Source organism: Centrocercus urophasianus, unplaced genomic scaffold, assembly GCF_019232065.1.
Source record: "Centrocercus urophasianus isolate 14NV4802_14NV808 unplaced genomic scaffold, USGS_Curo_1.0 seq_21, whole genome shotgun sequence".
NCBI lineage: Eukaryota > Metazoa > Chordata > Aves > Galliformes > Phasianidae > Centrocercus > Centrocercus urophasianus.
Genome location: NW_024884767.1, coordinates 10,853,259 through 10,915,789, shown reverse-complemented (window position 1 = coordinate 10,915,789; position 62,531 = coordinate 10,853,259). Strand labels below are relative to the sequence as shown.

The 62,531-nt window shown below is 41.0% G+C and overlaps 1 protein-coding gene across 1 annotated transcript; it reads right to left on the bottom strand.

Moving 5' to 3' along the window:
• Positions 1 to 20,767: 20,767 nt before the first annotated feature.
• Positions 20,768 to 29,781, bottom strand: PHAX (phosphorylated adaptor for RNA export). The gene is made up of 5 exons (XM_042823065.1): positions 29,649 to 29,781; positions 27,595 to 28,214; positions 26,021 to 26,141; positions 24,239 to 24,322; positions 20,768 to 21,695 (listed from the first exon to the last, which is right to left on the bottom strand). Exons 1-5 carry the CDS (start codon positions 29,751 to 29,753, stop codon positions 21,426 to 21,428), a joined length of 1,200 nt encoding a protein of 399 aa, XP_042678999.1. The 5' UTR covers positions 29,754 to 29,781; the 3' UTR covers positions 20,768 to 21,425.
• Positions 29,782 to 62,531: the final 32,750 nt, after the last annotated feature.

The window sequence follows — 62,531 nt, the reverse complement described above, 5'->3', positions numbered from 1 at the left end:
AATATTTAATTCTGACAAGTCCATAGAAATGTTAATTTCTTTGCTTATCAAGTATTGGCTAAGAAACAAAATCTTGTTTTTCCTGGAAATACTGGGGGATAGGGAGTGGAGACAGGCAGGGAATGAATATGTCTACAGCTGTTCTGAAAGACAGCAAAATCTGGAGACTCCTCACATCAGCAGATGGGATAATAGAAATACTCCTCCCTTTTTTGGCTTCAGTAGTGCAAAACTGATGCCAGGTAGATATCCGTAAGTTCTGCATGGTACATGTGTTTCTAATTACTGCTCTGTATTTTAATAACTCATGTATGATTACATTACTGTTAATATGCTCCCTTCCTTAGGCGAGGGGAGTTGCCTAAGAATTACTTCAAAATGTAAAAATCTTACACAGTACCTAACTGGGATTTGAACAGAGTTCTTATATTTCCTGCACACAAGTGAAGCACAAAAAATCTTCTAGGAATTTTTATTTTTAAATTTTATTGTTCAAGGTACTATGGAAAATATTTTTGTTTGTTTGTTTGTTTCTGCAGAATCTCTCACATTGAATGTTTTGTTAGAATACTTTATTTTGTGTGCTGTGGGATCTCCTCCTCCAGGAGAAGCTACCACAGCATAAAAAATATTTGGGCTGCAGCCTCTCTGTATCTGCATGCCTATGGCTCAATCTAAGATCAATGAGAGCAGGGAGGAGAAAGGAATGTAGCCTGAAGCAGCAGTAAAGGAAAGACAGAAGCAAAAAGAATGTTGCGAGAACTGTAGCGCTCCTCAGTATCCATTATACAAATCACCACTGTTCATTTTGCCTTACGTAATCAGGTTCTAGAATTTTCAAGCCAGGGAAAATCAGATTGGGATGCATGCTTGAAGAAATGAATGCATGGTGGCAGTAGATTTTGTCTGGGATAATGTCCAGGGAATATTCTACACCTCTCTACCCATTTGCTGAAGTACACAAATACACATAAAATAGATGTAGTGATATTGCTGTTAGTCCTAGCCGAAGTCACTTCCCACAGTGATTGCAAAACCCAAAGGAGAGAGAAAGAAACTGCAGATGGTGAAGGAGAAGCAGGAACTGATAATTACATAGCTCCACGCAAAGAGAAGATCAGGCTCGTGTAAGGAAAGACTTCTGCACAAAACTTTATAGGTTGCATTTCCACAGAACACATGAGCAGCTATAAAATAATTTGGAGTATATCTCCTTGCTGATAGTATTTTAGTTGGTACAGATGGTTTATGCTCATATAAAAATAACGGTCTTCAGCAAAAACTTTTTGCTGAAAAATTATGGTATTAATCATATTAACAGTTGAGAGGAAGTTGCTGTGGCTGGTGACAAAACAACTCCAATTCACTTTGCAAAGACACTGATTAAGGGAACACATTAATTGTTGGCAATTTCTGCAATTCTGATCTTGGTTTTATAAAACTGCTTACTTTTTTTTTTTTTTTTTCCAAATGCTTGCTATATGTATTCCTCTGATAAATCACAACTCAAAGTTTTAGTTTAAAGATGCTTGTCCTTTTAGCAGTGGAGGAAAAGAAATGCTGAATGTGTGAGTTAGTACAAAATTAAACATGTTAATTAAAGAAAATTAAATATTTAACTATAAATTACTACCTGAGAGATGACAACGGGCATAGTGAGTTTCCTGGTTTCTGTGCACTGATGTGACCTCTCATGTGATTGATCTGTTCCACACCTCTGAGCAAGTTTAGTGATGAATTTCAGAAAAGTGGATCTTAGTATCTTGTCATCTCACATTTGCTGCCTGCTTCCCACTCTGAGCTTCTTCACTCAAAGATTAAACACCTGGGGAAGCCATGGGATAAATATACAACTATATAATTAACATCATGAATCACAGCGCTCACCCGGCTGGCTCCTCCATATGGGCAGAATATTAACAAAACTACTAGGTCGCAGAAGAACCACAACAAAACAGCAGCACCACAACTCATGCACACTGATGATGGGTTGGAACAAGAAGAGCAGCTCAGATTGATGCACGGAATTAAAGGCTCTTTCCTCCCACCAGAAACTTAGCTCCAGGCTCCATAACAACAGGGTTATGATGGGGTGCTGGGGTAAAGTGCATTTTGAGACCTTCAGTGAAAACAATGAAGTGGTGGAATATGAAGCCTTTCTGCTCCTAATGTAGCTGCCATGGGTGACAAAGCACAACATACAATATAATTGCAGCAAATTTCAGGTCGACATGCCCTTGTATTTAGCTTTATACTGATAGCTTCTTTTATGGCAGGGGAAATATGGAGAGTCAGTGTTTATTTGTAGGGTGTGGCAGCTTCCACACAGGCTTTGGAATTACCAGTTTTCACTTGAAATGTTTGAGGGCTTAGAGACATGCAAAAGACTTATGAATTTTTAAAATAAATTACAAGACATTAATTATGATTTTAAAGTTTGGCATCTGTGTTGTTGAGTTCTTATTTAATAACATTGTTCATAAAGAAGACTCACAAAGCCTTTACTATATTTCAGAGCTAGGAATTGTGATTACCTCCATGTGTCAAGGGATTTGTAAGATAGAGTCCTAGCATCATTTCTCTATACAGGGAGAAAGCAACCTACTTCTGATCTGGTATTGAGGAAAGTAAATACAGTGCTTCGAGACATACATAAATAAATATCCAACAACAGCAATAGTATGTCTCTGTCAGTTACAGCTTCTTGTACTGGTGTTATTGAAGTTGGCAGAATCCAGAAAAAAATATCAGTTCTTAGCTGTGAAAGATTCTATGATAGTTCTATACTTCTACTGCTTTTTTTTGCTTCTGAAAAGAAAATTTAGAGTAAGGGAAGCCTTGCTCCAGGTTCCTCAATTTGATACTTACAATCTGTTCCACTTTTTAAAAATTGCTTTGCCTCTATCTGTAGAGTCATCTCTTGCTTGGAGGAGGAAAAACATGAAATTTTCTAAACTGTTATAGTAGTATCTTTTCACAGCCCAACTACTTTTAGCCCTGATGAAGCAGACAGGATTATGGATGCCAAGGACATCATATGAGTGCTCATTATGTCACTTTATTGTTCAGAGAGTGTCCTTGTTTCAGACAGAATAATTCTCTTCACAGTTGCAAATACGATGTTTTGGATTTAGGATGAAAATAGTGCTCATAATATGGATGTTTTAATTACTACTTACAACAAGCCAAGGACTGCACTCTCAGCAAATATGCAGATGGTACCAAACTGTGTGGTGTGTTTGACACACCTGAGGGATGGGATGCCATCCGGAAAGCCTTGAGCAGTGGGCCCAGGAGAACCTTGTGAGCTTCAACAAAGTGTAAGGTCTTGCACCTGCGTCGTGGCAGCCCCCACTATCAGTAGAAGGTGGGGGATTAAAGGGTTGAGTATAGCCCTATCAGAAAGACCTTGAGGGTACTGCTGGATGGCAGCTGGACATGAGCCAGAAATGTGTCTTCACAGCCCAGAAAGCAAACCATATCCTGGGCTGCAGCAAAAGCAGCATGGCCAGCAGGTCAGTGAGGCGATCCTGCCCCTCTGCTCTGCACTGGTGAGGCCTCACTTGGAGTACTGCATCCCAGTGTGGAGTCATTAGTACAGGAGAGATGTAGACCTGAATGGAACACCTCTCCCAGGAGGACAGGCTGAGAGAGCTGGGGCTGTTCAGCCTGAAGAAAAGTCTCTAGGGAGACTCAGTAGAGGTCCCATACCTCAAAATACACAACATAAGACTGGATGGGACTCTGAGCAACCCAATCTAACTGTGAGTGCCTCTGTTCACAGCAGGGGATTTGAAAAAGATGATCTTTAAGGGTACCTTCCAACTCAAATGAGTTTGTGATTCTGCAATGGTTCTATGACTTTTTTCCTTACCCTGGCCTGCCTATAATGAGGCTGAGGGTGCAGAAAAAGCTAGGAGAGGACACAGCCAGGACATCGAACCCAAAATGTGACAGGAATGATATCCCACACCATATGTCATCACACAGCAATAAAACTGTTTGGAGATGGAGGGTAGGCTGCTCTTGCTTGGACACCGGCTAGGCATCGTTCAGCCAGTTATAAGGAGCAACTGCAGTGTGAAATTTTTTTATTTTTTTTTTTTAATACTTCTCTCTTTGTCTTTCCTCCTCCCCTTTCTTATTAAACTGTCCACCATTGCTTGCACCCTGATTCTCCTTTTTTCATTTCTTTCATCCATCCCACTGGGGGGAATGAGTGGTGCTCAGCTGCCTGCTGGATTAAATCACAACAGAGAAGAAAAGAAAAAATTCACCAAAACTGCAATAGGTAGCTGCAACATGTGTTTTTCTAAAAAAAATTTCAGTTCTGGAACTCTATGAACGCTGTGCTATTGCTACAAATGACTATAGAATGTTTTCAGCTCTGCAAATTAAATAGAAAAGATGCTTTAAGGCATGTTGGTGCATGACCCCTACTTTTTCTTTTATTGTTGCTGTATTTCATTTTGGCATGCTTTTTCCTACTTCCTGAAAGACGTGTATGCACAAATAGTTATTTTACTATTCTATTATTCATTGTTCTTTAAAAATTGAATGTTGAATTTACTAAGCAGGCTCTTCCATTGTTTGAAATACTGTTTAATTTTGCACTACCCATAGCATAATTAACAGGCAGAGCTACATTCTAATAAAAACCTGAAGCTGCATGAAGATTCTAATCTTGTGCATAAAGGCTCACAGAAAGAGTGATGCAGAGGAGTGCATATCTTTTGGCAGGTAGGAATCTGAATGGCGAAGACAATGTGAACACATGAACAGAGGACATGAAATGCAGAATTTTTGTAAACAAAACACCAAAACCCAGCATTCAGATATTTAATATACACAAAGATATTTAATATACACAGCATTCAGATATTTAATATACACTATTTTCAACAGGGTGCATAAGTTATGCACCTTACTGGGGTTCCAATCCATTCACAATGGGCTGTCTTATCAGAATGAAAACAGATATGAGTCGATCTTCTGAGAAGGACGGAAGTAGGGCCTTCTTAGGCCCTGCCAGTCCAAAATCATTACTGTGAAACACTAGAACTTATTGGTAGAAATTTAAAAAGTCACTGCCCAGCTGTGTACTTTTAGCACTACATGCACACAGACTCATACTGTAAAAAATGTATTTCAATGAATAGCCACAGTTACATATAAGGATGTATCAGTGTTTACTGAGAAATTTAATAATGAGGGGTACACGGACAATATATTTTCTGGTAAGGAATTCTCTATGGTATAACTATTATCTCACATGTTGAAAGGATATAACATAAATTTTGGATTAGGTGCCAAAATTACAAGCAGATACTTGCCTTTTGAATGTTCAGTAACATCATTACAGACATTCTTATTTTATGCTAGTAGAAAGTGAGAAGGTACAGGTTGTCTGTTAACAGCCTTGTCTTTCTGTTGAGACTTCTGAGAACACCTCGTGCTGTTGTCGATATTAAACTCAAAACACAATCCAAAAGACAAGAGTTTGGAGAGAAAACATCGATTTATTCTGCACAGGGCATGATGTGGAAAATGCCCACAAATCAAGCATGTTATGTTTTTTTTCTTGCTTCTACTTATAGTCCAAAAAGTTTTCACTATACTTAACACATAAGTCACACATCCCTATTATATATTCATAGGATTATGGAAGTATAGGGCTACATAACATGTATGAACCTTCTGTGCTTATGTGGAGGTCTTTGGTTATCTTCAGTGGTTGTCTGGGGAGGTATACTACTCAGTTAATCCATAGGAGAACTAGCACAGCACTAGGATACAGGAGGCTCTTCTGGTTGGTTAATTTTTGGACTTGTGCCTTCATCTTCAAGGATGTCTATTCTTCATAGAATCATAGAATAGCTTGGCTTTGAGTGGACCTTTAAGCCAGTTTCAGCCCCATGCTATGGGCAGAGCTGCCCTCCATCAGCTCATGCTGCCTGAGGCCCCATCCAACTCACTGAGCGCCTCCAGGGATGGGACACCAGAGCTTCTCTGGACAGCAGTGCCAGGGCCTCACTGCCCTAATAATAAAGAATTTCATTCTAACATCTAGCCTAAATTTCCCTTCTTTCAAAGACATTCCTGTTTATCTTGCAACTATTAGACTACTGAAGAAATCACTTTCCCTTCTGCTCTTTATAAGCTTCCCTTATAGGTACTGGAAGGCTGCAATGAGGTCTCCCTGGAGCCTTCTCTTCTCCAGGCTGAACAAGCCCAGCTCTCTCTTCTATCTTCATAGGAGAGCTGCTCCAGCCCCTTGATATTCTTCATGGTTCTCCCCTGACCCCCTCCAACAGCTTCACATCCTTCCTATGCTGGGGTCCTCAGGCTTGGATACAGTTCTGCAGATGGGCCCTTACAAGGGCAGAGTAGATGGGGACAATCCCCTCCCTCTTCCTGCTCCGCCTCTCTGTTGATGGAGCCCGAGATACTGTTGGAGTTCCAGACTGTAGGCGCACACTGCTGGCTCATGTCCAGCTCTTCATCCATCACAAGCCCCAAATCTTTCTCCTTTGGGCTGTTCTTAAGGATTTTTTCTCCCAGTCTACATATATCTAGGATTGACCCAGGCCAGGTGTAAGACCTTGCACCTGGACTTGTTTTGTTCACACTGACCCAGTTTTCAATCTTGTCTAAGTCCCTCTGGATGGCATCCCTTCTATTTTGTCAACTGTGCCACTCATCTTGGTGTTTTTTGCAAACTTTCTGAGGGTGCACTCGATCCTACTGTCTATGTCATTGATAAAGATGTGGAAGAACACTGGTGCCAAACAGAGTCTTGGAGCACACCACTCATGATCAGCCTCCACTTGGACGTAGAGCCATGGATCACAACCTTCTGGCTGCTATCATCCAATCAACTCTTCAGTTCTTATTCATGACAGTCTTGGATCTTCAAAGATAAACGTCTTGGGAAGGTTGTTTATCCTAGAAAAGCAAGATATCTGGAAATTAAAGCAAAGCTTCCATCTTGAGCAAAACACATCCCACTTTTGCTGGAATACATCCCACTACATGCTGAGCTCCCGGACTGAGCATGGGCAGCCTGCTGACAGACATCCTACTGGCAGGAGCTGAGGGCTGAATCACAGAATCATAAAATTGTAGGGTAGGAAGGGACCTGAAGAGATCACTGAGTCCAATCCCCCACTATAGTAGGTTCCCTGTAATAGGTTGCACAGGTAGACATCCAGATGGGTCTTGAATATCTCCATAGAAAGAGATTTCACATCTTCTCTAGGCAGCCTGTTCCGGTGCTACATCATCCTTACTGTAAAGAAGAGTTTCCTCATGTTTGTACTGGAACTTCTTATGATCAAGTTTTAGGCCATTGCTCCTTTTCCTATACACTACTGAGAGGAGCCTGGACTCATCCGTTTGCATCTCACCTCCCTTTAGGTATTTGTAAACGTTAAGCAGATTCTCTTCAGTGCAATGCTGCAGGCCTCGGTGGTAAGGTTTGTCTAGCTGTGCGTAGGGACTGTGCAGCAGCTTTGAGCAGTAAAGAAGAGTAGGTGGGCATAATCATGAGACATTCACAACTGGACATTCTCCATTGCCAGATCAGGGTGGCAACACTTTGGATGAGAGGAGAATGCACCACCACAAAATGCTTTTTCCAGACCTGCTACTGCCATTTCCCAGTAGCCCAGTGTGCCATGAAGAGCTGTTTTCTCCTGAAGGAGCCGTTTTCTCTTGGTATTTGTGCTCTGCATGGGATTTCTCTGGAATCTCCTGTTTATTCTCAGGAGAAGACAGCTGCCACTTTCCCGAGTTCCTAAATTAACAGAAAGCTGACTAAGGATAGAATTTTTTGTTCATTACAGGAATGCTATTAAAAAAAAAAAAAAGAAAAAAAAGAAAGAAAACACCAGCAACTGTTTCACAGAACCACGTAACAAAACTTACATAGTTGTACATTCAAGTTCCTGTGTTTTATTTCCTGTCATGCAAGAACATATGAATACCATGATCTGTGTCTGTCTAATTCAGAGTTTAGACCTTAACAATCCTAAAAGTATAGCCATCATTTGAACTAATTTCCCCAAATCATTTTCATCTTTGCAATGGACATGATGTTCTTAGTCATTTTCAAAAGCTCATCAGTTAGCACTGCAAACCTTCCTGCCTACCCACTAGAAACTGCATTTGGAATAACATTATACCTCAGAAATTTATCTAAGCAGGCTAGATAAATAATCAGTTTTTAAGTCACATCTTCCTAAGCTTCGAGCACTCTTTTTAATTTTCTGTCAGGTGATAGTTTTGTTTGTATAATTTTTGAATTGTTTTACATTAATCACTGGCTGCCTAGCATACAAAGAATTTTTGGAATCCCAAATCTTAGCTCCTTGTGGTTTAAAGGATTTGGGTATTAATTCCAAACAGCTAAAAGGACAGATTCCATCCAGAGATAAAGGGCTGCTCATCCATGCCAACTTTAATGGGATCTGCTCTGCTCAGAAATGACAGGTTTTGATAAAAGGCTTTTACCTGATTCTGCTCTCATTTGTAGAATGTGCAGTTCTCCTGACTGTGTAGTTCTCCTGAAGCATTATTGAAATAGCAAATCATTAAACACTGCAGAGTGGACAGAGTACTGAGTAAGTACTTGATTTACCACTCTCATTGATAAAAACCATCTTAGAATCCGTAGACAGAATTTTTTTCTCATGCATAAAAGGTATTGTTTGTTGTAATAGCCTATGAATGGGAAAGTAACCTGTTTTTTATAACACTGACATTAAAATCTCTCAATTAAAGAAAATTTAAAGAAAGTACTGTAATATGGGGGCTGCTCTGAAAGTAATAACTCCTACTTTATGATGTTGTCCCGTGATGTCAGAGGTGGATATTGGTGATATGAGGTTGAACCTTCCCACCAATATCCCATTACATGTTGTTGCTGTGTGACAGATGGCAGCAGAGGCGCAGAGTGACAGAATGGCTTCTAATGTGGAAGTGAGGATATGGAAGCAAATGTGTGCACATGTGTGGCACTGAATTCCTTCATGTGGAAAAAAATGGAACTCACTGACATTCATTGATGCTTGGTGAACATTGGCGGAGAACAAACAATGTGTGTGTGCAAACATTTCAGCAGTGGTGACAGTGATATCAAAGAAAAGCCACATTGTGGAAGGCCATGCACAGCTCTCACATCATGGAATGAAGAGTATCTTAACTTATCCAGTCAAATCAGTGTTTAATATGTTGAAATATAGTGCTTTATAGATGAGAATTTTCTCCACCAGTGTTATTGTGCTCTTCGTAGTAGTTTCCATGGAAATAAATAGGAGGCATTACTTTTGGAGTGACTTACATACAAGTATGGTAGTTGTTAAGTCATTGCTATGCTGGCTGCAAAGGAAAGCTCTGATCTGTTTCTGTAACTGCATTTGCAAACATTGAGAATCTGTTCACCTTCTGACATTCTGGAAGATTAAGATAGTTGCTCAACTGGTTCAAAAAGTTCAAAGGCATCTGAACAATTCTTTCAGGCTTTATGCCAAAAATTGCTTCAACATCTTGCCAAGATGACTTATTTCTGAAAATATGCATACAGCTAGACAATGGTTAACCCAGAAAATATCCTCCCCAAAATTCTTTTGGGTTAGAAGCCAGAGAAAGAAAGAACAGTTGCTTTTCTTCCCTGCCTTTCTTCTCATATCAAGCTTATTTTTCTTGACTGGGAATTCCACTAAAGATGTTGCAACACACCAACTCTTCTTTTGTATGTAAATATCTAACAACATAATGGCAGAGAAATATGATGCATAGAAACAACCCAGAGGGAATAATTAAGTTTTTCATTTTGTTTTGTTTTGTTTTGTTTAGGGTACAGAATAAAATTTATGCTTCACTTTGAATCTGTTGCCAACCCTCAGTAAAATAACTAGTAAAATAACTTATAAAACTAGTGGTTTTACTTTATTTATTTAGTGTCTTTAAGCAGCATGACAGAAAACTCAGTACCCTTCCACATCCCCTGGTAATTTTTGCATAGTTACCTAGCTAAGCAGAAAGATTGAAAAATCCATGAATCATTACAAATTTATATTTAAAAAAGTGAGTACCATTGATGTGCTGATTAGGTGAGACAAACCTAATTAATGTCCTTCACAAAGTGAAAAAGGAAAACACTGGACTGTGTTCAGCTAGGAAAGCAACAACTGAATCTGACTCTGAGAACAATGAACAAACTGCCATTTTAAATATTAGCCAGAAGAATCCCAGCCAGTTTCGGATGATTCTTCTGTCTACAAACCTGTCTGAATTTCCAGCCGCCATAGTTTACTACACAGCACCCCAAACCACAAAGCATTGTTACACGCAGTTGCACAGTGGGGGAAAAATAAAATAGGAAAGTGCTAAATCATCCTAATTCCAGTACAGCGTGTACCTTTCTTCTCTACATTAGATCCTTTTGGTACCGCAGCATCTTTTAATTCAACATAGTTACTACAGATAGTAGCACTTGTTGGATTCTGACTAGCACAGGCAACCCACACGCAAACTTAAACCCACCTGCAGCTCCTCCTGGGGGAAGGGGAAAAAAAAAAAGGAAAAAAAAAAGCTTTTCCTATGCTAGCTCTTTGCTGGGAGATTCCTGGGGCAAGAGCGACTCTTACAGGAAGGAAGAGATGACACACTTTCTGTTATCATTCCATTTTTTACTGTGTTCAGCTGTTTGTCGTTTTCCTCTTGATGTTGATCCAAGGGCATGGCGGGTGTCCCTGTCCAGATTTCAGTAAGAACCCAGTTTTACTTTAAAATGGGGGTCCTCTTCAGGTTTTAGACAAAAGATTGTTGTTTCCTCAAGTACTGATTCTCTGGGGAAGCTTAGCATCTTAGCACAGATCAGATACAGGCTTTCTTCTCACTGCCTCATACAGGGAGAATTCCCTTCCAGGATGCAATTGCTGCCTTTGCTCTCTATCCTTCTTTTCAGCCTGGAAGATCCAGTCACTGAAAAAAACCCTCTTTCCTGTATTTCTTCTCATTTCACAAAACATAACTAAACAAAAACAAAACCAACCATCAACAACCAAATCACACCAGGACCAAATCAGTTTCACCCAGGCTTCTGGGATGACCTCTAGCAACCCTCAAGTGCTACTGCTTAGCTCCCGGCCCCATGACCCATAACATTTTCTTTTTGTCCATCAAGGAGGAGTAAAATCCCTGTTGGGTGAGGCTGTGCACTGCCTCCTTTAATGTCCAACTCTCCTTTTGAGACACTCCACAATAAACACAGTGGGAATAACTGCTTTGGTTGATATGATGACCAGAGTGAAAGTGTAGCTAGGCCTACTTTGGAAAGGGAGATGATAGACCATTGCAGAGCTTCATGAATAGCAAGGCAATGGAGAAGGACAATCGTCAAGCAATGCAGAAACATCAAAGCCAGAGGAGAAGGAAAGTGGGGGTGAAGTTTTCTTCATAGTGTTGCTATTCAGCGCACCCTCCATTACATACACAGCAAAAAACATCATTCCTCAGGCTCATGGCACTTCCTGGCAAAGTGTGGTTTGCGGACTGTAGGTGGGTTAAAGGCTTTTGAAAGAGGTTCATTAAATTGTCCTGCATGTTCTAAATTAAAAGAGTTGAACTGTTAGTTTCCAACCACATTCTCTTGGTCAATAAGGTCAAGACAAACAGATCTACTCTTACTTACTTAAAGTGTTCCTGAAGAACACTATTCCTGAAGCTGTTATCATTTGTTCCCCTGTATTCAGCACTGGTGAGGCCGCACCTCGAGTACTGTGTCCAGTTTTGGGCCCCTCACTGCAAGAAAGATATTGAGGCCCTGGAATGTGTTCAAAGGAGGGCAACAAAGCTGGTGAGGGGTCTGGAACACAGGCCATATGAGGAGAGGCTGAAGGAGCTGGGAATGTTCAGCCTGGAGAAGAGGAGGCTCAGGGGAGACCTCACTGCTCTCTATAACTTCCTGAAGGGAGGTTGTAGTGAGCTGGGGGTCGGCCTCTTCTCTTGTGTAACTGGTGATAGGACCAGGGGGAATGGCTTCAAGCTACGGCAGGGGAGATTCAGGCTGGACATGAGGAAGTATTACTTTTCAGAAAGGGTGGTCAGGCACTGGAACGGACTGCCCAGGGAGGTGGTGGAGTCACCGACCCTGGGGGTGTTCAAGGAAAGACTGGATGTTGTGTTGAGGGACATGGTTTAGTGGGAGCTGTTGGGAATAGGTGAACGGTTGGACTGGGTGATCTTTTAGGTCTTTTCCAACCTTGGTGATTCTATGATTCTATGATTCTATGATTCTATGATTTCTGGATATTCGGCAAATTTGAAAATGCATGTAATTTTATCTGCAGAGAATAATTTCTGTTATTGACCTTTTAAGCTAACTTCCTTGTAAAATTAAAAAATAATCTATTCCTCATCTCAAGTAATTTCACGGAGATGATTTGGCTATGTCATTGGTTTCAGTCCTCAGCCAGGAGTGCTGAGATTTCCCAGAGGCCTGGCAACTCCAGGAAGGGCAAAGGGCTTCTCTTCATCCTCTTTTTAAAGGCTAATTTGAGGAGTTTGTTGATTTCACTCTCAGAAAGTTGTTGGAGAGAAACAATGATTTTGTAGGTATCAGGAGAGTAAAATATTCATTACAATAGTTTTTTTTCATATCTGCTGCTATCTTAACTGTGTAACTCCTCATGTAATTGCAAAGGTGAACTCTAGCATCACGGTACAGCTTGTCTCGTGCACACCTCTATTCTCTATGGAGTTGTTCTACAGACTGAAGTTCCATGGGCCTATCCCTCCCTCCTATGTGTGGAATCTGCTGCTGAGGCTTCATTATCCTGTGGACTAGTGGAAAACAGTAAACAAAACTGGAGCAGGGAGGAAGGAAGCAAGGGAGGAAGGGACATACTTCACAGAGGTCAGGCAAACTGGCTTACAGCCTATCCAGTATGTGCCTTTATGCCTATCTGCAGGAAGGCCACTTCCAGGAACAGCTGCTGAGCACAGAAAATTCTTGAGAGCTAGGGCAGACTGCCAGGGCAGGGAGTGCAGGAAAAACTCCTTTGTTCAGCTGAGGGCAAAAGGTAAGGAGCACTAAGGCCTTTTCTTTTCTAATGGGCTGACCCCTGCTTCTTTCCATTCAATCATGCTGAAAAGTGCTAGGAGGATTAAAGGATTGCAATTGTGGTGCTCAGGTATTCATCTGCTCTATTCTTTTTAGCCAATTTTTGAAAATATGAGGTGGTAAAAATTGAAAGATGCCTGTATGGGAACTTCTGAGTCATGGCCTGAACCTCTGATTGATCACCTGAGGCAAGCAATGAGTCAGCCAGAGGAGCACAGCTGCAGGCAATTCACCTGTGCTGCTGGAAGACCTCCTCCTAGACCTATTTAAGAGCTGGCTACCAGTGGGGAAGGATCTCGTCTGGAGATTGCCTCTGCTGGTGTTTTGTGGTGAGCCCAGCTGAAGGGTAAGCCTCCCATTTTGTTCTCTTGTTATCATTGTCCACTTTGCCTAACTCTCTTGATTATATTGTAACATTGTGATATCCATTGATTATACAATTGTAACATCTTGATATCCATTGATTATACAATGCCAGAACACCTTCAATTTGTAACCCACAGAGGAAAGAGATTGAGATGTTAAATTGGAGTAGTAGGTGCTGTCAGATAATTTCTGTGGAAAACTTCACAAACATGCTCTGCACTCTAGTTCCCATTTAAAGAATTTTGGCAACAATCCAAACCCATTAAAAATAAAATAAAAAATAAAATAAAAAAATTAAAAAAAATAATTAAAAAAAAATTTTAAAAAATAAATAATAATAATAAAAAAATACATGTATATGTATGGCATTGCTGTTCCCCTTTCATGAGCACATGTCCTGAGTTCTTCAGAAGCAATCTTCCAGATGGAAATTACTGACGCAGCACTGTGCAATCAATAGCTCACTGCGTAAAATGCAGAACAATCACAGATCTGGTTTTATTTACCCACACAGATTTTGACAACAACAACAAAAAAATGACTTTACTGAAGCGGTTGTCTTGTAAAAGATACTGTAGGTGTTCGAACACAGAAACTAACCTTGAATGTCTTTCACTGGGTAAATTTTGGATAGCGTATGAAATGAAAGACTTTTCAGAAACCAGCTCAGAGGAAAAGCATCACAAATCTAAATCAAAGATAGAACAGGAGAACATATGTTTTTTTTGAGAGCAGGGAAACAGACTCACCTACTGTTAACAGCAGTATTACCTTATTTTTATTACCTTCTCTAGAATAGAAGCTTGTATGAGCCATAGATTAGCATCCACCATGACAAATTCCACAGGGAGAAACAACAAAGTACAAAACACCCACAATTTAATTTCCTGAAGAATTATAAAAACTTTTTTTTTTTTTTTTTTTTTTTTTTTTTACATTTGAGGCACACAAGGGAAAAAGCCAGCCCACTGTTTTGTGATTATTATGTATACAAAACTAAATTAGTAATAATGGTAGAAAATCTTCAAAGCCCTTCTGCTGATTTGTTTCCATGGCAATTCTGAATTTTTGTTAGCAACAGCCTTGAAGCCATCTTCTGTCTATTGGGTTTCATGAAGTCTGCCACAAAACAGAACATGAAAATAGAGTTAATTGGAATGAAATGCCTTTTGTAGAGAGTAAGCTAAAATAAATCTTCAGTATATCCCATTTTTAAAGTCAGTTATATGGTATCTAAATGAACATCGCAGTAAAAAACTTTATTGTACTGCCTACCTGTCAAACAGATATCCAGGATATTAAAAACTTTTGGAAATATTCAACACCTCAGAGAATAACATTTTTTTTTCTTATGATTTCCTACTTGCTGTGCTCCAGCTTTAAACTGCATTTCCACAGTGAGGAACCGTAAGAGAATCACAATAGAAAATTAAAAAGCATTTCCTCTTGTGTATATCTGGTTTGGACTGATAGCATGATAGGGCAGGTTTCCAGGTGGCTGTGGCCAATTGCTGTCATTTGTGGAGCTTATTTTATATGTTTTTTTTTTTTTTTTTTTGCTGAAGATTACTTTTCACTTAGATCTGCAGCACGTATCTTCCCTCATAGCCCTTCAGAATCATTTTGCACTATCTAATTTTCTTCTGTGGGCTGCCAGTGACTGTAGATCAGAAATTCTTCCTTCAGAAAAAAACTTACTTCACTGTATTATGTTTGGGAACACTTTATCCCCACTACAAAGGAGTTAGCAACAAAGCAAAATGATTTGCACAGTTTTCAGAAGCCGATGCTGCATAACTGCACACTTGATGTAGATCTTTCAGAAAGGTGTTTTAATTATGTTTGATTTAGACAGGGAAGTAGGAATACTGCTTAAACAAGAAAATTCAAAGTGAATCTGACAAATACTTTGTGAAGGGTAAGAAGGAACAGTAAATGGTATCACTTTTAGAAAGTTCAGGAAGAAGGGGAGAAAGCCACCAGGAGACAGCAAGGGACTAGGCTGACACCATTCTCTTCTCCATCTGCATGTACATTTGATCTTCCATCACAATCTCAAGTTCAAAATACTTTGTTTTCCTATATGAAGAATAGCAAGTCAACTTTAAGTTACTTTTTTTCTTCTTTTCACTTTTGTCCATACAAAAAAATAGCCCATGAAACAGTTTGATTAATGTCATAAGCACTTTAAACCTTACAGACCATTCCAGCTTGGTTACATGGACAGGAAAGGAAGTCAGTTTTCTCCTGTAGGCAAGAGCATCAGAGGTGGTTGGTACGTAGAAAAATTTAATCGTATGGGTGATATCAGCAAGTAACACTGGAGATCATCTTTTCTGCCTCTTGTATTGGGTAAGGACATGGAAACAAATCAAAGGATCTTATCTGTAAGTATACCTAGCTTTGTGGCTGGTGGCTTTTTGACAACCAAATGACCTATATGGCACCAGCTTTGTGGGCACTGGTGGGGGTTCAGGGCTCATTGGGAGGGCTTTAAACTGGTCTGAATGGGGATGGAGGGAATAATGAGCCTTCCCATGACAATGTGTGGGATGGCATAGCTAGATTAGAGGAACAGGGTATTAGTAGGGGCCTTGAAAGACATGCTGCTTTGAGAGGTGTTGGCAATACTGCAACATATATGAAATTGTATGATGATGAGTCAGTGGCTGCTGGAGCTATAGGAGAAGAGAGTGGGGACAATCAAGTGAAATATTTAAAAAGAATTAAAGTGTTATCCTTTAACGAGGTGACAAGACCAGCTTCCCAGCTGAAGTGCCTCTATAGCAATGCACACAGTCTGGAAAACAAACAGGAGCCTGGAAGATACTACGCTACTGGAAAACGATGGTATATTGTCTTCACTAAAACCTGGCAGTGGGATGATTCCCGTGACTGGAGTGTGGCTATTGGCAGCTGCAGCTGTTCATAAGGGACAGGTGAGGAAGGAGTGAAGGAGGTGTTGCCCTCTACAGCAGAGGTTGGTCATGTCTTTTGAATCCCACACTTAAGATATTTATTAACATTAATAGGATCACCTCTGAGTCTTCTTTTTTCAAGGCTGAACAGTCCCAGTTCACTCAGCCTTTCCTCATAGGGAAGATGCTCCAGGCCCTTCGTCATCTTTGTGGCCCTCTGCTAGAGTTTTTCCAGGAGATCCTGTCTGTTTTGTACTAGGGAGCCCAGGACTGGACACAGTACTTCAGGTGATACTTCAGCAGGGCAGAGTAGAGGCGGAGAATCACCTACAAACCTGCTGGCTGTGATGCTGTTAATGCACCCCAAGATCCCATTGGCCTTCTTGGCCACCAGGGCAAACACCAAAGCTGGCTTATGGCCAACCTGTTATCCACCAGGACCTCCAGTTCCTTCTCTGCAGAGCTCTCCTCCAGCAAGTCATGTCCCAACCTGTACTGATACTTGTGGCTATTCCTTCCCAGGTGCAAGACTCTACACTTGCTTTTGTTAAAAAGCACCTCACCTGGTTTATTGCTGGCTAACTCTCCAGCCTATTCAGGTCTTGCTAAACAAAAGCTGGACACGAGCCAGCAATGTGCCCCTGCAGCCCAGAAAGCCAACCATATCCTGGACTACATCAAATGAAGAGCAGCCAGCAGGGTGAAGGAGGTAACCCCGCTGCTCTGCTTTGCTCTGCACTAGTGAGGCCTCACCTGGAGTACTGCGTCCTGATGTAGAGTTCTCAGTACAGGAAACACAGACCTCATGGAATGCATCTTGAGGAGGAATGCAAATGATTCAAGGGATGGAGCACCTGTCCTATGAGAACAGGCTGAGAGAACTGGGGCTGTTCAGCCCAGAGAAGAGACCTGAGGACTCTGAGTCTGAGGAGACCTGATAGTGGCCTTTCAGTATCTAAAGGGGGGCTACAGGAAAGTAGGAGACAGACTGTTTAGCAGGGTCCATGGTGGCAGAAAAACAGAAACGGCTTCAAGCTTTAAGAGGGTAGATTTAGGTAAGATAGGAGGAAAAAGTCTTCTACAGTGAGGGTGGTATGGCACTGGAACAGATTATCTAGAGATGTGGTGGATGCCCCCTCCTGAGACTTTCAAGGTAACGCTGATCAGGACCTGGGCAAACTTATTTAGCTGTACCTGTCTCTGTCCATTGCAGGAGAGTTGGACTACATGACCTTTAAAGGTTCCTTCCAACTTTATGGATTCTTTGATTGCTTGAAGCATTCCTTTCTAATTTTTATTGGGGGCTTTTTCTTTCTTCATGCAAAAGTCTTTCCTGCACCTCCAAAAACAAACTGCCTGCCAGTGCTCCAGTATGTACTCCAGCAAGTTCTGCATACTGAATAAAGGCATACCAGTGCTGAAAGGTTGCCAGTGCAAAGCTCAGACAGTGGTAGAAGACTTGCAAAGTAGTAACCATAAATACACTTTTGGAAAAGGTATTTGGAAAAACTGGCAAACAAATGAACAAATACCAAACTTGTAGAAGAAATGAAAAATTTAGGAAGCAGATTACAAAGTGCTGTTTCTGGAAAAAAGTTTACTTTTCGAAGATATGATGTGCCAAAGAAGAATGCTGATATGCCAAATCACAAACAAGCTTTCAAGATAAGAAATATCTTTCAGGGGAATTTTTTTCAAGATAAGAAACATTTTTCTGCATTTATTTAATGATAAATTTAAAAAAAAAAAAAAAAAGAAACAAAACTAAATAAAAAAAAAGAATGTTTCCATTCAAGCCAAAAGTTGTGGCTTAGCATCTTGAATACCTAATTTGTGTGTTATGATTTCAGACATGTATTTGTCATTTCCACTGGTTACCAGCATTCAGGTCCAGGTATGATTGTGGAATTGTTCTCTTGTTGGGCAACACTCCCAGCTCTGAAAAGTTGCCATCTACCAATTTTGCAAATAAGGAGGTGAGAAAGCTTCAACTTTCCTTTCTAAATACTGGGAAGGTTTTTTTTTCTGCAAGACTTCTCTAAGGCCTGGTGAGCTGCACAGGAGACTGGATGCAGCAGATTCAAACCACAGCGTATTTCCCCCATTTGCCACTGTCAGCTTCAGACATGACACAGATGGTTTTGTGTATTCCCACTATAGAGGACAGCATCTGTCCTGGTAGAAAAGCTGATGGTGAGTCACATGCCATAACGAAAACTTCCCAAGAACAAAAACCATTAATCCTTACATTTGCATTTTAGTCTGTGAAGTGCTTGCTCCTAAAATCCTAAACAGCCAGGAACATCAGGTTTACACAAAACACAGTCCTGTTTGGTCAAAACCAAACCAGAGAAAGAACCACAATCTCTGCAAGCAGCAGCCCAGGACAGAATAAACAAAAATAAGTGAAATTGAGAGAGAAAAACACTCAAAGACACTCGTATTTCTAGTTCCTGCAGTAGTTTTGGTGGAAGAAAACATAGCAGGGAAGAATGTTGACTTCAGATGTCAAATCTGACTCAAATCTTCGGGTTCCTGAACTCCAGGACTGCCCATGCTCAGCCCAAAGGTTGCTGAAGCCAAACTCCTCTAGAAAAGGCTGCAGAGGGACAACACAGCCCCAGGACTGCCTGGAGCAGCCAACACCTGACTCCAGATGCTGACACTCTTAATGGGCCCTGTTTTGATTCCCATTGATGAAAAAAAGAATGAAGACTGGATGCTCAAATATTTTAAACACATGTCCTTTTGAAAGGAACAGTGAAAGCCAAAGATGAGAGAGAAAACATGAGGCAGACAAAGAAGGAATTGATGCTCTGTGTCATTCTTTCCTTGAAGAGATGACTTCATACACTCTTTCAATAATCCTTACCTAGGAAATGAACGCTAAAAATATTAACACTTTAAAAAAAAATACAGTCCTTATTAACATAAAATTATCTAATTATGGGAAAAAAAAAACAACCCAACAAATAAATAGAAACCTTAACCCACAAAAATTAGTGTTCCATATACCAATTTTTTGGAAGACATTCCCAAGCAATTATAAAAACTACGACCAAAAAGTACTGTCTCAAACTAATCAAGTACTATGCATGACTTATCATTTTAGTACACTTATCATTGCAGCTGTATTAGGAAAGTTAATGAGTAAATCAAATCCTACTACTTTGTTGACAGCCTGTTTCCAGCAAAAGCACCTGATGAGTAACAGCAAGCTCAGACACATGAACAGAAAAATGCAGAACTCCTAGATAAATTTAAAAGCACATAATGGAACGCACTGTCTGTTTCTTGTATTTCTCAAGATATTTTGTCCTTTAAATACCAGCTCTTGACAGTATTAAAAATTCATTATGTGTTTCAGTGACACACCTTGCCTCTGAAATCCCTCAACTCCCAGATGAGGAAAGTTTATGGATATGTTGGTTTTAGAAGTTAATTAATCCATTAAGAACACCAAAATATTGAACGGTAGTTGATTTTCTGATGGCCAGCTGTGCTTTGGAAAAAAAAAAAACAAAACACCAGGTTGGGTTGTAGCTAAACAGTGCTGCATGGAGATGGGGACAAGTCTGCTTTTCATGTTGTTCTATCAGCAAGGGGGGTTGCAGTGTTCAGGGGAGCCAGGATGGCTGGCTCAGACTGGCCAAAGGGACATTCCATACCATGTAACACCATGCAGAACTGCAAAAATGGGGAAGCTGGCTGGGACAAGGGGTAGGGATGGGGACAGCTGCTGCTTGGTGGGGCCTGGATGGGCATCAGGTAGTGGGTGGCAATTGTGCTGTGCATCATTTGTATTGAAAAGATGCACATTATTATAATTACTACTATTTGCCCTCAGTTTTCTGTCCTAGTATGTTACATTTATCTCAACCCATGAGTTTTACCTTTTTTTTTCTCCTTCAATTCTCTCCCCAGTTCTCCTGGACACTGCAGTCAGAAAACATCTGTGTGGTACTTCACTGTCTGCCCGGTTAAATCACAACAGTATTTTATATTGCAAAATAACGTGTCTATTCACAGAAATCACAACTCCATAGTGACAAAGTAAACATACACATATCAAAGTCACAAACTTTCTTCAGTTACAACCAAAACATTATATTCGAACTACAAAAGGTCTTTTGTGTCAAGCAGAAGTTATCTTTTGCACACCTTGTTTTCTTAAAATTCAGCAAACATAAACTTTGTAATTCCTGCAAGCTGCACGTTACTTCATTCTACTACAAGAAACAGCTTGGAAACAAGAATTGCAACGTTTATACCTGCAAGTAAGGTATAAAGACACTCAAAGCAAACACATTAATACAACCTCTCTAATGGGAAAGAACTGTATTTTAGAACAAAGAGATGTGTCATTTGTGTATGTTTATTCATAGAAAAAGTTTAAGTAGAATAACTATGACGCTCAAACCACTATCATTAAATGGAATAAACTGCAGAAATTTAAAACATACATTGCTCAGCAGTACCTATTTACAAGATTGTTCTTCTAAGATTGCCAACATTAAAATGCAGTTAATTTCACAAACTGATCTCATTTTACAGGTCTTAACCACATAAACATCGCTATTCTTGTCAGCACACTGTCAAAATAACATTACATAATCTTTTACATCAAGAGTAACTTTTCTGTTACTGTGTTTCTGTTCAAGTGTAATCAGGAACATCCCCTATCTAATGGCAACTTTTGTCAGCTTCAGCAGATTAAGCTGGATTTCTTTCGTTAGAGCTGTTAATTACTAAAATTAACTTGTGGCTAAAACAGCTTTTCTACAGAACACTGATGCAGAACTCTTATCAAGAGAAATCTTATCAATTTTTGAGGACTCAGCAAACAAATAAGACAGTTAACATCTTTCACGGTGTTAAGCTTAGCTATGAACTATGTCATTTTCTTCTTTATGAAATATTTCCCACGTTTCTGCAATTTATGAAAACAAGAAGTTATGGTATAATTTTAAAAGTTTGTTTAATATGTTTTATAGAGACTTTGTTATCATTACTATCTAAAAGATCTCCAAATCATGAGCATTATCAATTTCTATAACATCTTCAGGTTCCATCTTGGCTTCATGATGCCCATCCTGCAAATCATCCAGAGAAGCCAGAGCTTCGTTTGTGTCACTGGCAAAAGTCTCACGAGATGCATCATCATATTCTTGCAGGTTAAGCCCTTTAATGGCTTTTTTCATCTTCTTTCCTAGAATTTGTATTCTTCTCTTCTTAGCAGCTTTCTTGTTTTCATATTCCTTTTGGTTTTCCAGGTAGAATATTTCCTTGAACGAAAGTAAATAAAAAAAAAAAAAAGACATTAATTTCCTGAAGAAAACATCAAACAAAAATCCTTTTAACTTCTAATTCTGCTCAACAATAATGAACATTCACACTACTCAGGGTAGGAGTACAGATTGCACTTACTTTGATTTGAAACTATCATGAAAGCAACACTAAGTTTTTCATTCCAAGCATGCAGATGACACAAAACTGGGAGTGGTTGATATACCAGTGCCATGCTGGTGCCATGCAAAGGGATTTCAGCAGTCTGAAGAAACAGACTGACAGCAATTTCATAAAACCATAGAATCACAACGTTGGAAAGGACCTAGGATCTAGAAGATCACCTAGTCCAACCATCCTCCCATTACTAATATAAGCTACTAAGCCATATCTCTTAGCTCCTCATCCAGACTTCATCTCACAGAGTTCAAAAAGAAATGCAAAGTTCAGATGTTGCACTAAAGGACATGGTCGAGTGAGAAAATATCGGTGGTAGGTGGAAAGCTGGACTGGATGATCTTGGAGGTCTTTTCCAACCTTAGTAACTGTGACTCTACATCTGTGGACGAATGACACAAGGACATACTTGTGGCCAACCGTCCAGAAAATACAGCAGCAGAAAAGGACCAGGAAGGCATGCTAGACATAAAGGTGAACAAGAAACCAATAGTGCACCCTTGCCACAAAGAAGGACAATAATGTTCTGAGCTGCCCGAGGCAAATACTGCCAGCAGGTGCAGGGAAATGAACCCTTCCCCCTCCTCAGGGCTGGAAAGACCACACCTCAGGCAGCGCATCCAGTTCTGGGCTCCCCAGTATTGAAGAATACAGACTGAAGAGACTACCATGAGGGGCCACTAAATATAAGCTTGGAGAAGAAAAGGCTCAAGGAGAGGTCTTACGTATAAATGCCTGAAGGGAGAGTGCAAACAAACAAAGAGTCAGGCTCTACTCAGTGGTATTCAGAGAAAGGATAAGAGGCTATGAGCACAAAGACAGAAGGTTCCCTCTGAACACTGGCTGACACTTTTTGACTGTGACACTGACTGAGCACTGGCAGAGATATCTCCCACAGTTGTTTCAACAAATGGAAATTCCACCGATCAAAAGCCATCTGGACATGCTCAAGGCAATCTCTTCTAGTGGAGCCCTGCTTGAGCAGGTGGGCTGGACCAAAGGACTTGCAAAGGTCTCTGTTGACCTACACTAGTCTTGATTTTTCAAAGAAAATCTTTTATGTTAAGATGAAAGAAAACAACTGAAGGTAACTTACAGTGAAATCTTAAGCAGAAGGTTCTATTGCCCTTCAACAAAACTCTTCCTTAAAAATGAAACTGGAGGCCACATCTCTACAGAAAAACCTTTTTGAACCCCAGTAACATTTTCACTCCTATAAAGCAAACTCTAAGAAGCTTTCTCCTTATTTTAAAGGCGGAAAAGATCATGCAGATTAACTAAATGCAGCTACATGCCTTATTTCCATTTTTTTTTTTTAAATGAAAATCAAAGTTTCACACAAAAAACGTTAATGCTTTTTTCACTCCAAGAGATGCAAGTCCAATGCTAAGTACACAGATGTGCGAGCGTGTTGTACACGACAGCCTCTGCGATGACAAGACTCACATTTTTTCTATCGAACTGTGTATCAAACACCAGTCAGTTTCACTGAGTACAAACTGCTGCCTCATTAAACGCTTGACAAAAATCAGCATGAGAATAACAAGGCACACAGTCATAAAGGCATGGATGAGGTGGCTGCACAGTACATTTTACATGGAAGTGAGATAAAATGATCAAACTCACAACTTTTTGCAGCCATTGTATGCTATGGAATGTTGTGTTTGTTTTTTTGTTACTGTTGTTTTTTTTTTTTTAATATGTGACAGACAATCCCAGATTGAACTGATTCATCTCTAATTCCCAGTACAAAATGGTGGGCTAACATATCAAGTGAGCTGAAAAAGCAAAACAGCTTTAAAAGAATTAAAAAAACAAAAAGACATTTCAGACGATACAGAAAACCGTGAAAGGCAAGGCAGTAATATTTACAAGATCATTAATCTAGGATGGCAAGCACATTAGGCCAGTGAGCAATTACGACTAGATTCAGACAATAATCTGGCAAAAGGGAAAGTATATAGCTTCAGCTGTAGCACCAGACAATAAGACAAGAATACTCTACTAAGAGCACATTATTAAACTAACGTATAATTAAGCGATGTCCAAATAGAAATACAGCTGTAAATAACATTACTGTAAGGTATACAAAATTATGAAAAACTCAGTATGCAACTCTTCAGACGCCACAGTTTTCTCATCTGTTTTTTGTCACTGGCAATACATAAATGGTGCTTTTTTAGCCACCTGTCAATGCAGTGCGTGAACTGTTATTTGCTTATACTTTGAATATGAAAAGCACATTTCTTTGGAATAATAAACTTGCTAGAAGTCTTCAGGAGAATTCAGACATAAGCTTTCTAGCAGAAAAAAAACCTCCACAAAATTAACTTTGGACAATCACATGCACTCTTAGCAATTTTACCTTGATTTGTTCTTCTTTGATACTGGGAGTATTCTTGAGCAGGTTTAAATAAACACCCCCTGGTGTTCTTCTCCTTGTACCATTCTTAACAGAGAAAGAAAAAATTTGCAACGTTAGCAAAATTAAAATACAACTGTTGATACAAGAAGCGCATAAAATACAATGCTTTCTATTAAGATTGAATTCAAAAAGCAAAATTCTGCTGTTCTAGTTGTTGCATAACCACAACCCTTTTTTTTAATTGCTGTTTATGGCTGATATAGTCAACAACCAGCTTCCTACTTTTGGACAGAAGTATCAACTGTTCATAACTAAATCTAATTTTGACAGTGAAAAAACAAAGTACTTATGCATTTCAGATACTCTCACAGCCATCTGCAATAACACATATAACACATATACATTAGGTTAGATATTCAAAACATTATTAACAAGGAAGCCTAGTAAAATTTCAAGAATTAATCTCATAAAATTCTGTGAAATCTCATTTGTTTATCTGCAGGATCTTGCATTACTCCCAAGGCAAAAGTTTCTCCCTGTAACATGTTAGTTCCATGCTCCACATCTACTTCAGTAGATTTCAAATTAACAACAGTGAAGTACCATGCTGGTGCATGAACAGACACAGCTTTGAAGCCTCTGTAAATTATAAACACTAGCTACCAGAATATTTTACAATTACCATTCACAGTACATAAAGTTAACTGTTACTCCAATGCCCCGATACTCTATTAAAGGCAAGCTTTTCTACTAAATAGCAAACAATACAATTCAGAAGTTTAAGAACAGGGAAGCTCAATTTGTATATCTTTTCTTGAAAGAGCAGACAACACAAATTTTTATTATGCTAGTAGCACAAAATCTCAATTAAAAAAACCAGTACACTGTATCTACCTTTCAAATGGTATACGCTGATATGCAGGCAAAGTTGCCACTAAGAGTTGTACCTTTTCATCTTCTCAGTGAATACTTGTTGATTATAATTTGAATCCCTCATAAAAACACACTGCTTTTAAGAGAAGTCACTTTTAGAGAAGTCACTGGCTAGAAAACTTACCTCCTGCCTTGCAACCACAAAAGTTAAAAAAACAATTAATTAACTTTCACCTCACAGCTCACTATTTAACAAAAACACACACACAAACTGGTAACTTGATCATTATGTATAGAATTTTTACCATGACGTGTAAAAGAAATCTGCCCTCAGTTCTGCACTGCTGTACACAGGTCTGATAATAAAGCTAAGAGATTCCCTATTGAGAATTATGTTTTGGAAGTGACATTAGGAATGCCTGCAACATACCACATTGACCTCTGATTATATGCTGATTAACCTAGATAGCTCAGTGCTGCTATCTAAAACAACCACTGGACTTAACAGAGTAATCTCCCAGAAGCTTCATCCCAGAAGTACAAGCTTTTATTCAAGATTCAGAATGTCTTAAGGTCACGAGGGAAACATCCCAAGGTAAGGCACGTAATTGTTATGCTACCACTGCAAATCAGATACTGATTTGAGGACAAGAAGAGGAGTAACTTCCAGACCCATTCATCTCATTGATTACTCAAACTGCTAGAGGGTTATGCTAGCATTTATTGCTAATTGACTTTCATTGCTCAGACAATTCCCAAGGAAAGACTGTAAAAAAAAACAAAACAAAAAAAAGCATGGAATCTAGAAGAACCTGTCAAATGTGAAAGCTATGTAATAGAATTACACAAACATTCTGCAAACAAAAAGTATCCCCTCCACCCCCTGCCACAACGTCACATTTTTCTTACCACTATGAACAGTCCACCATTTTGTTCCACTTCAGCAGTTTCCATGAGCAGCTCAATAGATTTTCTCTTTCCAATTATTTTCACTACTCGAGCAATCAAATCTTTCTTTGGTTCACAAAGCCTTGAGGAAGTGGGGGGGAAACAAACACATTCAGTGTGTAGAATTTCAAGTAAAAATCAATCACAGCACTTCCATAATGAGCAATTCATTCTATGTGATACAGAACTATGCTATTAATAATGAGTTTCTACACTTAAATGTTTTTCTGTGGCTTCTTAAATCTCAATTTTACAGTATTGAACTTCTGAAGGACAGTGATATCTAAAGCATGCATTCGTGTTAAAAGTTTGTCCAAACAAAAATGCTTTGAGTAGCTGTTTTCCCTCTACCAATTAGTGAAAAGTTAAACTATATCAGAAACTTCAAAGCCCTACATAAACCTCTGAAGCAAGAGGATGAAAGTCTGCCGTACGATAAAACAGCTACATATTAAAGGAGGGTAACACTGAACTCTAGCTAAGAGTTTGAATACAAAGTCAGCAGTCAGCTTACACAGCATCTATTTGCTCAGCCAGCATCTCTACTCCACTGGAAGAAAAGTATAAGCCCACAGATACAAAACTGTGTCGAGCAAGAGTCATATTCAATGTTTTTTTTTTTGTGTCCTTAAATGGCAAAGCTGATGATGCACAGTTCCAAGCACTATAGCAGAGTGGTTTTAAATCCAAAAGGGGGGGGGGGAAGCAGAGGAGAGCAACATACTGCATGAACTACAAACATTTACTGAAGACCACCACATATTCAAGTGCTTTAAGTGACATTACCATGCTACAAAATTACTCACACTGCAACAGCTATAACAATAGAAGCTGCTTGACCTACTATAGGGAACCTGCGATCTGCAAAGGTCCCTTCCAATACCAATGATTCTGGGCACAACTCAAGCTTGGTAGCTCTAACACTGGCTGGCACAGAACTGCAGCAAAGCTTCATAATATTGTCTCGCTTTCAGTGCTAGCACCTAGTAATCATAATTTGACCAGCAGTGAAAAGTCTCTGAATACAGGATGATCTATGTAAACAACACATGTATTTCAGAAGCAGTGCTCTCAAAAACATTATCCTACTCACGTCAACTAGAGTTTCAAAGATTTGTAATTTAGCCACATTTCCACAGTGACAACAGTTTATGTATACTAATTACCAACTTAAAATTTACATCTTTAATCATGGCACAATTCCTCAAATAGCCACTACTAAATATAATTAACAAGAAATAGTATTTTTTATAGCCACCGTTAAAAAAAAACCAAGCCATTAAAATCAATCTCTACCTGATTGACTCAGAAAGGAAAAAAAAGGTTAGACCATTACTGTATGCTTCTAAAAGACACCACATAAAATGCTGCATTTTAATTTCAGGATTTTGGAAATACCCAGAAGGCACTTATTCATGCCTTTTGTAGCCTAGTACAACACATCACAGAGACAGCAAATCAAGGTCTTTTTTTGTGTGTTCTCTTCCATCCATAGTTTACCAATACTTAAGTAGACATACGATTATCTAGCTTACCGGTAAGCAATTTCATCTGCTACTTTTTCCTCCGAATCCTCTTCTGTTATTTCATACCTTCCTTGGTATTTCATTTCTTGTCTTTCACCCAGTCTGTCTTTTACAGATCGCTTTCGTTTGAGAAAGCCTTGTCCATTTTCTTCTTCTGCTGGCAATGTTTTCTTGTCATCATGCATGTATTCATCCAGTTCTTTATCTAAAGTCTCTGCCTCCTTTTGCTGAGCTTCCTTCATCAACTTTTTAGCCAATAAATAATTGTAAGTCTCTGACTGCCTGCTCCTGTCAATACTTCCATCCATCCCTAGAATCCCAAGTTCAGTAGCCACTGCATCCTGATTTTGCTCCTGGAGCACCACACCCCAAATGTTGTTAACTTTCTTACCACCTAGAGCAGTTTGTTTCATGTGGCTCTGAGTAACTGGAAATGGCTCAGATTTGGCAGGAGGAAAGTTGAAACATTTCTGTCGTTTTCGTTTCCACAGACAGCTATCATCATCAGATTCAGAAAAGCTTTCATCACTTGAATCTACACTCTTGGTTGTCCGATAAGGAACGTCTGGTGCACCTGATGAAAGGCTGCTCTGGAAAGGTCTGCCTGCATTACTGCCATCGTGTGATTTCTGAAATGAAGTAGCAAATGTACATTAACTCAATTACTCACACAAAGAAAGAGAGCCATCAAGTCATGCAAAAAATTTCATTATCTTGAATTTCCTAATCTCAACTAGTGGCATTTTGAGCAGTACTCTGTAAGTATCTGGAAGAGACTAAAAAGGCTACTGCAATTACCAGCCCAGACAATGACAAATGTGCACAGTAGTTTTAAGAAAGAAAACTATTACAGCACTTTGGTGAAAGTTCTCATAACAGTAGAGAAATTAAAAGTCTTCTCTGGAGTCTAATCTGTCAGAAAGAGAGTGGGTGCCCAGTGATGTGCAACCACAGCAGTCTTCCCTGAAATTTATGTGAAAGGAAAAAAAAAAGGAACAAAAACTAAAGACAGATGCTACTCGAGACTTTGAAAAGCTAATAGCATCTGGTGATTTTGATTCACTAAGAGCAAGGCATTACCATCTAATGGTAATGCCTCACATTAGAATCAGATTTCCTCTCTGCTTTAAAACAAAGGGCTACTGACTCACTGTGGACATTATTAAACAGGGCAAAAACAAAACCCTAAAGGTTTTAAAATGCTTTACAAACAAGTCTTACTGCTCCAAACAACATTCAAGATCTGGCACTTCTCCATCATTCTGACTGGCAGACTACAGAAAAAGCTGAGCCTGCTCAAATCTGCATCACCTGCAGACATCACAGGTTACATAGGCCAGAATTCTGATATTACCATTTCAGGGAACTTCTGGCCATGCTGTCTATGCCATTCTACATTAACTCTTTTTTTTTTTTTTTTTCTGAACTGTTAATTTCATTTTTCCCTGGTTGATTTCTTATTGTATGCTACCCTAAGATCTTTAAGATCAGACTTTCTTCAACCAGAGGTTAAAAACCGTTTTTAATTATCTCACCACAGGTATGGCACCGTTTCTTCCCTTCCTTTTAGGGAAGTGAGAGCAGATGAAGTTCAAATATTACAATACGTCTTAACATGGAAGCTCTTAGATCTCGGGAATAAACAGAACCATAAACAGCAGTTTACGGTTCTAAGAGCAGTACATTCACAGCACAGCGGTGGTCGTTACCCATCGCTCCCACGTGCGGAGGAACGCTTCGTCCTCACTGTTCGCGAAAGGCCTGAACCTGGACACCCAGCGTTCTCCTTCCTCACCACATCCGGCTCCTCAGAGCCATGGGAACCAGCCCGCTCCGCCGGGGCCCACGGCACGGCCAGCGGGGCCACGCAGCGGGAAGGGCTCACCCGGCCAGGCCGCACGGCCAGGCCCGACCCGCACAGCTTCGGGCCCGGCGCCGCTCTCCGCCGCCAGCAGTCTCCCGGCCGCCCGTTGTGGCCGGGCCTGCAGGGCGCCTCCGGCAGCGGGGAGGGGGAGGCCGGGCCCTACCCGGAGCCCGCCTCGCCACAGCCTCCCATCGCTCACCTGCTGCTGCTCCCCGGGGGAGCCGGCGGCGGGCATGTCGGAATCCGAGTCGGAGAGCTCGCCGTCCTCCACATCGCCCTCCATGCGCCGCACCTCCAGTGCCATCGCGGCGCAGCGATCCCCCTACGACGACGGCGGAGGCGGCGGCGGCGGGGCGGGGGCGGGGCGGGGACGCGTTGGGAGCGTCGGCGGGCAGCGCGGGGCGGGGCGAGGGCGCGCTGTGCGCAGCCGCCATCTTGTGCTGTGCACTGCCCCCTAGTGGAGCTACGCACGTTCATCGGCGCCGCGTGGAGGCGGGGGATGTTGTGGGTGCACAAGGGCGGCGGATGAACAAACATGCGCAGATCGCGTAGTCCGACTCATACCGTCAGTCGGTCGACCAGGCAGCCCTCTATTACTCAAGCTGCTCAAGTGTTAGAGAACATACTTTATTCTTGGCGCTGGATGCATGAGGGGATCATAGAATCATAGAATAGCCTCGGTTGAAAAGGACAATGATGATCATCTAGTTTCAGCACCCCTGCTGTGTGCAGGGTGCTTCTGCCTGATAGCACGTATCTGATACAAAGCACCTCTGCTATACGTGTGTTACGTATGCAAACATTTTCCCAGGCAGAAGATATCAGTAGTTCCCCCATAATCATTCTCATAGGGTTCCACCTCCTTGTGCATGCTCAGTCTTTTTGTGGCAGTGGTCCTGAGACCCTCTGCATGAAGTTAGTAGCCTTTCTCGCTGGCTGGCTGAACCCAGTCTTCATGCATGCTCAGTTAGCTCCTTGCCTTGGTTACACAAGCTGCTTTCACAGTATCAGCGGATCCAAGCAGGATTTCCATGTCTGCCATTTTGTGTAAGGAGGTCAGTACATCATTATGTGGTACAAGGGCACAGATTTTTCCTCTTTTCTAAACCAACTCCAGGGCTTTCCATCAGTGAGCACTAGCAAACTTAACGGTATTTCACCATCTTGTATGACAGCCATCAGCCCACCACCACCATGCTCACTAAACCACATCTCTCAGTGCCCTGCAAGATGACCCAGGGCCATTACTAGCCAGAGTTACTGTGTGACGATGTGGGTTACTTCAGGTGAGTCTAAAAAGCCGCCGTGGGTTCAGTACAAAGATAAAAAAATCAGTCTCCAACAGTCTATCTCTGGTTCTTTGATGTGGGTCAATGAATATAAAGTAATACTTTATTTAAGAGGTTGATTATCAGAAATTGAGTTCTTTTTGTCTCTATCACAACAGTCTAATCCATGTCAAATCAGGCAGCCAGACTAAATTCAGTGACTCTGGTTATTTTAGCTCTGATTAATGCCAGGTGGATCAATTTAGCTTATACCTTTCTTCAGTAATTAATATATTTCCTTCAATAATTAACATATACATAGTCCCGCAGCTGTGTTTACAACTGCGATATGCAGACTACTATGTTGCAGGGTAACATTTGGGAATACAGTTAGGCACTGAGACTCCTAATGCTGTGGAGAGCTAAGCAAAAATCTTTGTTAACACCTGAAGCATGGAGCCACCCAGATCTAGTTAATGAGAACAACTAAACCAAGAGAATTGATTTTACTGCTACGTGACATCACACACTAGCATTACGTCTATCATTCTTTCAACAATATAGAAAATGATAGAGTTATAGAATCACAGAATATCCTGAGTTGGAAGGGACTCTTGGTGGATATAGTGGTGATGAATTGGTGACTGGACTGGTCTTTTAAAACCTTAATTATTCTAACGATTCTAAAAGATCATGGAATCCAACTCCACACAGTGCTGCAGGTGAGGCCACAAAGCATAGACCAGAAGGGGCATAGCCTCACTTCACCTGCTGACAGCGCTGGGCCTGCTGCAAACTAGGGTACAGATGGCCATTTGGGCTCCAGGGCACACTGCTGGCTCATGTTCTGCTTACCATCAGCCAGCCAGACATTCCTTTCTGTGGGGCTGCCCTACACTGTTGCATTCCCGATTCTGTACGTACAGCCAGGGTTGCAGCTGCCAAGGTACTTGTCCAGCACTGACACAATAAGTTATTTAGCAGATAAACGATTTTCTATATATAATTTCCTATTTACTATTTTGGATGGAGTAGAAGAAGACACTAGTTGTTAGGGCTTGGAAAAAATATCCAGGTTGAAGAGTGGATGCCGTTTGCTTTTTTTGCTCAGTTCACTCTCAGACGTCTACTGGCGTGAGTGTGAGTGTAGGATCAGGCTGGTGGGACAGAGGACATCACTGGAAACCATGATGGCAGCAGTTGTTTCCTCCGTGCAGCAGGATGCATGAAAAAAATCATGACTGAAGATTGTTCGAAATAAACTTACCAGTCTGCCAGAATATTGCAAAGGTTCCAAGATGAAAATGTAAACATGCTTTTCCTGACATCCAACCCGAACCTCCCGTGGCGCAACTTGCAGCTGTTTCTCCTCGTTCTGTCACCAGCGAGAAGAGCCCAACCCTGCTTTTGCTGCAGTCACCTCTCAGGTATTTGAAGAGAGCAGTAAGGGTGCCGAGAGCACTGGATCTCGTGTGGCACAGTGTTGGGGGTACGGATGTGTGCGTGAAGGGCGAGTCGTCCCAAAAGATGGACACTGGAAATAAGGCGTGCTTCTATGTTTTTATCATTTATTGGAAAAGCGGGTAAACCCTGCTAGAGGGACCGGGGAGGCCGCCTCTTGCAGGGTGGAGGAGTGCGCAGGGCGCTGCCGGCCCTCCTCTTCGTGGAGCGCCGGGGCCCTCCAGCCGAGTGCTTTCTGCCCCGGCCGCGAGCGGAGGGGCCGCGGCTGCGGCGCTGCTTGGAGGGACCGGCTGCCTCGGGACCCGGCTCCTCGGCAGGACCTGTGCCAAGGGCCCCGCTGGATGTGCCGGGGAGCTCCTCCGCGTCGGGACCCGCGGAGCAGCTGGCTGTTGTGGCGTCGGGAGTGACGGCCCCATGCAGGTAGGCGGCGGGACCAGATGGTGCCGCGGGGCCGTCTTCGCGCTCCTGGGCAGCGCTGGGGTCCTCGGGCCCGTCCTGCTGCTCTTGGTCGGCGCTGGGGTCTTCGAGGCCCAGCAGCCTCCGGGCCCGCTGGCCGCACCGGCTCTCGATGCTTGTGACGAGAGCATCGATGAGCGGTGCGGCGATGGGCCCCAGGGCGTGCTCTGTGCACTGCACCAGGATGTCCCTGTCCGGCCCCACCTGGCACAAGAATGCCAGGATCATGCTTTCCAGCCATTTGATCTTCCACCAGCGCATCTCCCCGTGGTGGTGTAACTCCTGCTCCAGCCAGGGCAGCACAGGGTCGAGGATGTCTCCTTGGGCCCTGAAAAGTGCCGCCCAGACCTCTGGCAGGAGGCCGCCCACTCTCTCCTGCTCCGCAGCCATGGGCTCAGGGGACGGTGGTGCAGGCAGTGGAGCAGATGCCGCAGTGCCGCTGAGGCCGGTGGTGGTGCCGAAGCCGACGGGCACTGGCACTGCAGGCGGGGAGACAATGCATTCCACGTACTCATTGTCTCCCCGCACGGAGACCCGGATGGTGTTCATGGCTGTCCTGCACAGCGGGCAGCTGTCCTTCAGCCTTGCCCACCGCTGGATGCAGCCGAGGCAGAACATGTGATTGCATGGAGTGGCATAGGCGACGTCCTGTCGCACATCACGGCAGATGGAGCACGTCCATGCCTCTTCTGCGGCCATGGCTTTCTCGCTGCAGTGGGCTGGGAGAACTGAGGATGACAAGTTGTTCTCCTTCGCCGGAGCCGCAGCGATGGTGTTGCACTCTGCAAGAGGAAGAGAGGTCACAGTCACTCGCTGTGCCAGGCTGTGAAAGCCATCAGCAGCCTGTCAGCAGGAAAACCTCCCTGCTGGCACAGGGCCAGGCTCCCCGCAGCTGCCCTGAAGGAGCCCACATGTCCCAGCACCACTCACCTCCGCTGCTGCGGGTGCAATCTGCAGGGCCCTGGCTGCCTGCACTAGGCAGGGCCAGGGAAACAGAAGCGATGCTGCGGGGTCAGGCGCTGAGATGCTGCGAGCAGCCCCAGGTGTGACCCAGCACAGCACAACCAAAACCTTGCTCGACCTCCAAGCCTCGCAGAGATGCTCAGCACAGTCCAGGAACGAGCCAGACTGAGCCGGGCGCGGCTGGCACCCCACTATGAGCAGTGAGGGCTAAGCAGTCACAATCCGTCACCCGGCAATGTCACAGCCCGTTGCTTGGGGACGTCACCGTGGGCCATCCGCCCCCACTGCCCCCACCCATGTTTGGGATTTTGCCCCTTTTCCCTGTTTCTCATTTCCTGTATCTTGCCCTTCATTCCTGTCCACCATTTATGCCTCACATTTAACGTTAATGCGCAGGTCTTTCTTTTGCTCTGATTAAACCAACTCTAACTGTTCATTTGTTTCCTCTGTTTCCTCAGTATTAGCCTGTAGATTTTTCACTACTGTGTTGCGTAGAAATTGGGTTTGGCCTTCCCCTCGTCTTGCTTCAGGATTGCCTTTTCAAACTTTCCCTCATTACTCTTCTGTCAGCATTCTCCTTTCTAGGTGCTTTCCTGGAATATCTTCCATTATCAGCTTCTGAATGAGTGCTGCATCCCACATGTGGGGAGTGGGTGCAAGTAAGATTCATGAACTCCTTTGGGACGGCTCAAGGTGAAATAATGCCCATGGTCCATATATATGTGTCTAGTGTAGTATGAAATTTACACAGAACAGCTGTCCTGTTTTTGTTGGCCCTCACAAATATTTCTACTTAAGATTTGCAGTTTTATGGGAAATCAAGGTCAGCTTGAGTTACTTCACAACTTTTGGGAAACCTTGTCTTAGCAACATTAGGAGGAAAGAGTTTAGGGGGGAATGGTAGGTTGGGGGCATGGAGAGAGATCACCAGTCCTGGATCCAATATCTGATCTGCCAGTGGGGGTGTCAGATGTGGGGGGAAAGGACCTTCCCCTTGACTGGTACATGTCCTGTGCCTGGACTTCCTGAGCCTTCTCTTGTCCCAGTTCCAGGACTGGTTGAGACACCATCAAATTGAGAGAAGTGACATCAGGCACTCTCCTGTGGCAAAGACCTTAAAGGATCATCTTTAAGGAAAAGACTGTAGAGATCATCAAGTCCAATTGCAACTGAACCATACTACCCTAACTAACAACCCTCTGCTAAATCTTGTCCCTGAGCACCACATCCAAACGGTTTTTAATCATATCCGGGGATGGTGACTCAACTACCTCCCTGGGGAGCCTATTCCAGTGCTTAACAACCCTTTCTGTAAAGAAGTTTTCCCTGATATCCATCCTAAACCTCTCCTGGCTCAACTTAAGGCCATTTCCCCTCGTGCTGTCACCTGTCACCAGTGAGAAGAGACCAGCCCCGCTCTCACTGTAAGCACCTTTCAGATATTGGAAGAGAGCAATAAGATCTCCCCTCAGCCTCTTCTTCCCCAGACTAAACAACCCTAGATCCTTCTGTCTCTCCTCATAGGCCATATTCTCGAAGCCCTTCACAAGCCTCGTTGCCCATTTTTGGACCTGTTCCAGCACCTCAATGTATTGCTCAACACTTTCTGTATTGAGGTGCCCAAAATTGAGCACAGTGCTCGAGGAGGGGCCTCACCAGTGCTGAGTACAAGGCAGGATGACTTCCCTAGTCCTGGTCACCACACTATTCCCGATACAAGCCAGGATGCCATTGGCCTTTCTGGCCACCTGGGCACACTGCTGGCTCATATTCAGCTGACTGTCAGTCATTACTGTCCATCAGTTCTGGACTTGCTTTTCATTTTTTAATGGAAAAAATTGAGTCAAGTCCTATCGCTTTTGTTGTGTGGATGAAGCAAGCCATGAGTGATGAAGTGAGTGAGTACCTTTAGATAACAAGATAAATATGTAAATATTTCAACAAGCCTGATTCTTAAAAAAAAATGAGGAATACAAAGACAAAGTGTGCAACAAAGTTATCAATGTATGTCAAGTCTTTCTTCAAGCTAATAAAAACAAAACCGTGAAAATGTAAATGCTTTGGTCAACTTATAGTTTGCACAAGTCTGTTATCTTCAGTGATTGGCTAATGCTGAAAACAGATCCCTGTGTTCTGTTTCAGATTCATCAATGATTTATCTTGCCCATTGCATATATAGATGAACCTTAGCAGCTTGCCATGCTTTGATTTTTTCTGTTACTGGTTTTAGGACCACAAGCTGCAAGGTTGTTCACAAGATAACTGTCAGGACAGAGCTATCACACAGTCAAAACAACAGTGGAACAAAAACTTCTGATGAGTGCACATTTTTCTTCCTTTTTAACATGCTGAAAAGGATGTTTAAAAACTTAAACTGAGGAACATAACTACTACTCATCTTGTTGAATTTCTTCTCTATTTGACTGCTGTTGATAAACAAAATGTATGCTGTAAGTTTTTAGGAGATTATTTCAAAATAAATATTTCAAAAAAAACTACTACTTATTTCAAAAGAATTATCGTCTCTTAAAAATATGGTGGTTAAAAAATGACCAAACTGTAACTGAAACTGCTCCCAAGGCTTCAGTGAAATCTCAAAAAGGATAAATAAATTCTTTGAAAGAATATGTGACAAAACCTTATCTGCAGTCCAGGAAGTGTGGATCTGAATGGTGTGTCTGCAGGACAACCAGCTCAGCCTTACTGCTCCTATAACAAAATCACAGAATCACGGAACGGTTGAGTTTGGAAGGAACCACTTGAGATCATCTAGTCCAAACTCCCTGCTTGAAGCAGTCACCTAAAGCACACTGTGCATTTTGAATATCTCCAGAGCAGGAGAATCCACAACCTTTCTGGACCTTTCCATTCCGTTTCAGTGCTTTGTCACCCATGCAATGAAGTTTTTTCTTATGTGCAATAAGTTTTTTACATGCCATATAAGCTTCTTCCTGTGTTTCATTTTGAGCCCACTGCCTCTTGTCCTTTTACCAGGCACCACTGAAAACAGCCTGATTCCATCTTGTTGACACTCTCCTTTAAGATACTTATACGCACTGGTTAGATTCTTCCTCAGTCTTCTCTTCTCCAGGCTGACCTTCCCCAAGTCCCTCAGTCTTTCCTTATAGGAGAGACACTCCAGCCTCTTAATCAACTTTGTAGCCCTCTTTTTCACTTGGCTTAGGAGCTCCACGTCTTTCTTGTACTGGGAAGCCCAGATCTGCACACACTACTCTGCATTTGATCTCACCAGGGCTGAGCAGAGGAGAGGATCACCTCTTTTGCCCTCCTGGCCACATTCGTTTTAATGCATTCCAGGATGCCATTGACCTTCTTTGCCATGAATGCACTCTGCTGGCTCATGACAAACCTGCTGTCCACCAGGACACCCAGGTCCTTTTCTGCAGAGCTGCTTTCCAGTAGGTCAGTCCCCAGCCTGTACAAATGCATGCTGTTATTCCTTCCCAGATGTAGGATTATGCACTTGCCCTTGTTGAACTTCATTATGTTCTTCTCTGCCCATTACTGCAGCCTGTTGAAGTCTCTCTGAATGGCATCACAGTCGTTCGTTATGTCTGCTGTGCCACCCAATTTGGTAAAACCAATGAACTTTCTGAAGGTGCACTTTGTGCCTTCTTCTAGGTCATTGATGAAAAAGTTGAATGAGACTGGGCCCTGTACAAATCTGTTGCTTGACTGAGCATCAACGCTGATTGAGCATCAACTCTTTCCCAGTTCACTTACACTAGTGAAAGTAGAAAGCAGCTGTAGCATTTGATGCTTCCAGGAGGCTTGGACTTTGCCAATAAAGCTTCTCAACAGCCAGCACTGAGGTCTCAGTCAACACTGCTTGGTGAGCAGTTTTGTGCTTTTTATTTCCTTGAAAGCAGCTGCTCACTTCTAGTTAGAAACAGACTGCTGCAGGGAGCATAAGACATATCAATTGACAGATATTTCAGACAAAATGTTCATGACATCTTTCTTGTCTCTGTTTTCATGTATTGCTTTACTGTGAAAGCAAAACAGGGCAGAAAATATCTTGTGACTGTACCGCAGCTGTCTGTTTTCAGATAAGACACAAAAGTGCTAAGGAAAATGTCAGGAATGTTTGGGCTAGAGCCTGCATGAGTAGGAAATACAGAAATACATGAAGGTATTTACCATTCTTCTTTCCAACAGCAACAGCAGAGTGGTTTAAAACCAGAGTCATTATAAAGCCACACTGTCTATATACCTAACATTATTGTTGGTTAGCCATATTTGATAAATGCTGGATAATATTAGCAAATCTAGGAAAAGATCTTCATAGCTTTTTTTTTTTTTTTTTTTTTTTTCTCCATTCCAGTTAGAACTGGAAAAATCTTCAAAGGGAATTAAAAGAGAGCAGAGCTGGAAAAAAGTGTGAAAAAACAATTCAGTGCTCACACAGGCATTCACATTTAATTCTAGATAAAGTTTTTAGTTAGATTTTCTTCAGCTGACCCACTGATACCCATTTTTCATACACACTGTATGGCAAAATCTTCCTTCTAGAAAATCATTGACACCATGTGTGGTAGAAAATAACCGTGTTTTCTGGGTTTGATATCACCGTATACTTGACACCTTCTGGGTGACTCAGCTGTGAGTGAGGCCTGGCTCTGTGGTAGGACTTAGGCAGACAGAGAAATGAGCAGAGCAAAGCTGATCTCACAGTTTCATCCTGTCCATCTGTACCCATGAGAAAAGCCATGCTTTCTATGAGACCCTGCTTTCTCTGTTTTCCTTTGACAGTTGCAGAAGTCTGCTATGACTTCTCTGAATGTCACTTTCTTAAGGAAGGGTGATCTGTTTTGAACAACTTTTACAAATCTTGATGGTTACTGCATAACTGGACAAGAGAAGAGCTGCTGATGTCATCTATCTGACTTAAGTAAGGTTTTTGACATTGTACCCCCACAACATCATCATTTCCAAATTGGAAACTATATGAGTTTGATGGGTAGACTCTTTGATGGGTAAGGAAATGGTTGTGAGATAGGATCCAGATGGTGGTGGTCAATGGCTCAATGTGTCGATGGAGGTCAGTGATAAGTCGTGTCCCTCAGGGGTCGGTACTGGAACTGGTACTATTTAAACTCTTCATCAGTGACACTGAGAACAGGATCAAGTACATTCTCAGCAGTTTGTGGATGATAACACTGAAATGTGTAGTGTGATCTAACTGCCTGAGGTTTGGATGCCATATAGAGACACATAGGCAGGCTCAAACAGAGGGCCCAGGAGAACCTCGTAAAGTTAAATAGAGCCACAATCTTGCATTTAGGTTAGGCAGCCCCCACCATCAGTATGAGCTGGGGGATGAAAGGATTGAGCACAGCCCTACAAAAAGGACTCAGGGGTACTGATGGGAAAAGAACTTGGGTGGATGGCAACAGGACATGAGCCAGCAATGTGCCCTCAAAGCCCAGAAAGCCAACCATATCCTGGACTGTATCTAAAGAAGCAAGGAAGCATGATCAGCAGGGTGAGGGAGGTGATTCTGCCCCTCTGCTCTGCGCTGGTGAGACTTCATCTGGAGTACTGCGTTCATGTGAGGAGTCCTCAGTACAGGAGAGGTACGGACCTGTTGGACCGTGTCCTGAGGAGGGCCACAAAAATGATCCGAGGGATGGAACACCTCCCCAACAAGGACAGGCTGAGTGAGCTGGGGCTGTTCAGGTAGGAGATGAGAAAGCTCCAAGCAGACCAGATAACAATCTTTCAGTATCTGAGGGTGGCTGTAAGAAAGAAGGGAAGAGACTCTTTATCAGGGTCTTTTGTGGCAAGACAAGGGGAAATGGTTTCAAACTAAAAGAGGGGAGATTTAGATTAGATATGAGGAAAAAGGTTTTTACGATCAGGATGGTGAGAAAATGGCACAGGTTGCTCAGAGAGGTGGTAAATGTCGCATCCCTGGAGACATTCAAAATCAGGTGGGATGGGGATTTGACCAATGTGATTTAGTTGTAGGATCCCTGTTCAGTGCACGGGAGTAGGACTAGATGGCCTTTTAGGGTCCCTTCCAACCCAAACAATTCTATGATTCTATGAAGTCAGGATTTGCTCACTCTGTTGTCTGCTGAGTGGAATGGCCACTGGTGACTAGGACTAATATCCTACCTCTTACAGAAGAAGCCAAACCTATTGCTTTTATTTATACCAAAATTTTGCAAGGTTTACGGGATTTAACTTAGAATAAGTAATGAGTAATCATTTACTTGTAATTGTAGTATTCTTAGATTTAAGGGCAACACCTGTGTACACACCTGGTTCACTTTCATAATTAGTTCCCTGGGTGGTCCAGAAACTCCATTTCTAGATATTTTCATAGATGAAATAATGAACTGGTTTATAAAAATGGACTGATTTGAAAATATAGGTGAGTGGCTGAGCTCCTAGCCACCCTCACAGAACATTTGACTAAGTGGTGCAGGAGATCTCTGGTTGAGAATTTCTGACTGTCCTGAAGAATTTCTCTCAGGGAATTTCCTGCTGTGCCAAGAATAATTTAAAAACTGTTATTCAACAATGTAGGTTGCAAGTCCCTGTTGCAGGGACTTCTTCCACCACAACCAATCCTTAAGATATTTGCTTCCCCAAGTGATCAATACTTTATATCAAGATACAAATAAGCTAGCTTTGTGGTTGTTGTTGTTTGTTTGTTTGTTTTGGTTTGTTTTTTTTTTGAACAGACATTCTGTGCATGAGTGTGTCTACAGAGCCTGCCTGTGTAGTCTGACAGTTACTCAGATACTGGTCTGAGCTGAGCCTGAAAACTTCCCTGTAAGTGGAATAAAACCACTTTGTTTTCATCCATTCTTTGGAGGTCAGCTTGCATGCCTATCAAGAGAGCAGAAATTTTGTATAAACATACCTGTCGTTATATAAATACAAGCAAGGACAATTAGCATCAGGTGATGTTTTCACTGCCTTAGAACTGCTGCTCTTCACATTGGGGTATTTCCAGACTAATAAGTAACAGTCTTTTGTATTTACTAACCAGGAGAGCAATTATGCAGCAGCTATGCCATGGGTGTATCAACTGCAGCCAAATTTTGATACAAGGCATCAAAGTGAGAACCAAGATTAGTAAACGCCACTTAAAAACTGTAATCATTTATTTCATGAAAATCTACTGGTTGAATTCTCTCCTCCTTCCTGTTCCAAAAGGGTAACACATTTTGAACACTGAAGTTATATATGAAATTTCTAATTTTTGTTTTTCCCTTCTATCACTAACTGCAGTCACAGAGTGCCTTGGACTTTTCTACTTGCCTTACCTGGAAAAAAAAGGAAATAAGTAGATAAATGAGATTGAAAGTTGAAGAAACTATTCTGACCTTGCTGCACATTTTTACCTTTTCAGCTGGTGGTTTAAAACTGTGGACTTCAACCAGTCCTTTGAAGGAAAATGAAAAGATTATCACAAAGAGTCAGAGAAATTGCTTTCAACCTATACAACTGTACAGAGTAAAAAGTTTGCAAATGGAAAACAGTTTTTCATTTTTAAAATAAGCAAACAAAATGACTTAAAGTGAAACTCATAGCATCCTGTTTTGGTTATATTTCAAAACCCCAGACCTCTTTTGAACTGCAAGTTTCTGCTGAATCTTAATCTTAAGAATTCTGGGAGCTCCCCATGTGATTCTCAGAAGGGGATCCCAGGGGCAAAAAATCTTAACCACAGGTTTTACTTAGTTGCAGGTGATCTTTCTCTATAGGTAGTGGCTATTCAGACACCAGTGATGGTTTTTTACTAGCTGAAAGCAAGTCCCAGTGTCCTTCACCCTGCCAATACATTTCCTTTGACTTAATATTTTCAGCCTCTGTATGCATCAAATTAAGTGAATATTTGGTGTGCTCTGTTTCAGCCTTTAGCAAATTCCAGCAGGTGCTTGACTGAATCTAACCAAATGTTCCAAGAGATTATTATGATGATTGCGGTGGAATAAGTGAGTTGAGAGTCAACAGTAAATGAAATCTTGTCACTGAACAGGGGGTAGTTAAAGCTTTGGGGTTAGGCTATGTGACTTAGCTTTTATGGGAGACCTGTTAACTTCCATTTCTCTCAACTATGATACATCTACAAGAGGCATAATCAGAAAAATGGTATTTTGAAATCCGAGCCAGGCTAAGGATTTATAAAAAACTCAAAGTATTTATCCTTTAGCAGAAAGTAAAATAATGCAAGGAGAGGAGAGAGAAGGGGAGAGAGGACACAGGAGGGAAGAGAGTGGATTCGACTGGAGTGGAGAGGAGAGCGATTTCCTAGTTAAGAGTTACAAAGAAATTGTTAAATTGCCAGATGTCTCTAAACATACATATCACTTCATTTATAGTGATGCATGCACTTCATATTGATTGCATAATAAGAAGGAATCTCACAAAAGTTTGTGCTTCTCTTAACTGCATTCATGCTGAAGTTATGATCTGTGGATGCTTGAATTCCTGAAGTGTAACTGAATACGAGTTACTCTTTTTTGACCTTTCAATTTAATATAGCACACGAACCTTCCAGGTTATATATCTGCCAGATAAGTCATCTATTTGTATATTGCATGGGTCAAAGGCTAAGTAAAATTATTTCTGTTTGTTACCCTGAAAACTATGCATTACTAAGTTTATTTGGGAAAAGACCCTTCTCACGAATTTACAGGCACAGTTGCTGTTTAAGGTTTTCGTGTTTACCTTGCAAAAGCCTATCACTCTGCTGCTTCTTGAGAATGCTTTATTCACTTTGCAGATCCTCTTAATGGTTCAGGTGGCTCCGCTCTGCCTAACTCCCTCTCCTTACAGGAAAGCACAAGTTCAGTTTTGTTTGCAGAACAATGTCAGTACCACTCCTACTCACCAGTTGCAGCAGGTTGGACAGTTCCCAAGTCCTGGATCCTTCTGATGTACAGTGCAGTGCAGTGCGTGTCTAGAACATTATAATTTGTACTTGTTCCTTCCAGATATATGAAATCTGCCAAATATGTCTTTTTTTGTGAATTTATTTTATCAAGCCACAGGGCTGGTGTTTTAGCATGGAAAAAATATTGCAAACTAAAATGCAGAACAGGGCTTTGTTTTGTACTAGTTTATCCTGCATTAGCACTGCTCGCCTTGAATTTCTAAGATGCATCTCAACTATGACAGGTAGGGAACAGCCATGGCCATAACTTCATATCTGATTGCTCTTGTTTTCTTCCCTCACTAAAAAATGAGATCTTTTAAAATTTTCTCATTTTTTAAAATGAGATCTTATTAAAAGAAGAAAATGTGAGACTGGTTCGCATGAGCTGCCTAACCAATAACTTGCCAATGATTATCTAAACAAAAGACAGACCAGTTTGTGAGACTGGACCTGCAGTTATCATTACTTTTATGTCGTATGTTAAAGCAAAACTCATTGCCAAGTGGACTCTCGTGTGTTAGCACTCAGATTTTTGAGGTGTAGCAGATGCACACTGCTGTGGCATCCTCTTCATGGGCTCTCACACTTGGCCCTTGGGGATGGAAAGGTTTGGTTCCAGTAGAAAGCCTACTTCCTCCAAAAGGGACTGAGATGCTGGCCATGCTCATGACCTGATATGGGTCACTAAGAGACCAAAAGAAGTGATGGAGGGCTTAAGGAGACACATGGCTCTCCATAGGCTTTTGCCTACCTCCAGAGCCAGCTGTCAGTTCAGCTTAGCTGTCTCACCTGACAATCTTATCAGAACTAGACCTGCACTATGATCTGCTGTCCTGGCAGGAAAGGTGAAAAACCTACACCAGAAATAGGCTTTGATGATGGAGGATCAAGGATTACCTGAAGGCTGGTGGCCTGGAGGTGTTTCACTGGGCATTGCAGCTGCTAGGAAGCTACTCCATATTGCTACCCCTAATCTTGCCCCATGCTGTTAATCTGCATAAGCAAAAAAAATATGGAAGCCAGACAATGGATTTTAAATTTTGTTTTGTCAGGAGTTTAAGCTGTACATACTTACTGAAGTGAGACTTCTGCTATTACACTAGTTGCTGAGGACTTATGTCTTGGGATAGAAGCAAAAGAAAAAGAACGAATCATTCCTGTTCTGTAGCTTATAAATAAAATTCAGATTAATGTAGTTTATCCAAGAAATTAAAGATCTCAATCTATTGCATGTGTGACTATCAGGTTTTCTCTTAGAAAGATTAAAGTGTTACAGGAAATTTTCAACAATGAATTCATTCACATTACAAAAATACCTAATTGAATGCCTTTGCTGGCAAGACCACATCTCATGGAATACTGAGCTTGAAAGGTTTCACTGCATAAATTTTGCATGTCTGAAAGTGAATGCCACTTTGTTGTTAGAAGCAGGTCAGAGACAACCACTGGGCAATCTTGGAAAATTTCTTTAAAAACCTAACTGTTCTTACAAGCCATTTCCTTTGCTGAGTTGTTCAACTATAGTGGTATAGACACCGTAGGTCAAACTAATTGAATACTGCATGACTCGATTTGAGGAATGCTGGTTAAGACTGCCTTTCTTTTGGCTTTGTCATTGAAACAGTGGCAATGAAGTAAGTCAACAAGAGAAGGGCTGCTCTTTGTTTCCTCTGACAATGAAAGCAGATGAAAATGTTTCTTCCTCCAGCTGCTCCATCTGTAGCGTGCTGAGATCCACTAACCTCTTTACCAGAATAATGTTTAATAAGGCTGCACAGCAGTAACCCCTCCTAAAACAGCATGGTTTGTTTTTTTTTCAGCTTAGTGCTTCCTTTTACATCTCAGTGCTGCTGAGACCTGGATCAATATGTTAAGGAGGGGGCATCAGATATGAGGGGTGGACAATATGAAGAAAAAAAATGCTATCTAAACATGATAATTATGTAGCAATGCATAACCATGGACTTCCCAGTGCTGATGTGAGATTGAGGACGGGAGCATATTGTCATCAGTGAGGGGAAGAGCTGACCCTCTTGTCAACCACAGGAACTCAAGCTGGTAATGCTCTAGACTGTGGGTGTCCAATCTTTGCCTTGCCTGGGCTGCACTGAGTGAGTTTATCTGCAGATAAAACTAACACAAAATGTAGACAAACAGGAATCAGCAAAAGTTAAGAAAATCATCTTCAAGAAGCTACATGTGTTAATGAAAATGGAATCGAGTGCACCCTCAGCAAGTTTGCTGACGACACCAAGCTGAGTTGGTGTGGTTAACATGGCTGAAGGAAGGGATGCCATTCAGAGGGACCTTGAGAAGCTAGAAAGCTGGGCAAACCTGATGAGGTTCAACACAGCAAAATGCAAAGTTTTGTACTTGGGCCAGAAGAATCCCAGGCATCCATACAGACTGGAAGGAGCAGTCCCTGGGAGCAGTCTTTGAGAGCAGCCCTGTGGAGAAAGGCCAGGGGGTATTGATGGATGAAAACTTAACACGAGCCAGCAGTGTGCTCTTGCGGCTCAGAAAGCAAATGGTATCCTGGGCTCCATCTGAAGACAGGTGGCCAGCAGGGACAGGGAGGTGATTGTCCCCCTCTGCTTTGCTCCTGTGAGCCCCATCTAGAGTACTGTGTCCAAGTGTGGAGCCCTCAGTACAAGGAAGACAGAGAGCTGTTGGAGAGGGCCCAGAGGAGGGCCACAAAGATGATCAGAGAACTGGAGCACCTCTGCTATGAAGACAGGCTGAGGGAGCTGGGTTTGTTCAGCCTGGAGAAAAGAAGGCTGTGGGGTGATCTCACTGCAGGCTTTCAATACCTAAAGGGAGCCTACAGAGGGGAGGGGAATCAACTCTTTGAAAGGGTAGATAACAGCAGGACAAGAGGAAATGGTTTTAAGTTGAGGGAGGGGAGATTTAGGTTGGATGTCAGAGGGAAGTTCTTTACAGAGAAAGAGGTGAGGTGCTGGAACAGCTGCCCAGAGAGGTTGTGGATGCCCCGTCCCTAGAGCTGTTCAAGGCCAGGTTGGATGGGGCCCTGAGCAGCCTGGTCTGGTATTAAATGGGGAGGTTGGTGGCCCTGCACGTGGCAGGAGGGTTGGAGATTCAATGATCCTTGATGTCCCTTCCAACCCTCGCCATTCTGTGATTCTTTGATCATCAGAGGGTATTAAAAACTGAATATCTTTCAAACAAAGAAAATCAAAACCTTTCACATTTTCTGCTGTAACTGAAATTGTTACAGCTTTTACATTAGAAATATGAGATACCTTCATTCTAGGGACTTGTTTGTTTAAATAATACATAAATACATATGTAATTATGTAGATGAATATCACAAATAGTATTCAATTTGACTCTATTTGCAGTGCAAACAACACAAATGTACGTTCTGGTTAGTGACTTTAACAATGGCTGGAGTTGCACGTGGGCTTAGTGAGTTGCTTATAATGTGTAATTCAGGTCCAGTTCCAAACAGCTGGGATTCTTTGCCTCTTCATTTTCCTGGCTCAGGGAGAAGCGCAAACCAAATAGAAAGTCTGTCTTCAAAAACATTAACAGAGCCACCTTGGAGTTACAGTGTGATTTAGTGAAATGATCTGCAAAGCAAGCTTTCCTCCACTCAGAAAGAAAAATTATCATGGTCTTAGCAGTCTATACAGTACTGTAGAAATACTCTCTACAGATAGATGTTTCTTTGTAGAAAGAACTGCTCCTAGTTAGATTGTGCCCACTGCAGGAAGAACAATTTCTGTACATAGATTGACAGCAAATATAGAAAGAACAGTTTAAATTGCTCAATTTTCCTTTGATGATTGTGCAGATTTCATAAGATATTCTTAACTCATTTGTAAAAGCCCATCACTTTTTCCCCTTTGAGTCTATTAAAATCTAGATTTCTGTTTCGGAAGTGCTGTATGAGCATGAGATATGCAAGTTACTTCACAAGATGCTTAATCTAAAAAGTGTACGTTTTTAATATTGATTGTCCTGATTTTCAGAGCCACTCTGACATGACAAAGTAATGGGATCCAGTGTTAGTAAAGGGTAAAATGCCTCCTCTAAACCAAACCTTGTTCACCTTTGTAATTGTTCTAGAAAGAAAATACAATATGAGGAGAGAGTATACTATCACTGCACTGGCAGGCAAAAATGAGCTAATGCAGGAGACAAGATGCAAGTGAAAACAAGGACTACTGAATACAGGTCAGTGTTTGGAGAAGGCAAGGCAAGTCACCTCCTCATCACAGTCTGTATCAGCCATGGGAGCAGTTGGCTTCTAACTGGTGGAAGTCTGTGGCAATGCAAACTTGTAAAGGCTTTCTTGTATGGAAGTAGACACCTTGGTGACACAAACTGCAGTAAAAATTTCAATCATTGTTAATAGCTCTTTCCTTTTTTTTCTTTTTGTCTTTAGTTAAACAGAGCAACTCAGTGACTTGCCAATCAAGGCAGACAGAGATTCGGCCACTGCAGGACAGACACCAGGAATGTTAAAATGAAAATACGTTAGATGATATAATTATAATCCTTGGGCGATCAATGTCTTTAACTTCTATTTAATCGCAGTGAGATGAACATTGGTCCAAGAATCTTTTGGGACAGGGGAATACAAAAACTTTGAAAAAAAATCTTTTTTTTTCAAAGACTTAAAGTCATTTCCCTATTAAAAAAAATATATATTTAGCTGAATGAAAAACAAAAAGAGCCAATTGGAGTTAGCAAGCTGGATATATTAGACCCATTTATCTGTAGAAACCAAAGTGTAACTTGCTGTGCTGAGGATACCTGTGCAGAAGAACAATCAAGATACACACTGCAACTTCATCTGATTTATAAAATCAGACTGATAGATCATCCTGATTTCACAGAATTGAAATGAAAAAACAGCTAGAGAGCACTTAGATGGCAATGACAAGTAGAGAGGTACTTAATGTGCTTAAATGGGATTTAATATACCAGCAGATGCTGTTGCCTTGACCATTTATCCCTTTTTACAGAGGATTAGTGATCTCTTTTAACAGGATGGTTCATTCATTTAGCCAGCAAAGACCATCATGTCCTACAGAACTGATCTACTACTGATTCACAGGAGCTGACTAGCATCTTTAACAGCTGAGTCTGAAAGATTTAGAGCTCATTGCTGCTGTTTTTCTTAACTTGTGTACTTTCTTTGAGAAGCTAGACTAGACATCACCCCTTTGACAAGCATATGATTCAAACTGACATTTGTTCTCCCAATAGGGCAAGTGAACACCACAAATCAGCAGAGCCAAGTATAACCTACATTGCAGCACTGTAGCTGAGAAGGATACCTTTTCTCAATGTTTCTCTGTGACAGCTGTGCAGCTCTCCCTTCTTTCCCTTGCTGGGGACTGGACTATCTGAGAAAGAATGACTTAAAGGTAACTACCCCCACATTATCTTACTGGTTTCTAATTTGTTAAGACAAAATTGTCATTCTGCCTGAAGTTCACAATTGCTTTGGTATTTTAAGAAGTACAGGAAAAAAAAAAACCAACCAAAAAACCAACCCAAACAATTAAAAACAAAGTCCCCCAAAAATGGGCCAGATGGGATGGAATGGGCAGAACAGATGACTCCTTGAATATTACATTTATTATCGTTAATTTTAAATCTAGTAGGTGTGGAAAGCAGTTCTTCTGCATTGCCTCTACTCTGTCCAGCTGTTCCAGGGACAGACTGCTGCCAGTCTGCTACTGCACATATCTGCAGTGTCTGATGCACAGACTCAGATGTGAATGATCCAAATCGTTTATTACAAGTTCTCACATCACTTACATACCTTCACAAGTTTTTTAGCTTTCGCATCCACCCCTACAACTTTCCCACCCACCTTTACATGTCAACAGAGCATTCTACCAAAGACTTTTCAACCGTTCATCCAATCAGAGCCGCGAGACGTCCTTTCTTCTTCTAGAGGTGTCCTTGGTTCTCATGCTGTTTATCTTGCTCCACAGCTGCTGCTCTGAACAGTTTTCTTGTATTCCCACACGTATCCATTACAACATGAGCAGCAGCTGCCATGGTGGCCCCCCAGACACATGGCAGGCACAAGTGTGGCCTCCTGTGGGAGGAGGCCAATTAACATTTGCAGACAAATGGGGAGGTTAGGATAGATGTTAGGAGGAGTTTTTTTCACAGAGGGTGGTGAACACTGGAACAGGCTGCCCGAGGAGGCTGTGGATGCCCCATCCTTGGAGTCATTCAAGGCCAGGCTGGATGTGGCTCTGGGCAGCCTGGTCTGGTGGTTGGTGACCCTGCACATAGCAGGGGGGTTGAAACTAGATGATGATTGTGCTCCTTTTCAACCCAGGCCACTCTGTGATTCTCTGATTTTTTTTTTTTAAATTTTTTTCCCACATCTTGCTTTCAGTGCAGGCCTGTTCAAGAAGCTGCACTAAGCAATAGTTCTAATGGTTTTGGACTCAGCCCTGGATGTGGCAAATGAAGGTCGTGCAAACTGTGGTGCAGAAAAAATGAGTAATTTTTTCTTGCACAGATGCTATGCAGATATTGGTTTCTTTTAAAAATATTGCCCTGACAAAAGACACCGTGATATTTACTGTGCAGCTGACATAGCAATAGGAGTTTCCAGTGAACCTCAGGGAAAGTTGCCTTACTGGAAAATAGCCTTGAATTGGCTGTGAATGGGGAGGCTAAATGTGCTGCTGTCCTAGAGGAGAGAAGGAGGGACCCCCTAGGGAGCATGGAATAGATCAGCCAGGCTCCAGGGGAGACGAAAAAAGCAAGCACTGACAGGATAGGTAGACTCTCCCAGCCTCTCCCAGCAGCAGGGAATTAACTCCGGGAGATAAACATTCCAGTTCTTTTAACATAAGATTAAGGGTTATATAATACAGAAACGTGAGAGCAGTCTTGTACTCACAGTGTTGCGTGCCTTGATGTGAAGTGTGTTTGCTGAATTCACCCTAATCAAAGGTACAAAAGGGTCGGGTTCCACCAAATCCAGGTATGAGGTTGCTCATGTGAATAGGAAGAGTTGTGAGCCAGTCATGTGCTTATGGAAGGTATACAGAAAAAGAGTACAAGCCTGTAAGGATGGGGTAGGTCCATGGTCAGTCCACGAAGGCAAGTCATTGGGTTGTGAACTATACAATACACAGCATTGTCAGGCACATGTATGGCTGCAACATAGCTCAGGCAAAGAGCTCCAAAGAAGCAGTCTTTTGGAGATTTCTTGTGGAGATTTCTCACAGCTTTCCTCAACAGCCCTTTTCAAGGCTGTACAAACACTACCTTGAGATCAAGCAGGCAGACCTTTGGGGTGTAATGGGTGTGCACAGAGTCCTGACACACTGGAACTCAAATGATTTTAAAGTATTTCCTTTCCTTTGATAGAGTTCTACTGCTATAGCCCAAGCAAAGTGTGCAAGTAGTATTAACACAAGTGCTCTACCAGAATGAACTGGTCTTGCAGTAAATAAAAGTAGTCACCAATATGTACAGTATGTCAAGTTTAGACAGGAGGAAAAGGAATATTCCTTCTTGCAGCCAAACTGGTATGAAGAAAACTGTCTAAGTTATACAGAGATTCAAGCCCTCAGCTCTACCTACCTCAGCATGCAGGAGAGGATATTGCAGAAGAAGATGTTTTTAGAAACATACCGAGTGCTCTCTGTCATCCCTTCTTTGTTCTTGCATCTTAGATTAATGAATGCAAACAACAGAAGCAGAGGCAATTTGAACAGTTCAGAATCAGACATTAGTTGCCAAAAATAATGTGCTGGGGACATTTGGTAACAGGTGTTACTCTCCCACTCACTGAAAAGCGAATCAAAATATTTTATTATTTTTAGAAGATTTGTAGAGGAGTAGAATATACTGGTCTAAAATAAGAAACCATTACCTGGCTGTAATTCTGGTCCTGCCAATTTCAGCAGGGCTGGGACTTCCCAGCACTACCGTCCCCTATCTATTAATGGTTTCTCCTGCTTTATATTATTTCTTCTTCTCAATAAAGAAAATAAATCACTTGCTGGAAAGATATTCTGATACAATTGCTAATTAGACCTTTGTATTTCTGAAGTTTTGACAGTTTCCTGAGTTTTACATGTAAATAATTGGAAAGGTATCAAAGCAGAACATCAGTTTTTTTTCTTTTTTTTGTTTTTGTTTGTTTTGTTTTTAATTATTGTTATTATTTAATGAATAGGGAGGAAGAAAGAAGAGAATGCTTGTCTTTCCCTTACTATTTGTTTAGGAAGGACACATATGGTGAAAAATGAAACCTAAGGTGATGAATAAAGAAAAGGAAGGACTGAAAAGGAAAGCAGAGTCATACCAAAGATCTCTTTCTATTTTATAATATCCTCTTTTTCTATCACTTGGGATGGAATTCTTTAGTGACACTTTTATTCATGTACCATGAAAACTAGTTCCACTTTTTTCAGGCAGTTTTCTTTTTTGCAATTACATTTCAACACAGGCATATCCTGTCATTCTTACCTCCTGTGAAAGATAACGCATGCAGAAACCACAATGAAAAGCCAGGCATTTTTCTATGCTTCCCAATGAAAGTCTGTTTACATACGTGCATTGATGCACATACAGACTGTACATGCACACATAGGCAGGAATGGTTGTCTCACCCCTTCCTCAGGACTGGATGGTCCTGGTCCAGGATCTGAGCTGTTCTTTTCCACTATGTGATACATCAGAAATGATTTCCTACCTCCTGCCAAAATTCTTCAGCTGAAAAATTACTTTCACATATGCTACTGTTTCTTCAAATATGCAGGCGATTCCTTCTTCCCAGACCAGGAGCCCATCAACCCAAGGTATAGATTATTTTCTACTTTGTTGTAATACAGTCGTTCTGTCACCACTGCACACATTCAATCTCTCTGCACGGATATACTTCAATGGCATCAGTATAAGAGCATGGAGGGGACTGTGTTTTCCTCCACTCTTTGATTTCTATATTAAGGAGGAGATGAAAGAGGTAATTCTAGGAGCAGAGGTACAAACACAGTTATTGTATGCACTGAACACAAGGTAGTGTAAGGTACTGTAGTCAGTTGTGTCTCCTTGCCTGATGAGAAAGCACTGAATGAGAATATAGACAACAATTTACATTTCTTAGTTGAGTGGTTAATTCTAAATGTTTTTTCCAGCACGATGTCCTTTTTCTACAGAGTTTGGTGGGATGGCTCCTGTAGTGTTTGGTTATCTCCAGCATTTAATCACAGATGACAGTCAATGAATGTTGCACTGATCATGGAAGAAGTTAAGTATGGCAATGAAAAAGTACCCTGAGGTCTCATCTTCCACTTCAGAACCAGTGTGGTTGTTCTCCTGAGAGGGTGACTGTGCAGAGCAGGTACAGATACAGATGAAATATGTAACAAATTCTGTGTCTTTCAGGAAAATGATGATACGGTATGCATGTGAACTGAAGAAGGGGAAAAGCTCTTCCTTCTATATTGCAGAGAACAACAATAGTTAATCCGTTTGGAAGTAGAGCTGTAACAACACAAGATTAGTCTGGTATTTTCAATGCAAGGTGCATATTTGTGTGAAAGCCAAGCAGTCACAGATAGCTGGGACAAACCTAATTAAGTCTTGAAGTATGACCCTAGACTGGGCGGTTTTCCCTGTGAAGGAAAATAATGACCTGGATTAGCTACTGTCTTCCTTTCACAAAGCATTTTGAAATAATCAGTGTGTTCACAGATATGGCTCATTAAAAAACACTATTTATGATGTCAAAGGAAGGTTTATATTAACTTCAATGTCCTTTAGGTTAAATCAACTGGGAGCGAGAGCAGGTAGGTAATAGCAGTGTGTGCAAACTGCTGTAGCCTTTCTGCCAGCATGCAGCTGGCAGTAGAGGGGCTGCCAGCAGTCACCACCACCATTAGGCCCTTGTCCATACAACTGTTGAAACAGAATCAAACAATAAAGATACTGGTTGAGCTATAATTCCCTTCAAAGTGAAGATATGAGTCGGTTCTTTCTCAAAGAAGAGTCTTCCACTTCTGTGTTGATATACTGATATACTCTCACATTTTCAATAGTAATGCTTTTAATGCCCTATTTACAGTCTCCATTGTCATATGCAGCATAAATATGAAAAATATGATGCCAGCTAAATGTGTTTTATTGCTTTCTCTCCACTCTTCAGCTTTCAGACCTCTGGAAAAACATGAAAAAATCTGATCTCTTGCAGGTGTTAACCATCAGTCTTATCTATGGAAGAAGGATTGAACATGAGGTTATAGAAGAGCATGTAAGGGTTGAGTGACGATTTTAGCTAACAACAATTCAGGGTTGGAAACAGAGAAGCCTGCTCATGTTGCTCTGTCTGCTCCATGTGTTCTTATGGTATAGTATTACCTAGTCTGTCAGAAGCCATAGGCTGTCAAAGAGAAGTTTTAGAACAAGAATATTAATATGAATTATATAGTGAAAATGAATGCAGTCACTGCTTTGCATTTTTCCTCTTTGTTCTCAATTTCTGCCAAACTTTTTCTCCAAGAAATGCTGTGGGTACAACGTTTTGGCTTGAGGTTGATATTTTGATATGTTCCCACCCTGGTCCAAGAGATGCACACTGAAACTCACACAGCCCCTGCAGGATTTCAGAATATAGTTTCTCATTATTACACTCTGTGCTGCATTATGTAAGTGGAATACTTAAGCCAGACCACTACAGAGATGTGAAAGAGAAATTCTTTCAATATTTATTAAGGCTAAGAAGTGACTGTTCCTATAGGATATGAAGTTAAGCCTTTTTTTTCTAAATCATCCACAGATAGGACACCTACAAAGATAACATTTGATAAGGTGCTGAGATGAATGCAAAGTCATCTTAGGCACTGGATGTATGTGGTATGTATTTTTTCATTTTCAACAAAACTTTGTACAGATGCCTCCCTATTCACAGTGACACTTCAGATGAATTTAATGTAAAACCATCACTCCGAATGACTTTCCTCCAAAGCACTTTTATTTTCCTTTACATAAATACCTTGATGGGATCCCTGTTTTCACTGGATTGTTTTAGACTTTGACATTCTAAAAAGACATATTTGAAAAGATAAAAGCCAAAATTATTTGCAACTTGTGCGTGTGTGTTGATCTCAGAATTTTTTCTTCAATGAACTTTATGAAATAGCAGAATTACTTTAATGTAAAGGGATAGTTACTTACCTTAAGCTACTGAGGGCAAGACGTGATTACACTAGTCTATAGAAATCATGTGCCTTCTGTGTGTTAATCACAGAATTCTGTAGAAGTCAGCTGTCTTCATAGTTTCAAAAATGTAACCTCAGCCAGTCCAGACTTTATCTCAAAAAAAAAAAAAAAAACCAACCCCAAAACAGCTTAACCTAATTATGATGAACATGAACGAAAGGTTGCTCAGAAACAGTTACTAAAATCAACATCTTTTTTATTTTGAGAAGGTGACTGGGGCAAAATTTCAGCACATCTGTGTCACAAATAACTCTCAATCAATTCTTTGAACTTTTGCAATGTGTATTCATAATTTTAAAGCCAGAGAGACCATTAACTCATCTGGTTAGACCAAAGGCCAGAAAATTCTGTGCAGTTACTATTGCACTGTCCAACTACACAGACTAAGGCCTGTCATAGATATGTCCAACTACATAGGCTAAGGCCTATCTCTGGAACAGCAACCCAACTTGCATGATTTTACATTACAACATTAGGAGATGGTGGACATGTTCTTTTCAGAATTAGCTCAGTCAGTGAACTAATCTCCTGCAATGTTTAATATGTATTTCTTATTTCTAATTTAAATTTGGTAATAGCAATTTTCACTTGCCTATTTTAATTTGGCAGTTCACTGTTTCCCCCTCCCCCACCTCAAAAATGCATGCATGAGGAAATCACAATTCTATCTGAAAACTGGCAAGATTTTTAACAGGGATTAGCTGATGCTTCTGTACTTTAAAATTTTATGTGACAAACCCCTCATCAAAATCACAGTCTGTTCTGATCATTGACTTTTTAAAATCCAGGATTAGAGTGCTGAGAAAGAGATCTGCATATTATTAGTACTATCATTTGCTGTACATGTGTGTTCTGGGGCAGAAGGGAGAACTCTGCTTAGCAAGCAATGATGTAAAACAAAAAATTATCTTTAAAACTGAATAACACTGAGAAACTGAAATTATTCTCTCATTTGAAGCTGCTTTCATCATTTCATCTTTCTTGCAGGCAGGGGAAAAAATCTTTTCAAGGATTCTAAATTCATCAGGAGGGTTACATGAAATAAGATTTGTGCATCTCTCAGAATTAAGATTCTTCATTGAATCTTTGATCCTCGTTGCAACTAAATTCATTTGTAGAACAGAACTCTTGTGAATACTTGGCCAGTAGATGTGGGTAGCGGGGAAAAGTTGAAGGGGAATCAGTGCAACCAGTCCCAACTCTTTCAGTGCAGGCATCTGTGATCCCACTAGGGAGAGCTCACGCACTGCAGTCTCGCTGAAAGAACTGCAAATAAGCTCCTTTTTTTTTTTTAATCTTTCTTTCTTTTCCATTTTTAAACATAATATTGCAGCAGACACACGAGGCCTGAAGCATGTGCATCTAATATTTAAAAGGACTGAATACAGCAGGAAATGTTTAGGATGTTTCTGCTTATACCCTTCTTGTTGTAATCAGGTTTCTCATTTCTTTTCTGAACTGTAAACTTTGATAACAAAACCAGAACAGAAGCATCTGTTGCATACATTTTATCTTCTCCATACTTTTTTAAGTACGGATTGCCACCTTTCTCATCTCCATTCCTTGTATATGCTACTCAGATTGGGAACCAATCTCTCCGTGCCTGCTTTCCTTATCTGTAAAACTGGAATAACAATAATTCCTGCACCTGCCTTCACTAGCTGGCTGGCAGAGCCTTCAAAGCAGAGGCCAGATGTGAGATCACTTTCAATTGCAGTCCCTTGCTTTTTCTGTATCCTGAATAAGACATGATCTGAAGCATATCACCAACACAAAAAAGGAAATACTAGGTGTTGTTTGGGGAAGAGGAGAGTAATTTACAGTAAATTTGGGTGTAAGAGAAGAGTGGGATCATTTTCCAATCTTGGAAAGCTGGCTCACAATAAAGTACAATTTTCATCTGGGAATAGATAGTGGTGTTTCTGACGCAAGCACTTCTATAGCTAACATATTCACTATGAACTGTGAAAGTTCCTATGAACCACCAGAGGTTGCTATTACCAAATTAAAAAACAACTACAACAACAACAAAAAAAACCCCAACAAACCAATAAAAATAAAAAGCCAGTGAAATACTGTGATCCATTACAGGACAAGGTAGTTTTCTTCCTTTCCCTATATATCTCCCTCCTACTTTTATTGCCCCTGATTTTCAGTCTTTAGAGCCAAGCCAATCTGGAAAGAAGCAAAGGAGAATGAGGAAAAACAAGGATGTTGAGTCAATTTTAAGAAGTATGAAGAGGAAACTTTGTCAGACCAAGGTCATGTGGGGAATCAAACTGCCTATATGCTCTATTTCTTCTCCTTTCTCATATGGATTGCAGTCTTTTATTATACTTCTTTGTATATGGGGCAGAACAGTGACCATTGTTGCAAACCTGGAGAAGCAAAGGCAACAGATCAGAGCTGAAGCGTTGCCTCAGAGCAAGTATTACTAACATTTCCCAAGGCACAAATCTGAAGGAATTGAGGCCAGGCTCACATACAAGACCTCTGATATCTCAGTCCAACTCAGCAGCCCCTGGGCACTGGCTGTACCTGGAAGCAGCTGTAGCCTAGGGATTTAGCAGCCTGTAGTTTTCCTAGAGCAGCTCACTTCAGCATTGTCAAACCTGTAAAGGTGGAGCAGGTAGGCTCTGTCACCAGAGATGGTGATGTGTATTGCCTCCTGTGTCTGTCCTGGGGTGCTGAGGGAATTTTCAGTTTCCTTGACAGAAGAACTAGGACCTGCAGGTGGTGTTCGTGCCCCTGCTTGGGCACAGCAAACTTTTGTAAATGTATTCACAGCAAAGGCTGCTCCAGTCAAATCCCAGCCTGTACTCAGTGTGCTTTAAGAAGAATGAAATGCCTCTGCAAAAGCTTTGATTTGTAATATTCAGCAAAACCCACGGGGTTGGCTTTCCTGATGGTTAGAGCAATATTTGGACTATTTATTGCTCTCTATTTCTAAATGATTAGGTAAAGAAGGACAAAGTGTTCTTTAGCAGCTATAGAATTTAGAAAAACAGAAATCTCCATCCTCTTGTTGACTCACTGCATCAACTCTTATTGTAGTCACACACTTTTACATGACTACCCATACTGAGCTGCAAGATTAATCACCCTCTTCACTAATGAAAATAAAGTTCACCTGTAGAAACCAGATAAACCCCTGCTTGCAAGTATGAAACAAACACAGAACACAACTATTTTTCAGAAAGTAGGAAAGGAATGTAGCCAGTATAATGCATCATAAGAAGTTATTCTTTCATTTAAGTTATTAATATACTATATTAAGTTACTAATATATTAAGAATATTAATTATTCAAAGTTCTCTGGAATTCCTGCTGTCAAAACTGAGGAGCCTTCCAGTGCTTCTTTTAACATCTCCCAGTATCAAATCGTGTGGCATTGTCACAAATCTGTAGTAAAGGACAGTGAAGTCTCAAACTACAAGTGATCAACTGCTATCAGGTCCGAAAAAGTTGCTGTTGCTCTGCCAGCTTCCTGTTCTTGTCTAATCTTTGACAAATCTCTTTTACAAATCTCCCTTTTTCATTCCAGAGATTCATTTTTCTACATTAGATAAGGGTGAAAGCTCACCCAAGCACAATTAGAAGCATGTTTGCTCAGACCTGATTCCATCCACAATGTTTTTGCTCCTTTACAACATGACCACTCTTAGGAATGGAAATGAAACCAAATTATACTCAGGCATGACCACTTGCCCCTCCTTTGCTTCCTTTCTCTTCACTGGACTGAGTCTCTGATTTTCCAAGATCTGGATTTTGGGACAGAAGAGAGGAAAGAGGATAGAAAACTTCTTATTAAGGCCTCATCAGTTTTGTATATTGCATATATACTGTATACTGGACATTAAAATCTGGTCCCCAGCACCTAGTAGAGAAATTATCTGTCCAAAAGAAAAAGGAAAACAAATTCTGAAAAGATTACAAAAAGCAGCAAAGTACCCGATAGGAATCCAGCAGAAAGAAGAGGAAATAAGTAGAAAGGGCTAGGAGACAGGCCCGAACATTTTACATATGTTGCTTTACTGTGTATGGGAAAAATTCTGTTAAAAATAAATGGAAAGGGCATTCCACAAAGTGAAAAAATGGTAATGGTTTGCAGCAGTAATGGAAATGAAAATCTGGCTTACATGACAATGTTTAAGTGAGCCTTTTCCCACCACATCTATGGAACAGATGTCAACTTTGTGATGAACAAGATAGAGCTCAGAGAGTGAAAGTCTTTGCTTTCAATTTTCCTTTTAATGGAAGGAGAAAATTGTTCTAAAATTAAGAGTTAGCTGGGGGCTAAGAAATGGAAGTGTAAATAGATGTAAATAGATAATATATTACTAAATACTGTGTGTCACCTGGCTGGGGACATGATTCAACACCAAATCCAAGGGAAGCTGTAGTGGCTAGCAGAGCAGCTGAAGAAAAAAAGCAATGTGGCGAGATCATGGCGGAGAAGTGGCTCACACTGCCATAGCAGCACTGCTTCAATTTGGGCTCTGATGACCTGCAGGACTTAAGACACTACCCCCTGCTTGATGCTCCTCAGTTGCAAGTGAGTCCTACTTCTGGAAGGAAAAAATGTCCGTCTAACCTTGCAGGGATATCCTCAGGAAAAAGAAAAAATAGGAGAGGCTGTAAAAGAGCAAGTTACTGCAGCCAGTTCCAGGCATCCCTCCAACATACATTCTCTTTAAGAAAACATTTGAATAATATTTTGATAATGTATCTTCTTTGTTTGCTTGTTCATTTTTTTGTTTAGCAAGTGCAAAAAATGGCCTTCTTGAACATACTAAAGGTAACTTTAATCTTTCCCAGTTTTCTGGCTGTGGGATCATGGCAGCACTTTATGAACCAAAACCAGAACCTTATGGTTCCTGGTTAAGCCATCCACATGCAGAGAAAGAGACAGTGCATATCAGTGGTAAGAGAAAGAGAAGATTGCTGGAATTTTGCCTGCTTCTTAAGAACAAAACCTTTTAATTATCGAAAGGTGAAAATTTCTGTATCCTTCTTTCCTTCCTGACATTTATCTTAGTCAGTCTTTGACACAGATGAGGCCCGCTGCCCTGACATACAAAACAATGTCTGTTTTAATGTCTTGGCCATAGATTACTTAGCACAGCTTTCCAACAATGCTGCAGCAAAACCAGAACAAAAAGTGAATATTGACAGAAGGAAGTTTTCAAAAACAACTATCAGATACAGGCTATGAGCCAACAAACCAGTGACCCCCATGACTTTAGAAACTCTTTTCTCTCCAAACTCCTGTCTCTATAGTGCTTTGGGAAGTCTCTTCTCCCAGTGTGTAATAGCCATTTCCAAAGATGGTTGGCCAAGTGGCAGAAAGAACTACCTCATGCTTTCTCTATTTACAGGAATAAAAAGGAGTTGCCTAAGTGTCTGGTTTTATGAATATGATATGTGCTGTGGTCTTGGAGAAGAATAAGAACAGGTTTTACGACTGATAACCTTTGTTATGTTTTGTTTCGTTTAGTATCACTCATGGAAGCCTTCACTAACTAGAACCATTTTTCTCGATGTCAGAATGAAGTACGCATGACAGGTGCTATCTTCCTCATGCTGATCGGTCCAGATGACACCCTTTAGTGGTGCAAAGATAATCCAGCTGCTTCTGTTTCAGCACAGAGCACTCTGCTTTTCAAGAAGCACTTCCAACAGAAGCTGACTTCACATGTTACTTTCAAATAACTGTGTAAATCATAACAATTGTAAAATTCCAGTTTGCAATAGGAAGCATGTGTAATAGAGCCCAAGGTTGGGAACACCTCCAGTGCTCACCATGGCCTGGCTTGATGAGGGAATTTTTTATGTACATCCCTATCTTTTAATGTGCCTGAACTTGAGTGGAAATCACATGAAATATTTTCATACAGAGCTGATATCCACTGGGCAAGGTGGAACACAAGGATATAGGGTGAATAGAAGACTCCATTGAAGTGGCCATGTAATGAGACAAGAATAATGCTCACAAAATGTGCAACGACACATGCATTACCAGATTTTGATCTTTGAATCATCAGAAATTTACCACCTGGCATAAAACTCCTCTACAGCTTTCAGTCTTTGCATACTTGAAATCCTTATACAATTGCATAAATCTTCATATCACTAGCAATTACATTTTTAGTGTGAATTTATAGAATATAATGTTCAGTCAGTGAATACCAGCAAATAAATCGTGCCTTACTGGGCATTGTGACGCCCTACCTAATTTGGGATCTTATTCCCATGTAAACTTACTTGAAAATTTAATTGCAAAATGTATATCACTATGAAAAAGTTATTTAGAAATATTGGTTGGCTTCTTTTAAATGAAAGAGTAGTAGCTTTTCATGTGGATATTCATCTGTTGTTCACAATCTCTCTTTTTGCTTTGGTCTCCATTACTATAAATTGATTATTTTGTGTACTTTCCTTTATTTGAGCATGGAGCCTCATATGGTTATAAATTACTTTGCTGGATTAAAATTCTGTCTGGTCAATTTGACGTACTTTGAGTTTTAAGGCTATTTACTTTATAGCTCACATAGACTTAAGGAACTACTATAAAATTAGTTCTCAATTTTAAAGGTACTAAAATTGAGGTATATTTACTTTGGTTTCAGTTGTCTGCATTTTTACTCGTTTCTACACAGCTAAACACTCTTTTGCTCAATATTTATTCCTGACTTTGAGTAACTCCCTTGAGTAAGGTCTAATAAATATATTTGAGAATGTTGACACAAAAATCTGACTAAGGATTTTTCATATGAGCAATGGCTTCCAGTACCAGGACTCTAAACATGGGATCCTGGGGTATGGCCAAATCTTTTACCACAGTTTGCATGAAATCCATACAGATGCACTATAAGAAAAGAGAATTGATATTTAATGTATTATAGATTTGCAATGTTGCTGTCAGGGGAGACAGAGACTATTTCTGAAGGAATATGCTAAGCAACAATCATAAATATTCAGGAGAAAATTCATAACTAAACATATGTTTGATGAAAAGAGTTAAAGCTTAGCATTTTCACAACCACTCTATACTGCAATTAAACTCTACAATTACTTCCTCAAAAAGAAAAGTGCATAGAGGAAAAAACACTGCCAGTCTGGTGTAACCATAACCAAAATTTATTTATGATCATTTTGAAAGTAAACCAAATGATTACCAGCTCCTGATATACCCATTCTCTCTCCACTAAAACCAATGAGAGGGTGTGCAAAGTAAAAGAAAAATGTCAGGAAGTATCCTTCAGTGTTTACTCTTTACATTAAGACAACTCTGAAGCTTAGGTGGTACCATAAGGAGCCTGGAGCATTTCAGAATCAATGCAGAAGAAAATGCAAGGCAACTCATTGTTGGCTCTGCTGTGACCTGGAGTGAGAAGCAGCATGTGACTGCATTACCTTGAAATGTGAAAAGATCCACAGCTGCCATTTCCTTCTCTGCAGCTGCTGAGCTGAGTTTTGTCAGCAAGCTGTGAAGGGGAGGCTGAGGTAAAAAAATCCTTTCCCATCTTCTTTGTGTGGTTGGTCCCCTGCCAGGGGATGTCACATTACCCATGGAGGAAAAATTTTAGCCTTGCATAATGCAGACTGCCTATACTTGAATTAGCCTGCAAATAAACTCAAATGAGGTGACTTCATTAGGTATTATTACATAAGTATTCTGGTTAAATACAGACACCCATATTATTGTCACAATTTCTGCTTCTAGTGATCTTCCACATCACAGGGTTGAAACCCAACGTCCTGTCTTACCCGTTTGGTTTCATTCTTTAAACTTCAGCCCCTGGAGACAGGAGCATACATGACAGTCACAGTTTTCATATGAATTTAAAACAAAAGTTTGTTACTTGCCAAGCTATGAAAAAAAAAGCAAGAACACATATGATGACTGCATCATGCAACTTCAGAAATTGAGTCAAATACAAAGAACTCAGCTCACCCTTGAAATCATTGCTTGCTTTCGGATATCTCGGGAAGTGCCCATACTGACTCATAACATCTGAACGTTTAGGGAGTTTGCACAAGAATGAACAGAAGAAAGATAAAGTGATTACTAGATACAGACAAAATGGACCTTTTTTTTTCAGATGAAGATGAAAAATAATGAAACACTGAATGAAATCCTGGTAAACTCAGAAAAATGCTCATCTGGAATTTGTAGACATTAATCAAACACAGATTACCCTTATCTATTTGGACCATACCAGGCAGTGCTGAAAATCTTCCAATTTCCTTACAGCTCCTGGCATTCACATCAAGATTGCCGTAAGCTCACTACAGGCCTTTTTCAAAGTTGAGAAGGTGTTATTTTTTTTCTCCTTTTTTTTTCTTTTCTTCTTTTTTTTCTCAGAATGTGGTTGCAAACAGTTGTCTGTGGGGAAAGGGATATTCAGCTGTCATGTCACTGTATGCTTTTGTGTGTTCAAATCCAAAGTTGCAGGCACATTACAGGAGTCTGCTGAGTCCTCTCTTGAGGTGGGAAGTAAATGGCAGCCCCTCCAATGCATCCTATGCAATCTGGAAATCAACCCAGTTGTAGATGAACTGAGACCTGAGCTCAGATCACTGGAAAAGCAGCCCAACTACCGCAGTTTTCTCCATTCTTCATATTTTTTGTCAGTACCCAACATTATTTTGCTTGCATTTTCTTCTTTATCAGGGCCTTAGCTTTCAATAGTTGATAATAGTTGATACGTTAATGTATGCATTTTATATTTCTTCTTAAGCAAGATGGACTTTATTCTTCTTTAAGTACCCTTCTAATTTA

Excerpts from the sequence above, each read along its gene's own strand:
- PHAX (XM_042823065.1), bottom strand. The coding sequence starts at position 29,753 with ATGGCACTGGAGGTGCGGCGCATGGAGGGCGATGTGGAGGACGGCGAG. Across the intron at positions 28,215-29,648 it reads CCCCCGGGGAGCAGCAGCAG|AAATCACACGATGGCAGTAA; the intron begins GTGAGCGATGGG and ends ACTTCATTTCAG. Across the intron at positions 24,323-26,020 it reads ATGGTGGACTGTTCATAGTG|AATGGTACAAGGAGAAGAAC; the intron begins GTAAGAAAAATG and ends TTCTCTGTTAAG.